We start from the raw sequence: 72,089 nt of genomic DNA on the forward strand, positions 1-72,089 counted from the left end.
GTATGCTGCAGGCGGGCAACCCCGATCCACACTCATCCTCAGAATCAGGCCCTCGGCCTCACTCAGTCATCAATCTCTCCAGTCTCTCGGGCTCACAATGTCGTGAAATATAGACCAAATATGATGATATGATGTATCAATAAATAACAACAGAGACTGAGATATGATATGCAATGAAATGAATATGAATGAGTATAAATTTTCAATTTGACACAATAATTCATAGCAATATGACCTCAGTGGGTCCCAATAATACTAGCACATAGCCTCAACATGATTTTTAATATTGTTTCGGCTCAATTTCTTTAACACATAAAACCAAATGGAAAATGCCAAGATTATTTAACTATAAAATTCCACATAAACAATTATGTCATAATTTCTTTAGTGCACGCCCACACACCCGTCACCTAACATGTGCGTCACCTCCCAACAATTCACAAAATATATATATTCAGGGTTCATACCCTCAACTCCAAGATTAGAAGAGTTACTTACCTCGAACAAGCCGAATCCAAAGTCGAGCAAGCAAAACATTGCTCCAGAAATCCCATTATGCGCGTATCAACTCCCGAACGGCTCGAATCTACCACAATTAATTTGATTCAATCCACAAAATTTATAGGAATTAACTACACATCAAAATGCTAATATTTTCCACAAAATCCAAAATTACGGCCCTAAAGTCACCCGTGGGGACCACGTGTCAAAATCTGACAAAACTCCCCTGTCCGCATCTGCGCCAACACCTTCGCACCTGCGGCCTCGCAGATGCGGAAAATTCCTCGCACCTGCGAGCACTGCCCAGTCCCACTCTTGGACGCTTCTGCAGCTTATTTCACGAACATGTGGCTTCGCACCTGCGATAAAAATCTTCACAGGTGCGATCACACCAGTAGGCAGCAGTTCCAGCATTTCCTTAAGTCCAAATTTGATCTGTTAACCATTCGAAACTCACCCGGGGGCCCCCGAACCTCAACCATATGTATCAAAAAGTCCCATAACTTAACACGGACCTACTCGAGACCTCAAATCACACCTAAAAATATCAAAACGACGAATTACTCCTCAATTCAAAATCAACAAACTTTGAACTTTCAAATTCTACATCATGTGTCGAAACACATCAAATAAATCTGGAATGAGTTCAAATTTTGCGCACAAGTCACATTTCACATTATTGACCTATTCCAATTTCCAGAATTGAATTCTGACCTCGATATCAAAAAGTCAACCGCCCCAGTCAAACTTCCCAAAAATTCATCTTTCGTCATTTCAAGACTAATTCCATTACGTACCTCCCAATAATTTTTCGGACACGCTCCCAAGTCCAAAATCACCATACGGAACTATTGGAATCATCAAAACTCCATTCCGGGGTCGTTTACACATAAGTCGACATCCGGTCACTCTTTTAACTTAAGCTTTAAACTTTGGAACTAAGTGTTCCAATTCATTCCAAAACCTCACCGGACCTGAACCATTTACCCCGGCAATTCACACAACAACTGTAAAGTACAATTTGAGCAGTAAAGGGGAAAGCAGGGTTGTAATACTCAAAATGAATGGCCGGGTCATTACATTCTCCCCCACTTAAACATACGTTCGTCCTCGAACGTACGAACGTGCCAAGAGTTGTTTCTAAGCCATCAAATCACTGTTCCATCTTACCACACATGTACTTGGGGGTGAACCCATGACACCCTATTCCATATGAGCGTGACTACACAATGCAACTGAAAATCATTAATTTAACCTTAGCCCATAAATCGTGGAGTTTAATTTCCAACCTTTAGAATTTCTTTCAAGACACAAATCTTACATTTACACACCGTATAAGTCCGAACAAGTTGCATCGAGCTATAACTATAATCAACCAACATATTACACAACTCGCATGCTCGTAGCACCATTCCTGATCGCAGTGACTACTCCAAAACCAACCGCATACTAGTATTAAACTCACATATAACCAAACCTCATCCCAAAACCTTCGTACACTGTTGATAATAAAAGAAACACGCGAAATTTCATGACCACTTACCAGATCAACAAGTCACAGAGCCCTCTCGCCCCAACTAGAACCATAATCCCTTTTTGAGCCGACTTTCAATATTATACTCCAGAATATACCGAAATCAAACCTGATAGTACCCATTCTAGGTCCAATGGCCTTATATTACTTAACACAACTGTTCCATAGACATGCCGCACTAATATAACTCAGAGCCACAACTCGTGCCATCCGTGCACCAATACGCAACAATTCAAATGTACCTAGTCATAGAAAATGACTCAAATTAGAGAACTGCCCTACCAGATTAACAAGTAGTGCCACAACGAAACGCTGAAAATTTATCATACACCGTAGAACCATCACCCGATTCTAACACAAGGTTCATATTATATACCCCGAGCCACCCTGCTCCAAATTAATAATGACGGAGAGGCAAATGACAAAAATACCACACAAAACCTAAAAGGACATAACCATTACTCTATCGATCATGCAATACCCAAATACTCAGCACACTCAAATTCTGCTATAAAGCTCAAATAGAACAACCATTTGTGCACATAACCAATGAATCACAACTCCTCGTAGCATAAAAGAGTAACTCACAGATCATTTGAGAGCACGAATAAGTTCAACATCAACCGAATGACACATCCCTCAATAATAGCAGTATGGAGCCAACCATTCCGGCTCGGTGTAGAATAAACATCTTAATTGGGCCTACCTATGGACCCCCAAATCAACTCGAGTTACCCACAAATAGATAAAAATCCCTCCAAAAATCCATAATGACTGAATCATGACACATTTTATCATCTAGCTAGCTCTGGCCACAACTTCACAATTCACCATCATGAAACAATCTACTCTTGAGAACTCCCAATCTCCAAATCCATAGAACACGCGAATCGCCATATTTGATTCCATATCCACCGATCATCCCACGAGAAATACTTTAAAAATTCTTCCGTGCCACTTGATAAAATTTGAGTATCAGCAGTATATCAACCATGTGAGTACCGCAATACTAATTTATACATCTGTAAGTCAATTTACAATGCGCCTTCTGAAGTCTGCCCCTTTCTCATACAGCACCAAGTAGTAATAGTATTCGTCTAGTTATTTGAAATCGTCCATGTTGTCCAACATTCGTTACCTTCTCTTCAAGACTGTACTGCCACCTTGTACATGAAAATCTATCTTTCGTACAACACATAACATCTATCTTGCCATCATGTGAAAAGCACAAGAATCTCATTATCAACTTTGAGTCATCAATAATTTACATACCATTTTAGTTATAAACCTTTCTCGTGCCATCCGTGCACCAATACACAACAATTCAAATGTACCCAGTCATGAAAAATGACTCAAATGAGAGAATTGTCCCGCCAGATTAACAAGTACCGCCATAACAAAACGCTAAAAATTCATCATCCACCGTAGAACCATCACCCGATTCTAACACGAGGTTCATATTATATACCCCGAGCCACCCTGCTCCAAATTAATAACGACGGAGAGGCAAATGACAAAAATACAACAAATAACCTAAAAGGACATAACCATTACTCTATCGATCATGCAATACCCAAATACTCATCACACTCAAATTCTGCTATAAAGCTCAAATAGAACGACCATCTGTGCACATAACCAATGAATCACAACTCCTCGTAGCATAAAGGAGTAACTCACAGATCATTTGAGAGCACGAATAAGTTCAACATCAACCGAATGACACATCCCTCAATAATAGCAGTATGGAGCCAACCATTCCGGCTCGGTGTAGAATAAACATCTTAATTGGGCCTACCTATGGACCCCCAAATCAACTCGGGTTACCCATAAATAGATAAATATCCCTCCAAAAATCCATAATGACTGAATCATGAAACATTTTATCATCTAGCTAGCTCTGGCCACAACTTCACAGTCCACAATCATGAAACAATCTGCTCCTGGGAACTCCCAATCTCCAAATCCAAAGAACACGCGAATCGCCATATTTGATTCCATCTCCACCGCCCGAATTCCTAACACCTCTCTCATAAACGATCATCCTACGAGAAATACTTTAAAAATTCTTTTGTGCCACTTGACAAAATTTGAATATCAACAGTCTATCAATCATGTGAGTACCGCAATACTAATTTATACATCTGTAAGTCAAAATATAATGCGCCTTCTGAAGTCTGCCCCTTTCTCATACAACACCAAGTAGTTATAGTATTCATGTAGTTATTTGAAGCCTTCCATGTTGTCCAACATTCATTACCTTCTCTTCAAGACTGTACTTCCACCTTGTACATGAAATTCTAGCTTTCGTACAACACATAACATCTATCTTGCCATCATGTGAAAAGCACAAGAATCTTATTATCAACTTTGAGTCATCAATAATTTACATACCATTTTAGTTAGAAACCTTTCTCTTGCTTTTTTCCAGGAGGAAATCACAATACACAACACGTTCCACATGTACTGAGTAAGTACCAAACCTAGCCGTAGGTTGAAAGTAGTGACGAGCTTCCACCAAGGTCGGGTCCAAAATCAATAGTCCACAACAATCGATAACAACATAAAGCAAATAATACCAGAAGTAACTCAGCGATAAAATACTCAGCCAAATCATAATTTCAAAAATAGTAGCTCTTTCTTTTAAATACATTAGTGAAAACCCAAATTGTTTGCCGAAGTTGCCAATAATATGAATAGTTTGAAAACAATAAATTTCTCCAAAAATCTTTTCAATAATAAATAGGATGTTTCATTTTCCTTCCGGATAACCCATGTAAAACAAATGCATCACTATGCCCATCTGTTAAAATGTGTGAGAAATCATGAATGATGTGATGTTGTACAGCATGAGGAAAAATACATCTATATGCCTATATGTCATGTGTGCATGCCAATGCGATGCAACTCAGTGATAAAATCATAAACAGCCCCTCGGGCAGAACATCACTAATATCCAGCCCCTCGGGCAAACCACACAGTCACTCGTGCCACTCGGACATACCTCACAATCACTCATGCCTCCCAGTCACTCGGCACTTGCACTCAGTAGGTATTTGAACTCACTGGGGGTGTGTACAAACTCCGAAGGGGATCCTTCAGCCCCAGCGCTATAATCAACACGGACAACTCACGTGCTACACGGATAACTCATGTGCTATAATAACAAAGTATATTGCAGGCGGACAGCCCCGATTCACACTCATCCTCACAATCAGGCCCTCGGCCTCATTTAGTCATCAATCCTCCAGTCTCTCGGGCTCACAATGTCATGATAAATAGACCAAAAATGATGATATGATGTATCAATAAATAACAACAGAGACTGAGATATGATATGCAATAAAATGAATATGACTGAGTATGAATTTTTAATTTGACACAATAATTCACTGCAATATGACCTCTGTGGGTTCCAATAATACTGGCACAAAGCCTCAACATGATTTTTAATGTGCTTTTTGGCTAAATTTCTTTAACACATAAAACCGCATGGAAAATGCCATTATCTAATTATAAAATTTCACAGAAACAATAATATCACAATTTCTATAGTGTACGCCCACACACCCGTCACCTAGCATGTGCGTCACCTCCCAACAAGTCACAAAATACATATATTCAGGGTTCATACCCTCAACTCCAAGAATAGAAGAGTTACTTACCTCGAACAAGCCAAATACAAAGTCGAGCAATCTAAACAATGCTCCAAAAATCCCATTATGCGCGTATCAACTCCCGAACGGCTCGAATCTACCACAATTAATTTGATTCAGTCCACAAAATTTATAGGAATTAATTACATATCAAAATGCTAATATTTTCCACAAAATCTGAAATTATGCCCCTAAAGTCACCCGTGGGGACCACGTGTCAAAATCTGACAAAATTCCCAAAGTACGACAACCCATCCAGTTACAAGTTCAACCAGACTAATTTCACTCAAATCTGACTCCAAATCAGTATTCAAACTTGAAAGATTCTTTTTCTGACATTATAGAAATTTTCTTCTATTTCTCTTGAAGATTCAATAATCTTACACCAAAAATGAAGATTAATTCATGGAATATAATCACAAGGGAGTTAAGATCACTTACCCCAAGTTGTGTGAAAAGTTCTCTCTCCACAAATCGCCCAACCGAGCTCCAAAATGTCCAAAATGAGAAAAGATCTCGGAACCCTCGTTTTAAACACTACCCAGGCATTTTCGCACCTACGCATCCACATTTGCAAAAAACCTTGCGCGCCTGTGGACAATGCCAACCTTTAAAAACCTCGCATCTGCGGCGCCCTTCTCACATCTGCGGGCTCGCAGATGCGCAAATCCTTCGCCCCAGGCTAGCCCCAGTCCGCATTTGCGCCAACACCTTCGCACCTACGGCTTTGCAGATGCGACAAATTCCTCGCACCTGCGAGCACTGCCCAGTCCCACTCTTGGCCATTTTTGCGGCTTATTTCACGCACATGCGGCTTCTCACCTGTGATAAAAAACTTCGTCGGTTCGATCACACCAGTAGGCAGCAGTTCCAGCATTTTCTTAAGTCCAAATTTGATCCGTTAACCGTCCGAAACTCACCCGAGACCCCCGGGACCTCAACCAATTATATCAACAAGTCCCATAATATAACACAGACCTACTCGAGGCCTCAAATCACACCTAACAACATTGAAACGATGAATTATTCCTCAATTCAAAATCAACGAACTTTGAACTTTTAAATTCTACATCTTGTGCCGAAACACATCAAATCAATCCGGAATGACTTCAAATATTTCTCACAAGTCACATTTCACATTATGGACCTATTCCAATTTCCAGAATCGAATTCTGACCTCGATATCAAAGAGTCAACCCCCCTCCCCGATCAAACTTCTCAAAAATTCATCTTTCGGCATTTCAAGCCTAATTCCACTACGTACCTCCCAATTATTTTTCGGACACGCTCCTAAGTCCAAATTCACTATACGGAGCTTTTGGAATCATCAAAACTCCATTCCGGGGTCATTTACACATAAGTCGATATCCGGTCACTATTTTAACTTAAGCTTTAAACCTTGGAACTAAGTGTTCCTATTCATTCTAAAACCTCACCGGACCCGAACCATTTACTCCGGAATGGTGAGGTTGTAATACTCAAAACGGACGGTCGGGTCGTTACAGTTACGTGACGCCTTCCTGAGATTCCTTGGAAGGGTGACGTAAGGCTAAGAAACCGATGTTAGTACGGTTGTTGTCCGTCAACTGAAGTTCCCTCCGTACGCTAGACGAGATTGTTAGTCCCGTACGAAAAAACCAATGTAGCGAGCAATTGAGAGACCTGGAATGAGCAAGTGAGAATGAAAACTTATTGCATTAATGAATGAAAGCTATTACAAAAGGCTATGCGGTGTCGAGAGTGAGAGACACCAGTACAGAGAAATGTTTGCTTGCTTGAATGTTTCAATGCTTGATCCTCTAGTAATGCTTAAAAGAAATAAACCAAAGCTACATGACTTGCTTCTTTTCATATTTTTTGTGGAGCGCTACCTATAAATATCTTTTGGGAGAGACCTAATACGGTAAATTATTTGTGTTCGTGTGTATAAGTTAAATACCTCATAAATTTTTCAAGTGCGGTCTTTCTTTTTGATGTACTTATAAGTGCTATTTGAATGATTGTAGAGGTGCAAGCTCAGAGTAGTTGCAAAGCAATAAGCAGTATAGTCAAACCACCGTACATAACTGCACAATGCAGAAAAGTTTGTATTGGTGAGGGATTTATTGATGGAAAATGTAGCAAATTATGCCTAAAGTGCATTTGCTATAAGCCATGTGTATTTGATGAGAAGATGACCAAAATGTAGATTTGGCTGCAAAAGAAGTAGCCCAACATAGAGAACAAGCTTCACGGGATGCTGAGAAAGCAGCTATTAGAGATGCATAGAAAATCTAATTAAGAAGAGAGAGGTCTCAAACTTAATTAACATCAACCCTTGCCTGGGAGACCTACTTCCAGTGTTTGACAACCTCCAATTGCAGCTAATAATTTTGAGTTGAAGCAAGGGTTGCTCCAAACCCTTCAAAACGGTTGTGTCTTTAGAGGGAAGGTGGACGAAGATCCAAACAACCATCTAATGGACTTTGAGGAGATTATGAACACCTTGCAATACAATGGTGTATCACAAGATGCAGTTTACTTAAGGGCATTACCCTTCACACTCAAAGACGATGGAAAGCAGTGGCTTCAAAGCTTACCAAATAGATCGATTCAAACATGAGATAAGATGTATAGAAAATTTCTTGATAAGTATTTCTCATCAGCTAAGACGGGCAAGTTTAGAAGAGAAATCCATAACTTCTGCCAGAGTGATAATGAGACTGTGTTTGAAGCTTGGGAGAGGTTTAAGGAAATAGTCAGAAAGTGACAGCATAGCGGAATTGAACTCTGGATGTAACTCCAGGACTTTTGGGATGGATTGACACCGACGTCAGAATATTGAGCAATGAAGTTAGAAGCCCTTTGATGAAGAAGACTCCAGATGATATAGTCACAATTCTTGATGAGTTGTTTGATGATGCAACTCATTGGCCTTATGAGAGTGCTGAAAGAAGAAGATCGACATGTGTTCACCAGGTTGATGCTAACACATATGTGCAAGTACATCTTGATGCTATGGCTAAATAAATACAGAATCTAACCTTAGCTACAATACAAAGTGAGCCTCACGCAGCTTGTGATACAAGCTTTCAGTGCCGCAATTGCGAGGCTTTGTTCGCAATTGCGAACCCATATTGCAATTGCGATATCTGCAACTTATCAAATAGTTGGGAGATGGGGTTTATGAGTCCATTCTCTCATTTTTGAATCCTAGACTCGGTAGGAGGCGATTTGGAGAGGGGGGGTTTCACCTATAAACCTTGGGTAAGTGATTCTAATTGATTTGTAATCATATTCCATCAACATATCTTATCTTTTAACATCAAGATCATGTAAAGCAAAGTAGAAATTTATGAAACTTTGTCAAATTTTTGAAAAATAAGAGATTGAGTTTTGAGAGTCGATTTGGACTCGAATTTGGAAACTAATCACATATATGAACTTGTGGGATCATGGGTAGACGAAATCTGCCATTGGACCCGGGTTTTGACCGGGAAGGCCCCGGGTTGACTTTTGTTGACTTTTGGAAAAAGTGTAAAAATCTTAACTTTATCTATTGAAATTGAGTTTCCTAGCATTGTTTGATGATATTGAGTCAATTTTGGTTAGATTTGAGTCGTTTGGAGTCGGATATTAAGGGAAAAGCTATTTTTGAGTGTTGAATTGGTCTAATTGAGGTAAGTGTCTTGCATAACTTCGTATGGGGGAACTACTCCTTGGGATTGGTATTGTTTAATTCAAGTGCGCTAAGTTAAATTCGTGTACGTATGGTGAGGAGTGGGTTCACAGGTTGTACGTAGTATTTGACCGGTAGGCTACTTAGACTATTTACATGCTTTAATTAAAATGTCATATTATGTTCTAAATTCGCATAGTTAAATCATCCTTAATTGTGTTAGACTATCCTTAAATACCTTAGTTGGCTTGTTTAGTAATTGTCTTACATCCTACTTGCGAAATTGCTCCCATGCTTTAGTTGAATTTGTTGTCCCCTTTATTGTCACGTGTTATCTCTTCATTGTTGAAATAATTTTTCATGTTGCCCCTTTATTTGTTGACTTCCATTATTTGATACTTATTGTTGAAGATTATTTTGTTTATTGTTAGTTAGTCTTATCTGATATCATGGTTACACGTTGTTTTCTCATTGTTGAGTTATTTGATGTTGAGGTTGTGGAAATTGTTGGTTATTGTTGAAACATCTATCCTATTCAGCATTTTCCATCTATTATTGTTGTTGATATTCTCGTATACGTTATTTTGGAGCCATGGACTATTGTTGTGAAAATATTGATATTATTGTTGTTGGCAAGTTGTGATATGTGGGCACTTGTGATGGGAGTTGTTATTGTGATGTCATATTGATGCGCATGCGGCGGTACAAGGCTTGGGTTGATGTGCATGTGGCGATATAAAGTGGTACTTATGTGTGTGATTTCTTGTAGGGGAACTACGTGAAGCCGCGCGGCGTCATAAGGTGGGATAAAGTGGGTGTAGCTATTTCGGAAAAATTATTTTCAAAACCTATTTTCAAATGTAAGGCTCACGTGGCGGCATAAGGAAAGATTGTGATTGAAATTAAGAAATGTGAATATGAGGCGATACCTCGGTTGTTATTCTTGATTATACGAGGCGGTACATAGGTTTGATTTTATTATACACGAGGTGGTACCTCGTTGTGTTTCTTGATGTTATTTCATATTGCAAAGTGTCGTGGAAGGAATATTTCTTGTTGCTCCATACATTATCATTCTAGTAGTTGTAGTCCGTACATGATCTTTGTATTACTTTAGTTTCTTCTTTCATGCTATTTCTACCATTGATATTTCCGGTATTAAATCATGCTATTTCTTACTTCCCTTTTTATATCTGTATTTCATTTTATACTATTTATTTCATATCGTAGTAGGTGTCTTGACTTGGCCTCGTTACTACTCTACTGAGGCTAGGTTTGATACTTATTGGGTGCTATGATGTACTCATACTATGCTTCTGCACATCATTTTGTCCATATCCAGGTATGTCTGCTTGTGCCGGTAGATAGATATTCCTACTAGCTGTTTTATCGGAGACTCCATGGTATGCCTACTCGGTTTCTGCAGGCCTTGGAGTCACCTTCTTTTATCCTCATTTACTGTTGTATATACTTTTTAACATTGATGTAGTAGTTACTATTGTTATACTCTGTAGAGGTTATGACTCAGTTCCACCGTGTAACGTCTTGACTTGTCATTGTGCGAATTAGCATCTTGTTCAATGGTTTAAGGCACCGAGAAGCTTTGTAATATGTATTATGACTTGCATGTGTGGTCGAGTTTCGTTTTCGGAAGATTCAGAATTTAATTGAAAGAACAATTCTTATTTTTGAAGCTTAAGTGATAAGAGTTGACTGGAATTTTACTTTTGTACAAATGACTCCGGAATGAAGTTTTGATGATTCCAATAGTTTCGTATGGTGATTTAGGACATAGGCGTATGCCCGTATTTGGATTTGTAAGTCCGTAGGACAATTCGGCGCATTTTGGCGAAAGTTGGAAAATAGAAGATTTTTGGAAAGTTTGACCGAGAGCTGACTTTATTGATACTGGGATCGGAATTCAATTCCGTAAATTAGAACATCTCCATTGTGTCATTTATGACTTGCATACAAAATTTGAAGACATTCCATATTGATTTGTTACGTTTCGGCCCAAGATATAGAATTTGGAAAATTTCACAAACTCATAAGTTCGATTAGAGGTGTGATTAGTTGTTTCGGTGTTGTTTGATGTGATTTGAGGCATCGACTAAATTTGTATTATGTTATGGGGCTTGTTAGTATATTCAGACGGGTCCCGGGTGGCTCGAGTAAGTTTCGGAGTGGTTCAGACCATTTCTAATTGCTAGATTTTGGCTACAGCAGTGTGTATCGCGAGAAATATCTTATGCACACGGCCGACTTTTGAAGCTTATATCTCGCAATCTATAATGAATTCGGAGATGATTAAAATATGAATGTTGTAGCCCTTTGATTCTCGTTTCCAGAAAGATATACCATTCAGTATTTGGACATTTGTACAGAAAGTTATGATTGATTCACTAAAGATTGGTACTGCCTTTTGTTTTGGCTAGAAATAATGAGGCAAGTCACATTTCAGAGATGTGCCTTGCCTCGGAAGAAGCTTATATTCAGGAGCCACCATATTTATTCATTCTTGACGATTTTAGAGTATGGGAGAAGCAATTTTTAGGAGATTTTCAAGGGAAACATTGGGATAAATGTTTGTGATGATCCAAAAGGTCGTCTTTAAATTTAATAATTAATTCTATGTTCTAAGACCTCGAAAAACACTATTAATCATTCCTCGACTTGCATGCACCGGCCGTATCATTTTACGGAAAGTTTTTATGTGAAAAATGGATTAAAATATGAAATAAAGCTTTAAAACTCAATTAAGTTGACTTTGGTAAACAGTTTGAACAAACAAACCTGGATCAGTGTTTTGACAGTTCCAGTTGGTCCATGTCATAATTTGGGACTTGGGCGTATGCCCAGAATTTAATTTGGAGGTCCCTAGGTCAAGTTATGGCAATTTAACGGAAACTAGAAATTTAAAGGCTAAAGATTTCCAAAGTTTGCCCACCAATTTGACTTTTTGATGTCGGGGTCGGAATTTGATTCTACAAATTGGAATAGCTCATTTATGTTATTTAGGAATTGTGTGCCAAATTCCAAAGTCATTCTGAATTCGTTTAATATGTTTTGGCATAAGTTTTGGTAAATGGAAAAGTATGAAACACTTAAATTCGTATCAAGGTGTGAACTATAATTTTGATGTTGTTTGATGTGATTTGAGACCCTGAGTAAGTCTGTATTATGCTACGGGACTTGTTGGTATAATTGGATGAGGTCCCAAGTGGCCCGGGTGAGTTTCAAACATATTTCAGATCATTTTTGCAAAAACTACTAGTTCTAGTTCTGGTATTTCGCACCTGTGACTTTTGGAGCACAGGTTCGGTACTGCTTCTGCAGCTCAGCCTTCGCAAATGTGGAGGGCACCGCTTATGCGGCTCCTTCATGCATTTCTGCGCAGTCGCAAATGTAGCTCAAGTTTCGCAGATGCGGACACATGCTGGGCAAGCCATCTCGCGGATGAGAGATTGTTCTCGCAAATGCGAGCTCACAGATGCGAGCCCAGGTCCGATTTTATGCCTTTCGAACTAGGGCTGAGGCCGAGTCATCTGATGCTGTGATTACAGGTATAGTTCCAGTTTTCCATAGAGGTGCTTCAGTTCTATTTGATCTAGGATCTACTTATTCCTACGTGTCCCATTAATTTGCTTCATATCTGGTGATGCCTCGTGACTCTATATGTGCTCATGTGTGTGTGTCCACTCCGGTGGGATATTCTATCGTGGTAGATCATGTCTATCATTCGTGTGCGGTTACTATTGGGAGTTTTGAGACTAGTGTGGATCTTCTACTTTTTGATATGGTAGATTTTGATGTCATCTTGGGTATGGATTGGTTGTCACCTTATCATGATATATTGGATTGTCATGCCAAGATGGTGATCCTTGCCATACTGGGGTTACCTCGATTAATGTTGAAAGGAACTCCTGGTCATTCTACCAGCAGGGTTATTTCATATATGAAGGCTCGGCGTATGGTCAAGAAGGGGTGTCTAGCTTATTTGGCTTATATTAGCAATCCCAGCGCGGAAGTTCCTTCTATGGATTCAGTTCCAGTTGTTCGTGAATTTCCAGATGTATTTCCTACAGATCTGCTGGGAATGCCACACGACAGAGAAATTGACTTCTGTATTGATTTAGCTTCGGGCACTCAGCCCATTTCTATCCTACCATACTATATGGCCCCACCGGAGTTGAAAGAATTGAAGGAGAAGTTACAAGACTTGCTTGATCAGGGATTCATTAGACCTAGTGTCTCGCCCTCGGTGCACCAGTACTATTTGTAAAGAAGAAAGATGGCTCTATGCGGATGTGTATAAATTATCGGTAGTTGAATAAGGTCACTATCAAAAACAAATATCCGTTGCCAAGAATTGATGACTTATTTTATCATCTTCAGGGTGCCAAGGTATTTTCGAAGATCGATTAGAGGTCTGGTTATCATCAGTTGAAGATTACGGCTTCTGATATCCCTAAGACATCTTTTCGGACTCGGTATGAGCATTACGAATTCCTAGTGATGTCATTTGGGTTGACAAATACCCCAGCAACATTTATGGATTTGATGAATCGGGTGTTCAAGCCCTAATTGGATTCTTTTATAGTTGTATTCATTAATTATATCTTGATTTACTCCGGCAGTCGAGATGAGCATAGGCAGCATCTTCGGAGTGTGGTTCGTACTTTCAAGAATAATCAGTTATATGCTAATTTTTCAAAATGTGAATTTTGGTTAGACTCAATTGCCTTTTTAGGGCATGTTGTATCGTCAAGAAGGCATAAAAGTGGATCCTAACAAGATTGAGGTTGTTCAGAATTGGCCTAGACCTACTTCAGTTACAGAGATCCGGAGTTTCCTGTGTTTGGCAGGTTATTATCCTCGGTTCGTGGAGGGGTTTTCATCTATAGCAAGCACATTGACTAGACTGACCTAGAAAGGTGTTCCATTAGGATAGTCAGACGAGCGTGAGTTGATATTTGAGAAGCTCAAGACTACTTTGACTACAGTGCCAATGTTGGTATTACCCACAGGTTCAGGATCTTATACGGTGTATTGTGATGTATCTCGCGTTGGGATTGGTGCAGTATTAATGCAAGATAGTTGGGTGATTGCATATGTATCGCTGCAGTTTAAAGTTCATGAGAAGAATTATCATGTGCATGACTTAGAATTGGCAGCCATTGTCCATGCTTTGATGATTTGGAGGCATTACCTTTACGGTGTCTCGTGTGAGGTATTTACTGATCATCGTAGCCTACAGTATCTGTTCAGGAAAACTGATCTTAATTTGAGGCAGAGAAGATGGTTGGAGTTGTTCAAAGATTATGATAACACTATTTTGTATCACACCAGAAAGGCCAATGTGGTGGCTGATGCTTTGAGTAGAAAGGCTGTGAGTGTGGGCAGTCTTGCGTATATTTCGGTCGGTGAGAGACTCTTAGCTGCAGATGTTCATACTTTGGCTAATCAGTTCGTGAGGTTAGATGTTTCAGAACCTAGTCAGGTTCTAGCTTGCACAGTCGCTCTGTCTTCTTTATATGAGCGCATCATAGAGTGGCAGTATGATGATCCTCAATTGCTTGTCCTTAAGGACACGGTGTGGCACGGTGATGCCAAACAGGTTGTTGTGAGGGAAGATGGAGTTCTGTGAATGCAGGGTCATATTTGTGTGCCTAATGCGGATGGGCTTCGTGAATTAATTCTGGAAGGGCCCCACAAATCCAGGTATTCCATTCATCTAGGTGCCGCCAAATGTATCAAGATTTGCGGCAACATTATTGATGGAGGAGAATGAATAAGAATATAGTTGCATTTGTAGCTCAGTGTCTGAATTGTCAGCAAGTTAAGTACGAGCATCAGAGACATGGTGGTTTGCTGCAGAAGTTAGAAATTCTTGAGTGGAAGTGGGAGCGTATCACTATGGATTTTGTTGTTGGGATTTCACGGACTCAGAGAATATTCGACGCAGTTTGGGTCATTGTGGACAAGTTGACCATGTCAGCACATTTCATTCCAGTGGCAGTTACCTATTCTTCAGAGCGGTTAGCACATTTCACTAGCTCAGGTACTTTTCTAATTCCGTTCGAGGACGAACGTTTGTTTTAAAGGTGGAGAATGTGATGACCCAAAAGGTCATCTTTAAATTTAATAATTAATTATGTTTTCTAAGACCTCAAAAAGTACTATTTATCATTCCTTGACTTGCGTGCGCAGTCCATATAATTTTCCAAAACATTTTCATGTAAAAAATGTATTAAAATGTGAAATAGAGCTTCAAAACTCTATTAAGTTGACTTTGGTAAACATTTTGAGCAAACGAACCCGGATCAGTGTTTTGATAATTCCGGTAGGTCCGTATCATAATTTAGGACTTGGGTGTATGCCCGGAGGTCCCTAGCTCAAGCTATGGCAATTTAACGAAAACTAGAAATTTAAAGGCTAAAGATTTCCAAAGTGTGACCACAGATTTGACTTTTTGATGTTGGGGTCGGAATCCGATTCGAGAAATTGGAATAGCTCTGCTATGTCATTTATGACTTGTGTGCCGAATTTGAAGTCAATCCGGATTCGTTAAATATGTTTCGGCATAGGGTTTGGTAAATGGAAAAGTTTGAAACTCTTAAGTTCGAATCAAGGTGTAAATTGTAATTTCGATGTTGTTTGATGTGATTTGAGACCCCGAGTAAGTCTGTATTATGTTACGGGACTTGTTGGTTAGATGAGGTCCTGAGTGGCCCGGCTGAGTTTCAGACGTGTTTCCGATCATTTTTGCAAAAACTACCAGTTCTGGTGTTTCGCACCTGCGACTTTTGGAGCGCAGGTGCGGTACCCCTTCTGCGGCTCAACCTTCGCAAATGCGGAAGGCACCGCTTCTGCGGCTCCGTCATGTGCTTCCACGCAGCCGCAAATGTGGCTCAAGTTCCGCAGATGCGGACACATGCTGGGCAAGCCAGTTTGTAGATGCGAGCTCGCAGATGCGAAAAAACTGGGCAGAATGCATAAAATCGGGTTTTAGACATTTTTACTCACTTTTGAGTTTTGAGTCTCGGATTTAGGCGATTTCAAAGGAACTTTTCACGACTTTGAATTGGGTAAGTGTTCTATAACCAAAAGTGATTATATTTCATAAATTCATGTCTATATTCATCCTTTATTTCGTATTTAGATGGAAGAAATTGGAATTTTTGTAAAAGTTTTCAAAAACGAAAATTTAAGATTTGAAGGTTCATTTGGCATCGTAATTTGATAATTTTTGTATGGTTGGACTCGTCTCGGAACGGGTGTTTGGATTTTGTAAGTTTTTCCGAGATTCGAGACGTGGGCCCCACTGTTGATATTTTAGATGAATTTCAGATTTTGATCCAGAAAATTAGCAAATTTATATGCAATTAATTCCTACGATTTGTATTAAGTATATTGAATTGTTTATGATAGATTTGAGGATTTCGGACACGAATTCGCAAGGTAAATGTTTATTTGATTCTTGCATTTTGGTATCAAAGCGAGGTAAGTGTCGTGGTTAACCTTGACTTGATGGAGTAGGATTCTATTGTTTATTGGCTACATGATTTAATGTGTGGGTACAACGTATATGTGAGGTGACGAGTACTTATGCATTGTGGTTGAGTCAAAGCATGCGGGTGGAATTTGTTTATTGTGAATACTTGTCTATTTAATTAAGATATTCTTGCTTAAGTTTATTATTGATTATTTGATCATTATTCATGAAAATATTATTCATTTAATTATTGTTGAATATTTTGGAAGGTGAAGTCAGTATTCTTGTATTGAATTGATTGATAAGTGTATATCCCCATATTTAAATACTCTTCCGAATGTATATTATTATTTTCATGGTAAGGAAGAGTGTAAAAGCACGAAGGGTGATGTCGTGCCATTTTAATTATTTATAATATCATAGTCATGATAAGGAAGAGTGTAAAAGCACGAACGGTGTTGTCGTGCCATTTGTGAGTGTAAAAGCACGAACGGTGTTTTCGTGCTATTTATGAGCGTAAAAGCACAAAGGGTGATGCCGTGTCATTTTCAGAGAGCTTAAAAGCATGAAGGGTGATGTTGTGCCAAATGAGAGTAAAAGAACTAAGGGTGGTGCTATGCCATTTTCATATTATCATTTGCATATTTTATTGTTGATGAATTAATTGACTACTAAGTGATACATCTCCTGCTTAAATTATTATATCATTCCCCTTCGCATGTTCCTTCCTAATTTATAAATTGTTATTTATTGTATTATTGTTACTTTGTATTTGTATATACTTGTACAGGTTATTACGTACGTGTCTTGTCATAGCCTCGTCACTACTTCGTCGAGGTTAGGCTCGGCACTAACCAGTACATGGGGTCAGTTGTACTGATACTACACTATACACTTCTTGTGCAGATTCTGGAGTTGGTCTAGTAGCGTACCATAAACGTGCTCGGTTTCAGCTACTCAGAAGGGACTTAAGGTAACTGCACAACGTTCGTAGTTCTGAAGTCCCCTTCTATTTTATCTCAGCTATGTATTATCTTTCGAACAGCTTGAATTTTATTCAGAGCTTTATTTGTATTATTCTTATAGCTCGTGCACTTGTGACACCAGATTCGGGGATGTATTTTTATAAGTCGGTATTTATGGTCATCCGCACTTTATTTGAGTAATTGATTTCTATTTAATTAAATTTTCTTAAAAATAGTTAAGATTATTTTAACGTTGGATTGCCTAGCAAGTGAAATGTTAGGCGCCATCACGGTCCTGAAGGTGGCAATTTCGGACCATGAGAGTTGGTATCAGAGCACTAGGTTACTTAGGTCTCTCGAGTCACGAGAAATCTTAGTAGAGTCTGAAGGATCGGTACAGAGATGTCTGTACTTATTTTCTAGAGGCTATGAAGTTTAGGAACCACATCACTTCTTTCTTATTCTATCGTGCAGTCTTATTCTATCATCGATGATTGAACCATTCTATTCTTATTCTCGCACAGATGGTGAGAACATGTAATACATCTACCGATGGACAGGGACCAGAACCCCCGGTGGCAACTATGACCAGGGGTAGAGGTCGAGGCTGAGGTCGTTCGAGAAGCCGAGGCAGAGGTGGAGGTAGAGATCAATGTAGAGCTCGAGCAGCAGCACCTATTGTAGAACCTCAGGTGGATCTTCAGGAGGAGGTTCCCGTTCAGACTGTAACGGTTGGACCAGTTCAGGTCCCAGAAGGATTTATAGCTACTTCAGTGCTTCAGGGTGCTCTTGTCCGTTTGGTGAGTCTTATGGAGGCCGTGGCCCAAAATGGTATATTTCCTGGGGAACCAGCCATCTCTCAGGCTGGGGGAGGAGCACAGACTCCTACTACCCCCTCTCCGGAGCAGATGGCTCCACGGTATCAGGCTCCAGCAGCCCCACCAGTTGGGGTAATTCAGCCAGTTGGTGCGGCACAAGCCGGTGATATGCCCGACATATATTCTGAGGCCTTATTGAGACTGTATAAGTTTACTAAGCTCTTTCCAGTTGACTTCAGTGGTACACCTTATGAGGACCTACATGATTATCTTGACTGATTCCATGAGGTACTGTAGAACATGGGTATAGTTTAACCAATTGGGTCGATTTTGCAGTATTTCAGATGACGAGTACCGCCAAGAGGTGGTGGGGAGATTTTATGTTGACCAGACTAGCTGAGTCGCCTACACTGACTTGGGAGCAGTTCTCATGACTATTTATAGAGAAGTTCCTCCCTATCACATTAAGAGAGGATTTTCGTAGGCAGTTTGAGCTTCTCCAGCAGGGCAGTATGATTGTTACTCAATAAGAGACCCGTTTTGTGGATCTAACCCGTCATGTTGTCCTTTTATTTCCTACTGAGGTAGAGAGAGTGAGGAGGTTTATTGAGGGACTTACTCACCCTATTAGGCTTCATATATCCAAGGAGACCGGAAGTGAGATTTCTTTTCCGGCGGTTGCTAATATTGCTAGGAGGATCGAGATAGTTCTTGCACAGGAAAGAGGGCAGGGGTCTGATAACAGACCTCGGCAGTTCGGTGGTGCCTCGTATGGAGGAAGGGGTAATTTTGGTAGGGGTCATCCTCCCAGGCCATTTCATTCAGCGCTCCAGGCATCCTACAGTGCACCACCAGCTCCAATTAGTGCACCTCTGATCCAGTGTTTCCAAGGTGGTTACTCATGTCGACAAGGACGATTTCAGGGTCAGCAGTCACAGCATCTGAGGTCCTGTTATACTTATGGTGATCTGAGGGACATTGCTAGATTCTGCCCCAGGTCTCAGGGCAGCATGCAGCAGCAGGGTTCAAGTGCTATGATTCCAGCACTAGTTGCTTCACTGCCTGCTCAGCCAGCTAAAGGTAGGGGTCAGTCAGCTAGAGGTGGAGGTCAGACCATTAGAGGTGGAGGTCAGGCCGTTATAGGTAGAGGCCAACTAGTTAGAGGTCGTCCCAGGGACGCAGTTTAGATTGGTGGGGCCCAGCCCTGATTTTATACCTTTTGAGCTAGGCCTGAGGAGGAGTCATCTGATGTTGTGATTACAGGTATAGTTCCAGTTTTCCAAAGAGATGATTCAGTTCTATTTGATGTCATCTTGGGTATGGATTGGCCGTTACCTTAACACGCTATATTGGATTGCCATGCCAAGACGGTGACTCTAGCCATGATGGGGTTACCTCGATTAGAGTGAAAAGGAACTCCTGGTCATTCTACCAGCGGGGTTATTTCATATATGAAGGCTCAGTGTATGGTCAAGAAGGGGTGTCTAGCTTATTTAGCTTATATTCGCGATCCCAGCGCGGAAGTTCCTTCTATGGATTCAGTTCCAGTTGTTCGTGAATTTTCAGATGTATTTCCTGCAGATCTGCTGGGAATGCCACCCGACAGAGATATTGACTTCTGTATTGATTTAGCTCCGGGCACTCAGCCCATTTCTATCCCACCATACTGTTTGGCCCCACCGGAGTTGAAAGAATTGAAGGTGGAGTTACAAAACTTGCTTGATCAGGGATTCATTAGACCTAGTGTCTCGCCCTGGGGTGCACCAGTACTATTTGTAAAGAAGAAAGATGGCTCTATGCGGATGTGTATAGATTATTGGTAGCTGAACAAGGACACTATCAAAAACAAATATCTGTTGCCAAGAATTGTTGATTTATTTGATCAGCTTCAGGGTGCCAAGGTATTTTCAAAGATCGATTTGAGGTCTGGTTATCATCAGTTGAAGATTAGGGCAATTGATGTCCCTAAGACAGCTTTTCTAACTGGGTTTGAGTATTACGAATTCCTAGTGATGTCATTTGGGTTGACAAATACCCCAGCAACATTTATGGATTTGATGAATCAGGTGTTCAATCCCGAATTGGATTCTTTTATAGTTGTATTCATTGATGATTTCTTGATTTACTCTGTCAGTCAAGATGAGCATGAGCAGCAGCCTCGGAGTGTGCTTCAGATTTTCAAGAATAATCAGTTATATGCCAAATTTTCAAAATGTGAATTTTGATTAGACTCAGTTGCCTTTTTGGGGCATGTTGTATCGACAGAAGGCATAAAAATAGATCTTAACAAGATTGAGGCTGTTCAGAATTGGCCTAGACCTACTTCAGTTACAGAGATCCAGAGTTTCCTGGGTTTGGCAGGCTATTATCCTCGGTTCGAAGAGTGGTTTTCATCTATAGCAAGCCCATTGACTAGACTGACCCAGAAAGGTGTTCCATTAGGATGGTCATACGAGCGTGAGTTGAACTTTGAGAAGCTCAAGACTGCTTTGACTACGGCAACAATGTTGGTATAACCCACAGGTTCAGGATCTTACACGGTGTATTGTGATATATCTCGCGTTGGGATTCGTGTAGTATTGATGCAAGATGGCTGCGTGATTGCATATGCGTCACGGCAGTTGAAAGTTCATGAGAAGAATTATCATGTTCATGACTTAGAATTGGCAGCCATTATCCACGCTTTGATGATTTGGAGGCATTACCTTTACAGTGTCTCGTGTGAGGTATTTACTGATCATCGTAGCCTGCTGTATCTATTCAGGAAAAAAGATCTCAATTTGAGGCAGAGAACATAGTTGGAGTTGTTCAAATATTATGATAACACTATTTTGTATTACCCCGGAAAGGCCAATGTAGTGGCTGATGCTTTGAGAAGAAAGGCTGTGAGTGTGGGCAGTCTCGTGTATATTCCGGTTAGTGAGAGACCGTTAGCTGCAGATGTTCATACTTTGGTTAATAAGTTCGTGAGGTTAGATGTTTCAGAACTAGTCAGGTTCTAGCTTGCACAGTCACTCGTTCTTCTTTATTGAGTGCATCATAGAGCGGCAGTATGATGATCCTCATTTGCTTATCCTTAAGGACACGGTGTGGAATGGTGATGCCAAATAGGTTGTTGTGTGGGAAGATGGAGTTCTGCGAATGCAGGGTCGTATTTGTGTGCCTAATGCGGATGGGCTTCGTGAATTAATTCTGGAAGTCCCCCACAGTTCCAGGTATTCCATTCATCTAGGTGCCGCCAAAATGTATCAAGATTTGCGGCAACATTATTGATGGAGGAAAATGAATAAGGATATAGTTGCATTTGTAGCTCATTGTCTGAACTGTCAGCAAGTTAAGTACGAGCATCAGAGACATGGTGGTTTGCTGCAGAAGTTAGAAATTCCTAAGTGGAAATGGGAGCGTATCACTATGGATTTCGTTGTTGGGATTCCACGTACTCAGAGAAAATTCGACGCAGTTTGGGTCATTGTGGACAGGTTGACCAAGTCAGCACATTTCATTCCAGTGGCAGTTACCTATTCTTCCGAGCGGTTAGCACATTTCACCAGCTCAGGTACTTTTCTAATTCTATTCGAGGACGAATGTTTGTTTTAGAGGTGGCAAATATGATGACAGAAATATTTAAATTTAATAATTAATTATGTGTTCTAAGACTTCGAAAAGCACTATTTATCATTCCTTGACTTGCGTGCGTAGTCCGTATAATTTTCCAAAAAGTTTTCATATGAAAAATGGATTAAAATGTGAAATAGAGCTTTAAAACTCAATTAAGTTGACTTTGGTCAACAGTTTGAGAAAACGAACCCGGATCAGTATTTTGACAGTTCCAGTAGGTCCGTATCAGAATATGGGACTTGGGCATATGCCCGGAGGTCCCTAGCTCAAGCTATGGCAATTTAACGAAAACTAGAAATTTAAAGGCTAAAGATTTCCAAAGTTTGACAACATATTTGACTTTTTGATGTCGGGGTCAGAATCCGATTCTAGAAATTGGAATAGCTCTGTTATGTCATTTATGACTTGTGTGCCAAATTTGAAGTCATTCTGGATTCGTTTAATGTGTTTCGGCACAATTTTTGGTAAATGAAAAAGTTTGAAACTCTTAAGTTCGAATCGAGGTGTGAATTGTAATTTCGATGTTATTTGATGTGATTTGAGAATCCGAGTAAGTCTGTATTATGTTACGGGACTTGTTGGTATAATTGGACGAGGTCCCGAGTGGCCCGGGTGAGTTTCTGACATGTTTTGGATCGTTTTTGCAAAAACTATCAGTTCTGGATCTGGTTTTTTGCACCTGCGACTTTTGGAGCGCATGTGCGGTACCGCTTCTGCGGCTCAACCTTCGCAAATGCGGAAGGCACCGCTTCTGTGGCTCCATTATGTGCTTCCACGCAGCCGCAGATGCGGACACATGCTGGGCAAGCCATTTCGTAGATGCAAGATTTTTCTTGCAAATGCGAGCTCGCAGATGCGAAAATAAGTCCGCAGATGCGAAAAAACTGGGAAGAATGCATAAAATCGGGTTTCAGCCATTTTTACACATTTTTGAGTTTTGAGTCTCGGATTTAGGCGATTTTAAAAAAAACAAGTTCACGATAAATTGGGTAAGTGTTCTATAACCAAAAGTAATTATATTTCATAAATCCATGTCTATATTCATCCTTTATTTCGGATTTAGAAGGAAGAAATTGGAATTTTTGTAAAAGTTTCCAAAAACGAAAATTTAAGAGTTTAAAGTTCATTTGACATCGGAATTTGATAACTTTTGTATGGTTGGACTCGTCTCACAACGGGTGTTTGGATTTTGTAAGTTTTTCTGAGATTCGAGACATGCTCCCCACTGTTGATATTTTAGATGAATTTCAGATTTTAATACAGAAAATTAGCAAATTTATATGGATTTGATTCCTACGGTTTGTATTGAGTATATTGAATTGTTTATGACTAGATTTAAGGATTTCGGACACGAATTTGCGAGGCAAATGATTATTGGATTCTTGAATTTGGTATCAAAGCGAGGTAAGTGTCGTGGTTTACCTTGACTTGAGGGAGTAGGATTCTATTGTTTATTGTCTACATGATTTAATATGCAGGTACAACGTATATGTGAGGTGACGAGTACTTATGTGTTGTGGTTGAGTCAAAGCATGCGGGTGGAATTTGTTTATTTTGAATAATTGTCTATTTAATTAAGATATTCCTGCTTAAGTTTTATTGATTATTTGATCATTATTTATGAAATTATTATTCATTTAATTATTGTTGAATATTTTGAAGGTGAAGTCGGTATTCTGGTATTGAATTGATTGGTAAGTGTATATCCCCGCATTTAAATACTCTTCCGAATTTATATTATTATTTTCATGGTAAGGAAGAGTATAAAAGTACGAAGGGGGATGTAGTGCCATTTTAATTGTTCATAATATCATTGTCATGGTAAGGAAGAGTGTAAAAGATCGAAGGGTGTTGCCGTGCCATTTGTGAGTGTAAAAGATCGAAGGGTGTTGTCGTGCCATTTGTGAGCGTAAAAGCATGAAGGGTGATGTCATGCCAAATGAGAGTAAAAGCACGAAGGGTGGTGTCGTGCCATTTTCGTATGATCATTTGAGCATTTTATTGTTGATGAATTAATTGACTTCTTAGTAATACATCTACTGCTGAAATTATTATATCATTCCCCTTTGCATGTTCCCTCCCAATTTATAAATTATTATTTATCATATTATTGTTACTTTGTATTTGTATATACTTGTACAGGTTATGTATGTACGTGTCTTGTCATAGCCTCGTCACTACTTCATCGAGGTTAGGCTCGGCACTTACCAGTACATGGGGTCGGTTGTACTGATACTACACTCTGCACTTCTTGTGAAGATTTTGGAGTTGGTCCCAGTAGTGTACCATAGACGTGCTCGGATTCAGTTACTCAGAAGAGACTTGAATTGTAATTGCACAGCGTTCGCAATTGTGAAGTCCCCTTCTATTTTATCTCAACTGTGAATTATCTTTCTAGCAGCTTTAATTTTATTCACACTTTATTTGTATTATTCTAGTAGCTCATGCACTTGTGACACCAGATTCGGGGATGTATTTTGATAATTCGGTATTTATGGTCTTCCACACTTTATTTCAGTAATGGCTTTATATTTAATTAAATTTGCTTAAAAATAGTTAGGATTATTTTAATGTTGGCTTGCCTAGCAAGTGAAATGCTAGGCGCCATCACGGTCCTGAAGGTGAGAATTTCGGGTTGTGACAGTGTTCTATATCCGAAAGTGATTATATTTCATGATTCTATGGTTGTTTTCATCAATCATTAGTGAATCAAATGGGAGAAATTGGGATTTTTACAAAATCTTTCAAAAATTAAAATTTAAGATTTGGAGGTCGATTCGTTATCGGAATTTGATAAAGGTGGTATGGTTGAACTCTTATCGGAATGGATATTTGGATTCGTGAAAATTCTGCGGGGTTCCGAGATGCCGGCCCCGCGTTGACTTTCAGGTTGATATTTTAATGTGAAATTTAAAGTCGGCGTTATATTATCCGGAATTGTTTCCGATAAATTTTAATGAAGTTATGCAATTAATTTGGCTAGATTCGAGTTGTCCGTAGGTCATTTCAAGCAAGAAGGCTATTTTGAAATATCGGCCTAACTCCAGAAAGGTATGTATCTTTCCTAATATTCAGTGGAGGAACTAGCCCCCTTTTATTTTTATCAAATATACCACTAGGCATGTTGCCTAGTAGTTTTTTTTATATATTAATTAAAAAAAAAGAAACAAACCACAAAGGAAGAGTACAAGTAAGGGGGACAAAAGCCACAGTAGTCTTGCCGCTATGCCTTTGCTATATAATCATCTATCTGCGCCTCCAATGCCCTTTGACGTAGCCTCAATAGGCTGCCGGCGTAGTCTCACGAGGGCGAATGATCTCATAGCTGTATAGAATTATTCCAAAGGCGTAGGCGATAAGCAAGCACATACTGCACTAAACCTTACCTCACAATTCCTACTGAGGCATTAATAGCCTTACCTACTAACCAGAATGAAAAAAATACGAAGAAGAACGAACTAAGTACTGTATGATCATCATAGAGTTTATAACATACTCTATGATGATATTACATATAGTGATGCTAATAAAATAGTAGAATAAAATAAGGAAAATATTAGAATCTTGCCCCATTTTCTTCAAAATGTCTCCAAACTTTATCAGTTCTTCTTAGATCGATTGGACCGCGTTCTTCTCTCCTTTTTCCTTCATCTTTTTAACCAATATCTAGACCTCACTTTGTGTACATATACAGTACTATGACAAGTTGTTCCTCTGGGAATCTATAGGTATGCTAACGTTCTTCGCTTGGTACTTTGTCGAACTTACGAATATTGATATATCTTTTTTTCATAGCCTCGGTTATCTATGCTTATGGCTTTACTACAACTAGGTACCATTTTTTGGGTCCCTTTCGTTGTTAATTGATTTCATTTGTTAGTTAGTCTGATCTAAAAGCTTTTTCATAAAATTCTCTTTGTAGTGGAATTAGTCTAATTATTTCTGATATGTATTCTAATACATATTCTATATATTCTATATCTTGGGTTCTTTGATAGTCTTCTATATTATTTTTTATTAGATTTTTTAGTAAATTTATATTTTCTGTAGTTTGTTGCCAGTATTGTAGATATGTATGATTCATTATATGCTATCAAAATATAGGTCTAGTTCATATAAATCTGTTTCTGGTATGATTAGTTCTGTCCAATTTTGGTCTATTATTTCTGTTATTTCAAAGGCTAATATTTTTTCATAGATTATTCTTCTTACATCATTATTAATGTCTTTTAGTATATAAAGTATAAGTGTTTTATAGGTAATATCGTCGTCTATTAGATAAGTGTTCATCTTATCATATGATTTGCTAAAACATATTCCTTTTAATCTCTATGTCTATTATCCTTATTCATCATATTATAATAAGTTATTTTAATCATCTTTTCCGGTCACTACCATGATTTTCTGCTTCAATCAGTTACCCTAACAGCGCTTCAACTCATGTTTACTCCCCTAAACGGCCTTCTGCCTACCGGTTTCAACTTTAGGATGCATAGTCTGGGCTTACCTACTCTTAGCATATTTTCATGGCAAACTTTCTCAAGATGATTTTTATAACAGTACTATTATATGATGGATAATTATAATCTACATGTATGAGATTATCAGGAATATACTAGTTTAGCTAGTCATGTTTATAGTCTTACATACCTGTTTTTGTAGATTCTTGGTGTCTTCTTGTTGATCTTTCATATTTTCTTGCTGATTCATAGCTTGCTTATCTTCCATAGCTTTCCTGTATTTTATCTTTAAGTATTTTATCTGTAAGTATTTCTTGTGAGAAGAGAAGAGAGAGGAGAGAGAAGCCCTTAGCCTGAAGATGTAGCCTGTTTTATTTTATAAACGAAAGGCTTATTTATAATATTACAAAATGACTTTTACTATTCATGAACGACCTTTACTGTTCATGAATCTGACTCTTGACTCTTACTATTCATGAACGACCTTTACTGTTCATGAAACTGACTCTTGACTCTTACTATTCATGAACGACCTTTACTGTTCATGAAACTGACTCTTACTATTTACTTTACGACTTTTACAAAAAACAAAATAACATAAAGAAAAGAAAGGAATCTAATATTTCTTTCATATTATTTTGTCTGCCATATTTCTTTGTCTAGCTTGTCGTCTTCTTCTTCAGTAATCTTCTTCTTGTTTATTCCAGTTGTACGTCTAGAACAATATTATCTTCTCCTTTGCATTTTGAGCATATGTGATCTGGATATTTGTGACTGATTAACTTTCAATATCTTGTTAATAATTCTGGAGAAATAAAATTTGTCCTTATAGCTCTTGTGGTTGTAGATTGTTCTGGCTTCAAAAGACTCAAGACCCATTGTCTTAATTCTTCCATATCTGGTTCTCGTATTTCTCTGCAGTTTGAATATATCATTGTCTGTTCTCTTGAATAATAACTCCAAATAGCATTCTGGTTTAGGTAGTTGTTTGCTAGTTCATTTAGTATAGTGGATATTCCGATAATCCTTTTATTTGCATAAAAGTCTGGAATATTTATTTATTCTATCTCTTCTTGTTCTTCTATTTTTTCCGGTACTAGCATTTCTCTTGTAAGTCCGATCTTGATAACTTGTATGATGGGTTTTATTTCTTCATATAGTATCTCTGCTGTAGCTGAATAGAATCGTATATAGAATAGTGTTCCTTTGGTTATTCTTTTGTACTGCATAAATGCTCTGTATACTTCTGGTATGGTAGCTATTTCTTGTCCTGTCTGTGTATATACTGTATCTAGTAATCCGTAATTATAGCAAGTGGCTACTAGTTTTGCATTTGTATTTGGTAATGCTATTATTTATTATATCCTGTTAGATAATGAGTAATATAATCTTCATTTGGATTTTGGGTAGTTTGGGATCTTGGATTTTTGTTTAGGAAGTTTTGTATTTTATATATGTTGTCTATATATGTACGGGTTATATGGTTGTATGTCTTTTTGGCTTGGTTTAGGCTTTCTTTGTAGGTGTTTATCTGTGGTGGTAGGAATATTTCTTTCTGGGTATTTTGGATCTGTATGAATGGTTTTGAAAATAGATTGTTCATATTTGTATTTGTATATCTAGGTTTAATTTCTTCCTTTTTCTTTGCAGATAAACTGCTAGCTGTGCTGCTTCCTGCAACTGCATTTAACAAACTGTTATGAGTTTTTAGGTGTTTCTCAACGTCACCTTCTAGCTCTGGAATTTTAGAGACTTCCGATCGTCTTATCTCCGCATTTTTCAAGTCATGCTGCTGACCACTAGCTGTTTTCTTTAATATCTGTATCTCTTCTTCTATGCTTTCCACTTTTTTACAAAGTGTAGTCATAGCTAAGAGTATATTTTCCATTGTATTATCTGGTTCAGTTTGGGTAGCTTTGTCTTGATAAGTAATCTGCAACAACATTCTTGTTAGTAGTGATTATTTCAATTATAAATGTAAAATTTAATATATTTAATACCAGTCTGCGTATTTCTTTTATTGTAATTGAATCTTGTACTTTTCTGGTAATCCACCATTTAACTTGGGTGTTATCTGTTCTTACAATAAATCTGTTATAGACTATATATGGTTCAAATGCTAATAAACATTTATATAATGCAAATAATTCTTTTCTATTTATTTTCCATCTTTCTTGTGGTTCAGTATAAGATCCTGAATAATATCTGCAATGATGTTCTATTTTTTCTTTATCATATTTATATTTAAGAACTCCTCCATAACTATGATTACTCGAATCTGTTTCTACAATATAAGTAAATTTCTTATTTTCATCTGGGAAGTATAGTTTTGGTAGTTTTTTACACAATATTTTGATCTTTCTTATTTGTTCCTTATCTTTTTCATCAAATCCATATTCTACATCCTTTTTTAGTTTATTCTGTAGAGGTTTTAGGTTTTCTGCTAATTTAGGTATATATTCTCTTACTTGGTTTACTAGTCCTAAAAATGATTGTAATTTCTTTTTTGTATCTATGTTTTCATCAAGATTGATTATTTTTTGTACTATATGTGTTTGCATTTTTATTCCATTTTTATCTATTTGTATACCTAAAAATTCTATCTGATTCTTCATAATTTCTGCTTTGGTTTTGCTTAAGCTTATGCCAGAGTTTTCTATAATATGTATGAATTTTTCTAATAATCTTATATGTTCATCTTGTGTTCTTGAATATAGTAGTATATCATCTATATATACTATACAATTTTCTAGTTGGTTAAAATAATTGTCCATAAAATGTTGGTATCTTCCTGGTGCATTTTTATATCCAAATGGTAAAATATTCCATTCATAAAATCCTTGTGGTACTGTAAATGCTGTTAGTTTTTTAGATTCATCTTCTAGTTTTAGATGGTAAAATCCTGATTTACAATCAAATTTACTGAAGTAATTATATCCTTGGATTTGTCTTATTTTTAATATCTTATTAGGTATTGGATAATTATATGTTTTAGTTTTTGCATTTAAGTTTCGGTAATCTATAACCATTCTACTTTTTCCTCTTTTTTGTTCACCATATTTATTTACTATAAATGCTGGACTTGTATGTTTACTATTACTTTCTTGTATGTAATTGTTATCTAATAATTCTTTTATATGCATTTTGAATTCTGCTAAGTCATCAAAGTTATATTTTAAAGGTTTTTGTGTTATTATGCTGTTTTCTTCTATTAATTCTATTTTTATTTTTGTTTTATGTTTATTCCAACCTTTTAGAGGGTTATCATTATATAATTTTTCTAATTCATTCTGGATTATTTTTACTTTGTCTATTGTAAATATAATAATTTCTAATTGAGTAGTTGTATTTATATTTTCTAGTTTTTGTGTGATTTTTTCACTTCCTTTTATCCATTCTGTATTTTTTCTTTGTTTATTATTTACTCTTTTTGCTCCTACTTTGTTTTTACATGGTGTGGTAAACCACCAGTGTGTCCTTGTTATTATATGTGGGTATAGTTTATCTAAAAATGGCAATCCTAATAATATATCCTTTGTAGTGAATTCAAAGTTATATATTTCTTCTATAGTTAATATTTTATCCCATATTTGTATTTTTATATTCTTGGCTCTGTAGTTAATCATACTACCTTCATTATTAAATCCTGTTACTACCATAGGTGTTTTTAATTTTTTCCATTTATCTGTTGGTAAACAATTATATTTACATATGTTAGCTTCTGCTCCTGTATCTATCATTGGTGTATAGTATCTATTATAATATCCTTCTACTATGATTTTTGCGAGTATATATATTTTCATTCTTCTGTTCTTTTTATTATTATTTTCTTATCTTTGTGTGTTATGGTTAATTGTTTATCTCCTAGATTGTATGGTTTTACTTTTTCTAACCATTTTATTCCTAATGTAATATTTTCGTTTTCGTTTTCTTGATATATTTTAAATTGTATTATCAAAGGTATTCCTCCAATAATTATTTCTTTTTCTGTTATTTCTTCATTTATTATTAATTCCTTGGGTAATTCAGGGCATAGTTGTTCAGTAGTTATTATTTCAGTTTCTGTTACTAATTCTCTTGTGATATAATTTTCTTCTTGACCTGTATTTATTAATATTTGATATTTTCTTTGTTCCATGATTCCAGTTATATAGTAATGGTATGGATTTATTTTTTCTTTTGTGTTTCTTATTAAGTTTTTTGGGATTATATATTCCCTTCTTGATGTACTTATCCTTGATGATGTTGGTGTTTCATAAGTTAATTGGTTTGGTATACTTGATGTACTTAATCTTTCTTTTACTATTTCTAAGTCTTCTTCCATGTCAATTTCTTTATAACTATATTCATTATTATCAATAACTGTAACTATTCTTTCAAATGGATTTTCTATTTTTATTTTTTGCTGCTACTTTATGTTTTGTTGTTAAAACGTATAAGTTTTTACATCTAGCTGTAAATATCTTACTTCCAGTTGTTAATTCTATTCCTGACATTTTCCAGTATAATACTAATGATTTATCTATATTCCTATCGTTTATTGCTATTGAATAATTGGCACTTATTATGAATTTAAATTTCTGGTATATAAGATTTCCTTTTATTGCACTTATTATGCTTTTTTCTATAGGTTGGATTATTCTATCATCTGCTAAATATATTTCTATAGGGGTATCTATTCCTTCTCTAAAACATGCTTTTATTAATATTTCAGTTCCTCCTAGGTGTACATATTTAATTGGGTTTTTTGCCTTTATATCTTGTATTTCTTTGTTTATTATTCTTTTGTTTATTATTGGTATTTTGGCTTTTCCTTTTGTATATTTACAGTCAATTATATGTTCTTTTTGGCTAACTACGTAGTATTCTTCTTTTTGTCTTTTGAACCAATTTTTTATTGTAGGTACTTCAAATATTTTTTCGACACTGAGGTCTAATTCTTTTCCTTTTATTTGTTCAAATATACTATTATCAAATATAATCTTTTGTTCTGAGGATTCTTCATCTTTATATTCTTCTCGTGTTATTATTTTTATTTCTTTTTCAGTCATTAGGTTTCATCATCTTCTTTAGTTATTTCATCTCCTATTTTATCTTCTATATCTGATATTTCATATACACTATCTTCACTATCTAGTTCATAGTCTATATATTCCATTTGCATATATTCTTCATCATCAATTATGATTTCAGTTATTTGTTTTTTCTTTAAGTTTCTAGGTGCTTTACAGTCTTTAGCTATATGTCCCAATTTTTCACAGTTATAACAAGTACATTCTGTTAATTTCTTTTTTGGTCTAAATGGTCTTTTATTCTGATAATTTTTTACATAATATCTTTTTCTTGGTTTTTTATTTTTATATTTTGACTTGTATTTATTATATTTCTTTGTTTTCCATTTTTTATTATAATATTTATCTGTACATCCAAATTGTGGTGCTGTTTTGTTTTTACAACACCTTAAATTTTTTATTAATGTTTTTTCTATTTTTGCTTCTTCTTTATATTTTTCACATATTTGTACAAACCATTGTTGTAGAAATTTTATTCTAGCTCCTAAAGTATCTGTTAATCCTGCTTCATTCCAGTCTTTTATTATTTTAGAATTAAAAGGTTCTGGTAATTTTGCGAAATATAGTTCTTATTTCTTTGCTCTCTTCTGTATTATATGTTCCTTTATAATAATATTCTCTAAATGCACAAGTATATTTGTCTATATAGCACATATTACATATTGCTAATTTTGTTATTAGGTTTCTATTTATTTGTTTTTCCTTATTTTGTTCTTCAATTTCTGTAGTCATGCTACTAAATTCGTTTCTTATAGCTATTTCATATTTGTATAATATTTCTATATTTGTTGTTGCTATTTCACCATTAAATTTTTTATTGCTTCTTAAGGTATCTATACTTTCTCTAGTTAAATTTTGTAACCATAATTTTACCGTTCCTATAAGTGTTCTTTCTATATATCCTGGTGTTTCTGTCATTCCTATTTTATTATCTACCAATTGTTTAGATACATATCCTATCCATAGTTGGATTGTTTTATTTATATCTGCTACGCAATCTAAATCTAAAAAGTTATATTGTTCTGATATTGGTTTTGGTGTCCATTTTTTATTTAATCTACTATCCCATAGTGTATTATATCTATCATGTTGTTCATAATTGGCTGTATAATAATTTGGGTATAATCCTTTTGGATTTTTTACACCTGATGTACTAGGTTTTTCTTCCATTTTTACATCTCCTGTATTTACTTCTACATTTTTTGTTTTTTCTATATTTTCTAAAAGTTCTGTATATGTTTCACTTATTTCGCTTGATTCTGACTCTTGGTCATCTATATTATTATCTATTTCTTCAATTCTGAGAGTTTCTTCTGTTTGTAATATTTGTTTAAATTTATTTATTTCATCTGTTAATTCTATTTCTTTATTCTTTTCTCTTTGCTTGTTTTCATATAGTGCTTTTAACATATTTAACTCTTTTTCTAATGCCATAATCTTTGTATTTTTGGTTTCTTCCAATTGTTGTATTTCTTTGCTTGCTTGTTTCTTAATAATTTCAATTTCTTTTTTCTTATCAATTTCCTCATTTTCTCTACTTATTCTTGTCATAGCTGTTAAGCTATCTTCTAATCTTGCTGTTTCTTTTTCTATCATTAAGTATAATTGGTCTCCTATTTTTTTATATCTTCTGCCTAAGTTTGAAAATATTATTTTTATTTTTAATCCGTCTTGGTTTTCATAAGTTTTTTCATCTATTGCAAATTCTTCTTTGTTCATTTTTTAGTCTATAGTTAAAATTGTGAGTTTGTGGCTATTGTCGGGTGGATTATGTTATTGGCACGTAAACGGTCCGTGCAGATGTGATATGAAATGTGGGCACAAGATGCTAGGAAAATATAATGATTATGTTATTGGCACCTGAACTGTCCGTGCATATGTGTTATGAAATGTGAGCACGAGGTGCCGGAAAAATATAAGATTTTTAGTATTGGCATGTGAGTTGTACGTGCGGTTATCATAGAAATATGTGCACGAGGTGTCGTGAAAATATGAAAGTGGTTTGATACTCGTGTTTTATGATTATGAAATGAGGTGTAACAAAGTGACTTTTATTTGAAAGAATTATATTCGAAAGATATTTATTTGAAATAAGTATATTCGAAAGATATTTATTTTAAAGAATTATATTTGAAAGATATTTTTTTGAAAGAATTATATTCGAAAGATATTTATTTGAAAGAAGTGTATTCGAAAGATATTTATTTGAAAGAATTATATTCGAAAGACATTTATTTGAAAGCAGTATATTCGAAAGATATTTATTTGAAAGAATTATATGTGAAATATTTATATTTGAAGGACTTGATTAATTGGTTGTACTTATGTTCCTTATTCATTTGAGCAATAATTATGGTATTCTTCTTTCCTTGTTGTTTAGATCATTGGTTGATTTTTGTTGCTATCATTGCTAGTTCTTTTGCAGTACTATTGTATACTGCTATATTGCACAGGTTATTTGACTAGTGAGTGTCCTGACTGTACCTCGTCACTACTCCACCGAGGTTAATTTTGATACTTACTGGGTACCGACTGTGGTGTACTCATACTACACTTTTGCACATTTTTTGTGCAGAGCCAGGTATTGGAGATATCGGACTCCGATAGAGTTAGAGCGTGATCGCAAGGATTCAAGGTATAGATGCTTGGTCATCGCAATCCCTTGAAGTCTTTCCATTTTATCGTATTGTCAACTCTTATTCGAACAATATTATATATTCAATCCTTGAGATCATTGCATGTATTCAGTTAGAGTTCGTGACTCAGTATTACCAGCCTTGGGAGGTTATTTGAATATTTCCGTTGTTGGTTTTGACTCTTGTATTGAATTAAAAAAAATGACTCGAAATGTAATTATAATCGGCTTACCTTGTCCTAGAGACTAAGTGCCATCACGACGCATGTAGTGGGATTATGGGTGTGACACACCAGTTTTGGGGTGTGTAGTATGAGACTCAGTTTTGAAAGGTTTTCATCTTTTGTTCTATTATTTTCCGCAATTTGTTAATTCATGTCTATTCAGTTTTCATTATTGTTAGGCTTACCTAGTCGTAGATACTAGGTGTCATCACGACATCCTACGGAGGGAAATTGGGGTCGAGAAAATATACTAGCTCATTTTACGCGCGTTGCGCGTGTACCCAATCTCAATAAGTTTGTTTTAAAAAGAAACACGTATATAGTATTGTAAAATTGATTTTTGATTCTATAACGACCCAACTTGTCGTTTAATGAATTAATGCCCCATTCAGTCACTTAAGGTCTCGAGCAGCTTTGTAATATGTATTATGACCCGCGGGTGTGGTCGAGTTTGATTTTCGTAAGATTCGAAATTAAATTAAAAGAACAATTCTTATTTAGAAGCTTAAATGTGTAGAATTGACCGGTGAGTTTTTGAGCAAACGACCCCGGAATGGAAACTCGATGATGGCAATAGCTTCGTATGATGATTTCAGACTTAGGCGTATATTCGTATTTTGATTTGGAAGTCCGTAGGACAATTCGATGCATTTTGGCGAAAGTTGGAAAATAGAAGGTTTTTGGAAAGTCCGACCGAAGGTTGAATTTTTGATAACGAGGTAGGATTTCGATTCCGAAAATGAGAATAGATCCATTACATCAATTATGACTTGTGTGCAAAATTGACGTCGTTCCGGATTGATTTGACACGTTTCGGCGCAAAATATAGAAGTTGAAAGATTTGAAAACTCATAATTCGATTCGATGCGTGATTCATAATTTCGGCATTGTTTGACGTGGTTTGAAGCCTCGACTAAGTTCGTATTGTATTTTTGGTACGTGTTGGTATAATTGGTTAAGGTCTAGGGGGATTCGGGTGGATTGTTTGAAGGTTAACGGAGCAATTTGGACTTGAAGGAAGCTGCTGGAAAATGGCAGCAGCTGTTGAGATCGCATCAGCGGAACTTTGGGCACAGGTGCGACCACCGCAGAAGCGAGATGCTTCTCGCAGAAGTGACTGAAGAGGGGAAGCTGAGAAGGCTGCAGAAGTGGCAACTGGTGCACAGAAGCGCAAAGGTAACCGCAGAAGCGGCAATGCGCGCAGAAGCGGACACTGCCTCGCACCTGCGATTCTCGCGGAAGCGAAAATGCTTCCGCAGATGCGAGGGTCGACTGGGCAGTACACTTTCATAGAAGCGTGAGTTTTCTCGCAAAAGCAAGCACACACAAGAGTGGAAGCACTCCGCAGGTGCGAAACGGGGCAGGAACATAAGGATTTAACTTGGTCATTTTTTTCATTTCGTTTTGGAATTTTTTGAGCTCGGATTTGGGCGATTCTAGAGGGATTTTGCACGAGCTTTGTTGGGGTAAGTGTTCTATATTCTAAAGTGTTTATATTTCATGAATCCATGATTATATTGATCATTTAATTCGGCTTTAAATGGAGGAAGTCAAGATTTTTGCAAAATCTTCCAAAAAATGGAAATTTAAGATTTAGAGGTCTAGTTGTTATTGGAATTTGATAAAATTGGTATGGTTGAACTCATATCGGAATGGGTGTTCGGATTTCATAAATATTATGTCAGATTTCGAGCATTGACTTTTGTTGACTTTTTGGATTAAATTTTTAAGTCGACGTATTATTATCCGGAATTATTTTCGATGAAATGTAATGAAGTTATACAATTAATTTGGATAGATTTGAGTGGTCCGGAGGTCAATTCAAGCAAGAAGGCGATTTTGGAATATCGGCACAACTTCAAAAAGGTAAGTATCTTGCCTAACCTCGAGTGGGGAAATTTTCCCTTAGGCATCGAGTCTTATTTTCCATTTGTGAAATGTGAAAAGCCGTGTATGCGAGGTGACAAGTACGTACTCGGGTTTATATGTGCAAAATTTATTGGGTTAAAGTCTTAGGCATTATTGTGTAGTAAATTGGATAATTGTTGGCATTTATTAAATCATCTATTTGCCATGCCTAAATCCTTGTTTGTTGAATTTATTTTTATATGACAATTTCATGTGATTGTTTCTTGAATATTTATGTAATTCCGTGAGTTTTGTTGGTTTGATATTTCTTGGAATTTAATTTCATTATGAATTTTCCCTCTGTAAATAATTTATTAAATGAGCTTAAGAAGAGGTGTTTATATAATTATTAAGAATTTGTATTAATGAAGGTGTTGCCCTACACATTGTGTGGAGCCTTCGGATATTTGTTGTGAAAGAAATTGATTTGTTGTATCTTTGGAATTAGTTGTGACCATTGAAAAATTGTGATATGAATTGATTTTGTTATGTTTTTGTGATAATTTGCCGTGTAAATTATTGTATTGTGTGAGTTGTTATTTTGAGGATATAAGGGTGTCATTCCACTGTTGATATTATGTGGGTATAAGGGTGGCATTTCACTGTTGTTATGTGTGTTGGGATATTGTCTGGACGGAGCGATAAGGGTGGCTATAGGAGAGATAAGAGTGGTTATAGGAGCGATAAGGGTGGCTATTGATATTGTCAGAGTGGAAGGATAAGGGAGGCTATTACAAGAGAGATAAGGGTGGCTATAAGAGAGATAAGGGTGGCTATTGTCAAGGATGATATGTGATGATGTGGAGTTGTTGCGTTGGTGATTTGTATGTGATGTTGTGATTTTTCCTTGTGTTTATTTTTATATCTTGTGCAATTGGTCTTGTTGTTGGTAAATTGGCAATAGTTTGATTTATGTTGAAATTGGGGGTTTGTGACCATTGCCAGGCGGATTATGATATGAAATATGGGCACGAGGTGCCGTGAGTAAATAATGATAATATTGACACATGAATTGTCCGCGCAATTGTGATATGAAATTAGGGCACAAGGTGTCGTGGCTAAATGATGATGATATTGGCACGTGAGTTGTCTGTGCGGTTGTGATAGAGAATTTTGGCATGAGATGCCGTGGAAATATGAAAGCGTGCTGAGACCCATAGTTTACGATTTGGAAATGAGGTGTCACATGGTGGCTTTTTAATTGAAAGAATTATATTCAAAATATTTTTTTGGAAGGATTATTATTCAAAAAGATTTATTTGAAAGAATTACATTCGAAAGATATTTATTTTAAGAAATTATATTTGAGAGAGATTTATTTAAAGGAAGTATATTTGAAAGATATTTATTTGAAGGAATTATATTTGAAAGAGATTTATTAGGAAGAATTATATGTGAAAGATATTTATTTGAAGGACTTGATTTAATTGGGTGTACTTATATATATATATATATATATATATATATATATATATATATATATATATTAATTATTGAGCGATATTATTGGTGTTCTTGTCGCCCTTCTATGCATATCACTGGTTGATTTGTGTTGCCCTTATTGTTATGTGTTTCATATTATTTTGTATATCTTATTGCACAGGTTAATAGACTAGTGAGTGTCTTGACTGTACCTCATCACTACTCCACTGAGGTTAGTCTTGATACTTACTGGGTACCGACTGTGGTGTACTCATACTACACTTCTGCACATTTTTGTGTAGAGACAGGTATTGGAGATATCAGACTTGGACAGAGATAAAGAGGGATCGTAAGGATTCAAGGTAGAGCTGCGTGGTCGTCGCAGTCCCTTGGAGTCTTTTTATTGTACTGTTAATTTTTAATCAAACAGTATTGAGTATTCGATCCTTGAGATCATTCTATGTATTCAGTTAGTCTTCGTGACTCAATATTATCAGTCTTGGGAGATTTTCATGTTTGTTTCCGCTGTTAGTTTTGATTAAAACAAATTGGCTTGAATTGTTATAAAATAGTCTTACCTAGTCTTAGAGACTAAGTGCCATCACGACGCCTGAGGTGGGATTTTGGGTCGTGACAAGTTGGTATCAGAGCTCTAGGTTCATAGGTTCTACGAGTCACGAGCGAGTCTAGTAAAGTCATGCGAATCGGTACAGATAAGTCTGTACTTATCTTCGAGAGGCTACAGAACTGTTAGGAAATTTTTACTTCTTTCATTCCTGTCGTGCGGATTTGTTGATTGTGGGATTTGAGCTTTTGTATCTCTATTCTCTCATAGATGGTGAGAACACGTATTATCGGGTTAGCTGAGCAGGTATCCGCACATAATGCTAGGGCTACAAGAGGCCGAGGCCGAGGTAGAGGTCGAGGCAGAGGTCGAGGAAGGGCACGTGTTGCGACTGGAGTGCTTGTCAGAGAAGCAGTTGAGGAGCCTCCAGTAGCTCCAGTTGGGGGACAGTTACGAGAAGCACCTGGTTTTACCTCCAGACTTCAGGAGACTTTAGCACAGTTCCTGAGTATGTTTTGTACATTAACACTGGAGGGATTGATCTCTGTTGCACCAAATATTTCGCAGATTGGGGGAGTAGCTCAGACTCAGATTTGGGGAGTAGCTAAGACTCCTACCGGCCATACTCCAGAGAAGCGAATTCACATTGGTCAAGTTTCGGGTGTAGTATCGGTACAACTTCTTATTCTGATCCAGCCTGAGGTCAGGCCAGAGGCATCAGAAGAAGAACAAAAGAGACTTGAGAGGTTTAAGAGGTATAGTCCTCCTACTTCCAGTGGCACATCTACAGAGGATGCCCATGGATTTCTAGAAAACTGTCACCGTATTCTCCGCACCATGGGTATTGTGGAAGTGAGCGGAGTTGCATTTACTACATTTGAATTGTCAGGCGCAGCATATTAGTGGTGGCAAATCTATGAAGAAGGTAGACCAGCCGATACAACACCACCAACTTTGGCTCAACTTTGGGAAATGTTCTTGAAAGAGTTTGTTCCCCATACTCTCTGAGATGCGTGGCGCATAGAGTTTGAACGGTTGCATCAGGGCACTATGATAGTGTCAGAATATGCTATCAGGTTTAGTGAGTTAGCCCGTCATGCACCTATCTTGGTTCCTACAGTTAGAGAGTGAGTCCGCAGATTCATTGAGTGGCTCGATTATGATATTAAAATATGCATGGATCGAGAGTTGCAAAATGATACTCCATTTCAACAAGTAGTGGAGATTTCTAGGAAGATTGAGGATGTTCTAGGTAAGGAAAGGGAGTCTAAGGATGCCAAAAGGTCTCGAAGCTCTGGAGGATTGAGTGGATTTTACTCTTCAGCTAGGATTCATTATAACGGAGGCTCGAGTAGTAGGCCAGCTCAGTCCGCACATCAGATTACTCGGAGTGCTCCAGTAAGTTCTTACAATGCACCACCGGCACGAGATTCCTATAATAGTTATTCCAGTTATCCGACAAAGACTCAGTACGAGCAACCGCGACCTCAGAGGAACTGTTATGAGTGAGGTGATACTAGGAATATTTTGAGAGATTGTCCCAGACTTGGGAGGGGTGGATTTATCAGAACACTCAGACTATGGGCCCCAGTACAGCTAATACTCCACGGGCACAACCAGTTAGGGGTGGAGGACAGACAGGTAGAGGGAGCCTAAGAGGTGGAGGCCCGGCCCATTGATATAATTACTATGATTTGGCGGAGGACGATACACCAGATAGTGTCGTTACAGGTATGAATTAATTTACAATAAAATGAGCACTATTCTTAATTTGATTCGGTTCTGAATATTGAGTGAGTCCTTCTATTATGCTCCGCTTATGGGTGAGCTTCGTAATTTTGTGACCCACTTATATGTTTAACCTTGTTGGGAGATTTGAAGATGTGAGTCCGCGTCTGTCATTTTTATTTTGTGCACTATTTAGGGCTATAAGTCCAAAAGTAATTTTTATTATTCATTACAGTGAGTTTTGATGTGTTTCGGAATAATTGATTCCAATTTTATGAATTATATGCCCTACTGGTATGAGGGTTCATTATGCGCTGTGAAAACTGTTTACGAAATATATTGAAAAGAAGAAAGAAAGGAAATAGAAAATTTAAGTTGGCACAATGTGCAAAATACTAGTGATTCGGAGTTGAGGATGAGATCCTCACATTTATATATATGATGTAAAATATTTAAACTAGGCTACACGCTGCGGTGGAAGTTATATAACGGCGAGGTCCTTGTGGTGAAAATTTTTATGAGTTTAAAAATTCTCCCATTGTGAAATTAAATTTGTACTATAGTATAAATAGGGATTCATGCATGTTAGTCTTATTTAATAATTCTTGTATATGTTTCTGTGCATATTTAGCCATAATTGTGTTGTAAACATTGAGTTTAGCCTATAAGGTGGGTGCCCAGGCAGCGTTAATTATGACTCGCTAAGTCGGGTAAATAGTTATGAGGTCTTCATGCCTCACATTCTGTTGTCAGTGTTGTGAAAATTTGAAACATGATTTTGATTAATATGAGGCTAATTGATGATCCTGGAATTAATTATGAACAGCTTTTAAGACCAGAGATGTGGTAATGGGCATACATATGATGTGCTCCATGTCCTGATATCATTATGATTATGCAATGCTTGTAATGCTGGGATTAGTGTTATTGATATATACATTGTGGTGCTTTGTTGGGTTGTGGATGTGTTGTTGGGAGTTGTTTTGGTGTTACTCTGACAGGTGGATAGGCCCAATTACAGGGGAGACTCTACCAAAATGTCTGAAAAATTTGGGAGTTAATAAACTTTGGGGGATTGAGACGTACGAAAGAAGAGATAAGTTATATTTTGTGTTTGAGGGCGGACTCTACTTCTCATTCAAGGGTGAATGATCCTAAGTGGGGGACAATGTAACACCCCGAAAAAATTTCGAAGTACTTCAACACTATCAAGAAAGTTGATGTGTGCGTAGGCATGAGTTGCTATAGCCAATTGAGACTAATACCGTGCGTTGATATGAAAATCGGGCCTTTTCGATAAAAGAAGTAATCTCAACTGAGATGGAGTTGTCAGAATCATGTTAAATTGCGGAACATAGAATCTCACGCGAGTTTGTGTGTAAGAATACAGTCAGTAAATTAATTTCCTCAGAAAGATTCTTGGCACGTTCGAGGACGAACGTATGTTTAAGAGGTGGAGAATTTTCACGACCATAAACTCAACCTGTCGTGATGGCACCTATCGTGGAACTAGGCAAGCCGATTCATTTCCAATCAAAATGATATTTTCATTTCAAGGCTATTTAATATAAAACACTTCGTAAGAGAGTTCAGATCAAAACAAAAGTGCGAAAAAGAAAAGCCCGACATCGGGGTGTCACTAGTCATGAGCATCTACTACAATCTGTCTAAAAATATCAAGACTAACTCAGTCTGGAAAATAGCTAAATACAAATAAAGGAAGATAAGAGGCAGAAGAGTAGGTCTGCGATCGCCAGGCAGCTAGCTACCTTACAATCCCTGGGAAAATCTGCAACCGGAAAAGTCAACAGTCGTTACCGTGTCCAAATACGCCTGAATCTGCACACAAGGTGCGAGTAACGTGAGTACGCCAACTCAGTAGGTAACAACAGTAAATAAAGACTGAGCAATAGTGATGAGAAATAAGCATGTAAAGTTCATATCATGAAATCTTAGTAAAATACCACATGCTTTTAAAATCAGGGTTTGAATCAAAACATCTCGTTTAAACCCAATTCCTGTAAAATCATTTAAATATAATTTTCAACAGTTTTCAAACAAAGGCTCAATGCAAGGTAAGAAAAAAATGATGAAATCATAAACAGCCCCTCGGGCAAACCTCACAGTCACTCGTATACAGCCCCTCAGGCATACCTCACAATCACTCGTAAACAGCCCCTCGGGCATACCTCACCATCACTCATGCCTCCCAGTCACTCAGCACTTGGCACTCGCACTCAGTAGGTACTTTTACTCACTGGGGGTATGTATAGACTTCGTAGGGGCTCCTTCAACCCAAGCGCTATATCAAGCCAAATCATGGCATAAATCAATCAGGCCCTCGGCCTATATCAAACATGATGTGACGTGCAGCCCGATCCCATAAATATCCTCACAAATCAAGCTCTCGGCCGCACTCACTCATAAACCTCTAAAGCCACTCGGGCGCTAAGTAAAACTGGGTATTCAGCCCAAAACAACTTTTAGATGCATCAAACAGAGTAATGAAAACTGAGTTATGCAGTAAACAGGTGTAACCATGACTGAGTATAGATTTTCAATCGCAAACAATGAGAGAATAGTAAGAAAAGGCCTCTAAGGGTCCAAACAACACTGGCACAAGGCCCAAACATGGCATTCAACCCAATTTACAGAAACTCTTTCTAAAAAACATATAAGTATCATATAGTTTCAACAAAATATACAACTTTACAGTTGCTACAGGACGAACCAAGTCACAATCCCCAACGGTGCACGCCCACACGCCCGTCACTTAGAATGTGTGTCACCTCAAAATAGTAAAATGATACGAAATCTAGGGTTTCATACCCTCAGGACTAGATTTACAATCGTTACTTACCTCAAACTGGTCAAATCTCTACCCCGCGATACTCTTGCCTCTCGACTCGGCCTACAAATGCTCTGAATCTATTCACAATCAGTACAATACCATCAATATGTGCTAATGGAATGAATTCCACAAGAAAAACTACCAATTCAGAAAAAAAAACCCGAAATTGGCTCAAACTCGACTCCCGATATCAAATTTTCCACTGCCGATCGGAAATCACCAAATATTCAATTTCGCCAATTCAAGCATAATTCTACCACAGAACTCCAAATTATATTCCGGGCGCGCTCTTAAGTCCAAAATTACCTAACGAAGCTAATGGAACCATTAAAATCCACATCCGAGGTTGTTTACTCATAAGTCAACATCCGGTTGACGTTTCCAACTTAAACTTCTAAATAAGAGACTAAGTATCTCATTCCACTCTGAATCCACTCCGAACTCGAACCAACTAACCCGATATAATATAATATAGCTGAATAACACAGAAAGAAGTAGAAATGGGAGCAATGTGGCTATAACACCTGAAACGACCGGTCGGGTCGTTATATCCTCCCCCTCACAAACAACCGTTCGTCCTCGAACTGGTCTAGAACCATACCTGGAGTCTCAAATATGCATGGATATCTGCTCCGCATCTCCCGCTCGGTCTCCCAGGTGGCCTCCTCCATAGGCTGACCTCTCCACTGCACCTTCACCGAAGCTATATCCTTTAACATCAACTTCTGAGTCTGCTGATCCAAAATGGCCAACGGCTCCACATCATAAGTCATATCACCCTCAAATTGATCCGTGCTGAAGTCCAAAACATGGGACTGATCGCCAACATACTTTTGGAGCATTGAAACATGAAATACCGGATCCACACTCGACAAACTGGGTGGCAAGGCTAGCTTATAAACCACCTCCCCTGTCCTCTGAAGCACCTCAAAAGGCCCAATGAATCGGGGGCTCAACTTGCCCCTTTTCCCAAACCTCATAGCACCCTCCATGGGTGATACCTTCAGCAAAACCTTCTCCACAACCATAAAAGACACATCACAGACCTTCATGTCCGCGTAGATCTTCTGCCTAGACTGCGCCGTGCGAAGCCGCTCCTGAATCAATTTCGCCTTCTCCAATACATCCTGGACCAAGTCTGTACCCAAAAGCCTAGCCTCACCTAGATAAAACCATCCTACCGGAGATCAACACCTCCTCCCATATAAAGCCTTGTACGGAGCCATCTGAACGCTCGACTGGTAATTGTTGTTATATGAAAACTCCGTGAGCGGAAAGAACTGGTCCCGTGTACCCCCAAAGTCAATGACACAAGCACGTAACATGTCCTCCAATATCTGAATAGTGCACTCGGACTGTCCGTCCGTCTGAGGGTGAAAGGTTGTGCTAAACTCAACCTGAGTACCCAACTCTCACTGCACTGCCCTCCAAAACTGCGATGTAAACTGAGTGCCCCTATCTGAAATGATGGAAACTGGGACACCATGCAGGCGAAAAATCTCTCGGATATAAATCTCAACTTACTGCTCTGAAGTGTAAGAAGTACCAACAGGAATGAAGTGCACGGACTTGGTCAGCCAATCCACAATAACCTAGATAGCATCGAACTTCCTCGAAATCCGTGGGAGCCCAACTATGAAGTCTATGCTGATCCGCTCCTCCCACTTCCACTCTAGGATCTCTAATATATGAAGAAACCCACCTGGTCTCTGATGCTCATACTTAACCTGCTGAAAGTTGATACATCGAGTTACAAACCCAGCTATATCCTTTTTCATCCGCCTTCACCAATAGTGCTGCCTCAATTCCTGGTACATCTTCACGACACTCGGATGGATGGAATATCACGAGCTGTGGGCCTCCTCAAGAATCAACTCCCTGAGCTCATCTCCATTAGGCACACATATCCGGCACTGCATCCTCAACACACCGTCATCACCAATAGTCACATATCTAGCATCACCTCGCCGGACCCTATCTTGAAGCATGAGCAAGTGGGGGTCATCATACTGACGCTCACTGATACGGTCATAAAGGGAAGACCTGGAGACCATACAAGCCAATACCCGTCTCGGCTCCGAAATATCCAATCTCACAAGCGGGCCTGCTAAGGCCTGAATATCCAATGCCAAAGGTCTCTCTACTACTGGAAGATATGCTAAACTCCCCAAACTCTCCGCCCGGCGACTCAAAGCATCGGCCACCACATTGTCCTTCCCCGAATGGTACAAAATAGTGATATCGTAGTCCTTAAGAAGCTTTAACCATCTCCGCTTATGCAAGTTAAGATCCTTCTGCTTCAACAGATACTGCAAACTCTGGTGATCAGTATAGATCTCACAATGAACCCCATACAAAAAATGGCTCCAAATCTTCAAGGCGTGAACAATGGTTGCTAACTCAAGATCATGGATAGGATAGTTCTTCTCATGGGTCTTCAACTGGCGCTAGGCATAGGCAATCACCCTACCCTCTTGCATCAGAACACATCCAATACCTACCCTCGAGGCATCACAATACACAGTGTAAGAACCTGAAGCTGATTGTAGAATTAACACTGGAGTTGTGGTCAAAGCAGTCTTGAGCTTCTGAAAGCTCTCCTCACACTTATCCAACCACCTGAATGGAGCACCCTTCTGGGTAAATTTGGTCAAGGGCAATGCAATAGACTAGAAACCCTAAATGAACCGACACTAATAGCCCGCCAAACCAAGAAAGATCTGAATCTCTGTAGCTGAGGACGGTCTGGGACAACTATGAGCCGCCTCTATCTTCTTTGGATCAACCTGAATACCCTCACTGGACACCACGTGCCCCAAGAATGCCACTGAACCGAGCCAGAACTCAAACTTGGAGAACTTTACATAAAGCTTCTCCTCCCTCAATATCTGTAGTACAATTCGCAAGTGCTGAGCATGCTCCTCCTGGCTACGAGAGTACACCAGTATGTCATCAATGAATACAATAATGAAGGAGTCCAAATATGGCTGGAATACACTGTTCATCAAATGCATGAACGCTGCTGGGGCATTGGTCAGCACAAAAGACATGACCAAAAACTCATAATTGCCATAACGGGTCATGAAAGTTGTCTTAGGAATATCCGAATCCCGAATCTTCAGCTGATGATACCCGGTCCTCAAATCAATCTTGGAGAACACCTTTTCTCCCTAAAGCTGGTCAAATAAATCATCAATACGTGGCAAAGGATACATGTTCTTCACTGTGACCTTGTTCAACTTCCTGTAATCAATACAAATTCTCATGTAACCATCCTTCTTCTTCCCAAATAGAACCGGTGCATCCCAAGGTGACACACTAGGCCAAATAAACCCCTTATCAAGGGGTTCTTGAAGTTGTTCCTTTAACTCCGCTGATGCCATACGATATGGTTGAATAGAAATGGGCTGAGTACCCGACACCAAATCAATACCAAAGTCAATATCCCTGTTAGACAGTATGCCCGGCAGGTCTGCAGGAAACACATCAGAAAAATCACGCACCACCAGAACAGAATCAATGGCAGGAGTCTCTGCACTAACATCCCTCACAAAAGCCAAATAGGATAGACATCCTTTCTCAACCATACGTTAAGCCTTCAAGTACGAAATCACCCTACTAGGTACATAGACTTTAGAACCGCTGCACTGAACCCTCGAAAATCCCGGCGTTGCCAAGGTTGCGTCTTAACGTGACAATCTAGAACAGCATGTGTTGCAACCAAACATACTCACGCAAGTATACGTGGTCGTCAAGTAATATAGTAATGAGTAGAGTATCGTTCCCACGAAGACTTATGATTAACTTTTGACTAACTTAAACTCAAATAACTTATCGATTCAAGCGATTTCTCACAAAATAGATGATTTTCTAATTTACTATCTAAAAACTATCAAGTAATGAAATACTAAAGATCAACCACAACACTTAAATGATTTCGAATAACAATCAATAGGAGATAATATTCCAGGGTCACGGGTTATCTAACAATCATGTTGCATTATTAGCTTAAAATAACTAATTGATTTATCTGGATTGTTGATTGACAGGGTTGATATTACTCATAAAAATCTATTGAGTTCTTACTTGCCTATTCAAGCTAACTTAATGCCTATATGTCTATGGAATTTAGATTAACAAGAATGCATTTACACTTCCTGTATTTCAACCGAGCAAGACAATTAGGTATATTTATATCCTAATTGCGAATCCGTTCCCCGATGTCCGGGTTCAAGAACTTGCTCTATTTAATTCTATATGCAATCTAGAATTTCCAGTTTCGAGTTCAACTCTAGATTCGTAGATAGTAATTCACTGTTAGCTACTCAGCAAATTAATTAAAAACAGAATTAAATAAACAACTCAATATGATAAAATCAACTTTGTCAAATTAAACTACAAACATCAACATTCATGTATCGCCCACGACCCTAGAATAATAGGGTTCTTAGCCACTCATGTTCAAGCAATCATCAAAAAATTCACAAGAGTGCATAAAAATCAATAAAAGAAGGAAAAATAAGAACTCAAGATGAATTATGTGGTTCCCAAGCTTTGTCGTGGCTTCTTCCCCTTTCCCAATATGTTAGATGCCCTAAAAGAGGCGTTTTTGGCTTATATATTGCGTACAAAAGTTGTGGGCCAAAGTTCTCCTATTCCTAATTTGACTCAGCTTCAGGGATTGATGTTGGGGTGGATGCGTCGCATCCACCTCGTCCTCCACTTCTCAGCTTCGCATGCTAGGGTGGATGCTTCGCATCCACCTCGTCCTCCACTTCTCAATTTCGCATGCTAGGGTGGATGCTTCGCATCCACCCTTTGTTCCTCCATCTCAGCTTTGCCCAGGTGCGGATGCTAAGGCGGATGCTATGGGCCGACTTCACTGCTAAGGGTGCACGAAATTTGATTTTTTTTCTAGATTGGATGCGACGCATCCAATCCCTCTTCCTCTAGCTAGAGCACCTTTTCTTCATATTTTTGCACTACAAACACCCTAAATCATCACACACAACTCAATTAGTCATAAAACCAATAATTAAACTATGTTGGGCATTTTAAAGATCAAATAGCATCAAAAAGCGGTTAAAACATGGGTAAAGTAACATCAACACATATCGAAATGTGCCCAACATCACCACCCCACACTTAAATCTTTGTCCGTCCTCGAACAAACCATCACTATAGTAGACGAACCAAAATTAAGCTCTTATCATTCAAAGCACACTACACCTATGACCATGGTTATTTGCTACAATTAGGCTCTAAAATATGCATCACATACACTTCCCTTTACTTATGTCATTCTTTTAAAAATATTCAAACAAAGACAACATGCTCACAACAATCCTAACCTCAAAAACTAACTCAATGTCACAATGCACTCATGGCTTGAACACCCAACATCATAGAGAAGTCTAATAACGTTACCTATCCCTCGTGAAACCATGTGCCCTCACAACAAGCACAAGTGAGCGAGTTCAATCCACACATTCGAATCTCATGGTCAAATATATTTTAATGACTTCCATATATCAAAAAAAATCGCTCACTCTCACAAAGAAGTCACATGCATGCAATTGGTACCATAGGCTTGCCCTTAATGTAAATCTCTACTAGTGTAAGCTCGCTCGATCTAAAATCAATTAGGACTTTTTCATGGTTGTAATGTGGGCTAAGGGACGGGTAGGATATATTTAAGGAATAGTGACTCACCCTCCTAAGAACTTTAATACATCACAAAATTACTTTAAACGTATTTTCTTCAACACCACTTCAATTTCACAAACAATATCACCCCCAAAAACAGTCCCTTATTCTTTAAGCACTACTTTAGTTCATACCCACTAGCAAGAACAAGACAACAATTTATTCATTTCTATTTTTCCTTCTTTTTTTTTCTTTTTTTTTCAATTTCCGCTAGTGGTGTAGTATTTTACAAAACAAGTGCACCTTTCTTCCTTTCATTGGTTCCACTCAAACGTCACCCCACACTTAGTCCCTTATTACTTCTTTTAGTGCTCATCTAACAATTAAAGTGCTTTAAGAGGTAAAAGGATCAAAACAATGTCAATTAAGAATAAAAAGGGTATAGGCTTGTAATGTGTGTACCAAATAACAGGTCTACAGGCTCAAAAGGGTTAACTAGGGATAGATTTTATTTGTGATAAGCAATTAAGCTCAAAAAGATCAAAGAAAGCCTAAAATCAATTCTCAAACCGAGCATCACCTAAAATTTCGCTTCAACTCACATACCGGGCAAGTTCTAGACACAAGTACAATGACATGGACTACACAAAAAATCTCACCACACATGGCACATGACTCACTAAGGGACGGTCCCATTCCGACTCTCAAATAATGCAAGTGTTCACGGAGCCACGAGATATTAAGCATTAAGCACAAAGTGAACACAAATCAAGAAAATGAGAAATAGTCGTCACAAAACATGCTATCCAATATATAAAGGCATCAAGATTAATATCAAAATATAGGGGAGATACTACACATACCAAAGCATAAATATGCTACTATGAAACAAGTCAAGGGCGCTTAGGTTCATCATTCTTCCTCCTTTTATTTCCTAAATTCCTAATCTACTCGGAAAGAAAAAAGCTACCCGGTTCAAATTACATCCCATGAAAAATAACCGAGGCACAAAGAAAACCCACGGGGGATTATTACTATCTAAGGAAAGCTAAAATACATATTTTGGATTTTTGTTTAGACTTTAATCCCTCAAGAAAACTGTCTAGGAGATCAATCGTCGGGAAATGTCCAATTTTTCTACTTTTTTTTTTTCACAAAAGCTACTACACTTAAGAATGAGTACTACAACTAAGCTAAAATAGCACAGAAACTCATCCAAACGATCTCCTCACCCCACACTTAAAATTTTGCAATGTCCTCAATGCACACTATAAATAATAAGAGGGTAAACGAGACTCCCTGGTAGGCCAAAGGCCGAAGCAATAGCGGCTCACGAGGTACTCAGACTTCCCCCAGGCATCGTCCTTTGTGTGGGCACCCCACACTTAGTCCTCACCATCTAGCTCACCTTTGTACTCTTCTAATGGCTTTGCTTCCTATGCTCATAATACTACAAAACAAAAATAAATACTACAAAATAATAAAAATAAAATAAAATAAAAAGTAAACAAAAATAAAAGAAAGCAGTAAAGATGGGTTGCCTCCTAACAAGCGCCTGATTTAACGTCGTGGCACGACGCAATACGTTCTTCACGCCTCCACCAAATCCATCGAGGTCTTGTGACGTGCAATGTCACCACCCCAATAGTGTTTTACTCTTTGGCCATTTACCAAGAATGTTTCATTGGAACTCATATCACGTAATTTCACCGCCCCATGAGGTTTCACACTAGCCACTTCAAACAGACCCGACCATCGAGATTTAAGCTTTCCGGGAAAAAGCTTTAGCCTCGAATTAAACAAGAGAACTTCTTGACCTGGCTCAAACTCACGATGTTGGATGTGCTTATCATGCCACCTCTTTGTCTTTTCTTTATACAATTTGGCATTTTCATACGCATGCAATCGAAATTCATCAAGCTCGTTGAGTTGTAGCAATCTCTTCTCACCGGCCAAGTCCATCTCCATATTTAGCTTTTTAATCACCCGATAGGCTTTGTGTTCAAGCTCAACGGGCAAGTGACACGCCTTCCCATAAACTAACCTGTATGGAAAAGTACCTATGGGGGTCTTGTATGCAGTGCGATATGCCCATAATGCATCATCCAGCTTCCCGGCCCAGTCCTTTCTATTCCAACTTACTGTTTTCTCCAAAATCTGCTCTACCTCTCTGTTGGAAACTTCTACTTGACCACTCGTTTGGGGATGATAGGCAGTGGAAACCTTATGCTTAACTCCATACTTTGCAAGAACATTATTCAGCAATTTGTTACAAAAGTGAGTTCCCCCGTCGCTTATCAACACTCTTGGAGTCCCAAAATGTGTGAAGATGTGCTTCTTTACAAAGCTTACCACTACCTTTGCGTCATTAGTAGGAAGAGCAATGGCCTCCACCCACTTAGAAACATAGTCGACCGCCACCAAGATGTACATGTGCCCATTAGAATATGGGAACGGTCCCATGAAATCAATCCCCCAAACATCAAAAAGCTCTACTGCCAGAATATTTTGCAAGGGCATCTCGTGCTTCCTCGTGATAGTTCCGGTTCTTTGGCATCTGTCACAATTTTTAACAAAGGAATGTGCATCCTTAAACAATTTTGGCCAATAGAAACCTGATTGTAGCACTTTTTGGGCGGTTCTATCCCCGCCGTGATGACCTCCATATGGCGAAGCATGGCAGTCATGCAGTATAGCATTCATCTCTTCCTCAAGAACACACCTTCGCACCAACTGATCTGCGCACTGCCTATATAAGAATGGCTCATCCCACATGTAGAGCCTCACATCATGTAAGAATCTTCTTCTATTGTCAGGTGTCAATTCGAGTGGCGTCACCCCACTTGCAATAAAATTCACATAATCTACATACCATGGGGCTTCACCTGAGGTGACTGCTAATAACTGCTCATTAGGAAATGTTTCTTTGATTGACCCTCGTTCAGCTACATGGTTCTGACTTTCTAATTTGGACAAGTGATCAGCCACTTGATTTTCTGTCCCTTTTCGATCTTGGATCTCTAAGTCAAATTCTTGCAAGAGGAGGACCCAACGAATCAGCCTCAGCTTGGCGTCTTTCTTTCTAAACAAGTATCTGATAGCTGAATGATCTGTGTAAACGATGACTTTGGTTCCTACTAGATAGGATCTGAACTTGTCAAATGCCCACACCACTGCAAGCAACTCCTTTTCAGTAACTGTATAATTCATCTGAGCTGGATTCATAGTTTTACTCTCATAATAAATAGAGTGAAAGATTTTATCCCTCCTTTGCCCCAAAACAGCTCCAATTGCTATGTCACTTGCATCACACATCAACTCAAATGATTGCGCCCAATCTGGGCTAATGATAATTGGTGCAGTCACCAACCTTCCCTTCAGCTCCTCAAATGCTCTCAGACAGGCATCATCAAACTTGAAGGGCACATCTTTCTCAAGAAGCCTGTACAAAGGAGAAGAAATTTTCGAAAAAATCTTTAATGAAACGATGATAAAAACCTGCATGGCCCAAGAAACTGCGAATGCCTTTGACGGATGTTGGTGGGGGAAATTTTTCAATCGCCTCCACCTTCGCTTTGTCCACCTGCAAACCACTTTTGGACACCTTGTGCCCCAAAACTATACCTTCACGTACCATGAAATGGCACTTTTCCCAGTTTAGCACCAAGTTCGTCTCTTCACACCTAGCAAGTACTTTATCAAGGTTCATTAAACAATTATCAAAAGAACATCCAAACACAGAAAAATCATCCATGAACACTTCTCAAATCTTTCAACCATGTCAGTAAAAATAGCCATCATACACCTTTAAAAAGTCGCAGGTGCATTACAAAGACCAAAGGGCATTCTTTTGAACACATACATGCCATAAGGACACGTAAATGTCATTTTCTTTTGGTCCTCTAGGGCTATAGCAATCTGATTATACCCCAATAACCGTCCAGGAAACAGTAGTATTCCTGGCCAGCTAACCTATCAAGCATTTGGTGAATAATGGGAGGGGAAAATGGTCTTTCCGGGTGGCATTGTTCAATTTTCTATAATCTATGCAAATTCTCCATCCAGTGATAGTTCTTGTAGGAATTAAGTCATTATTTTTATTAACTACTATAGGCATCCCCCTTTCTTTGGCACACATTGAACGAGGCTTACCCATTTGCTATCAGAGATTGGAAATACAATACCTGCATCAAGCCACTTAATCACTTATTTTCTTACCACCTCTTTCATATTTGGATTTAGTCGGCATTGTTGCTCTACACTTGGCTTGTGTCAGTCCTCGATGAGAATTTTATGCATGCAGAAAGTTGGACTAATGCCTTTAATGTTAGACATTGTCCACCCAATTGCTCGCTTGTGCTCACGTAACACCCTAAATAGCTTTTCTTCCTGCAATTTAGACAAGTGATAAGAAACAATAACAGGTAAAGTGTCAGAACTACCCAAATAAGCATATTGAAGGTGAGGGGGTAGGGGTTTAAGCTCCAATTTTGGAGCTTCTTCAATTGACAGCTTTGGAGGGGGACCACTTGGCCTATTCAGGGGCTCAAATGGGTGTATTCCTTGCATGTAAGCACATGATGCATCTAGGATATGCATCATCTCCTCAACTTCATCATCAATCATCAAGCTATCAAACAACATGAGTGCTTTTTCTAGAGAGTCGTCTAGATATACACTCGTGTCAAGAAGTTGCTCATCCACCTCCACAACAGATATCATAGAGAGCTCCTCATAGTGGCAGGGAAGTTGGATTGCTTTGTAGATATTAAAGACTGTTTCCTCGTTGTCCACCCTCATAATCATTTTCCCCTCTCTCACTTTAATTATTACATCACCAGTAGCCAAGAGAGGTCATCCCAATATGATTGGAACTTGTTCATTAGCCTCAAAATCTAGAATAATGAAGTCAGCTGGGAAGATAAATTTCTCAATTTGCAGCAGCACATCTTCAATCACTCCTTCAGGGTAGACTATGGACCTATCAGCTAATTGCAATATCACAGTGGTTGGTCTTGAAGCTCCCAGGCCCAATTGCTTAAACAAGGGCAATGGCATCAGATTTATGCTCGCCCCCCCAATCACAAAGAGCACAACCCACATCAATATTACCGATTCGCACCGGAATGGTGAAGTTTCCAGGATCCTTAAGCTTTTGAGGAAGCTTGTTTTTGACCCTTGAAGTGCACTCCTCAGTAAGTGCAACTGTCTCGAACTCAGTCAATTTCCTCTTGTGAGCCACTATATCTTTTATGTACTTAGCATACTTTGGAATTTCACGAAGTACATCCACCAATGAAATACTTAATTGAACCTGACTCAACATAGAGAGAAATTTGTTGAACATGCGATCGTCATTTTTTTTCTGCAATCTCTGGGGGAAAGGTGGTGGTGGCCTTGCAGCCTCCACTGGCTCTGAACTTGCATTATTTTTCTTTGACTCGTGTATTGCCTTCGGGGTCAGCTCCCCCTCAAGTATAGGCTTGTCCTTTCTCTTCTTTGGCACTTTCTCTAGTTCCCTCCCGTTTCTGAGTGTAACTGCATTAACTTGAGGGTTCTTCTCTGTATCACTGGGAAGAGAGCCTATAGGTCTAGTATTTTGATTTGCTGCTAACTGCCACATTTGCCTCTCAAGATTTTTGAAATCGGTCCTGAGCTGTTGATTGTCAAGCAACAACTTTTTTAGCAAGTCATTCGTACTCTCTTCTGTTTGTTGGGGTGGCTTCTGAGGCTGATTGAAATTTCCTTGAGGCCTATACTGATTCTGATTCTGTTGATTTCTGCCCCATGAGAAATTAGGATGATTCCTCCAATTTAGATTGTAAGTGTTCCCATACCGTGCATACTGATTCATCAGACCTCTGTTTTGTTGTCCCACATAGTATATAGATTCAGGATTCGTGGGGCACATGTCACTCATATGACTGTCACCACATAGTTCACAGCAAATAGACATTTGATGTACATGTTGCATCTGTTGTGTTTGTTGCATTGTCATTCTGTTCATCTTATTTGTCAGCTTTGCAATATCTGCTCTCATGGCTGAGAAGTCATCAAGCTCAATCACCCCGGCTGCCTTCTGTTTAATTGCTCTTCTTGAGTCCCCATCTCCTTGCCAATTATAGTCATTAGCAGTGAAGTTATTTAGCAAGAGTTGTATTTCACTATACGGCCTCGCCATGAAACTACCCCCACAAGCTGAATCAAGATTCATCTTTGATGCCTCGTCTAGCCCATCAACAAAAGTGTGACCCAATACCTCATCAGTCTGACAATGATGCGGGCAGTCTCTGAGTAGCTTCTTGTATCTTTCCCAAGCTTGACGAAGTGTCTCGCCATCCCGTTGTTTGAACCCAAGAATTTGGCTCCTCAACGATTTTGTCTTCTTAGTAGGGAAAAACATGATTAGGAATTTCCTTGCGAAATCATCCCAAGTGTGGATTGAGTTCACGGGCTCCCTTTGCAACCATTCCTTAGCTTCCCCCAACAATGAAAAAGGAAATAGTGTCAGCCTGACATAGTCCTTGGAAACGTTCGGATAATTGTAAGTGTCCGTAATTTCCAAGATGTTCTGAATGTGCCTCTGCGGGTCTTCATGAGATAGACCCATATATTGCCATGTGGACTGAATCAGCTGTACCATGTACTGTTTGAGTTCAAAATGCCCCGTGATATCAGGCTTCACGATAGCCTGAGTCATATTAGCAAGATTGGGCCTTGCGGCTTCTATCACCGGACGCTTCTCATTACCTACCATCTCTATTGGCTGTGGCTGAACTACGATGTCCAACTCTCTTTCTATTCTCGTTCTAGCTTCGACTTCCCTCCTCACTCTATGAAGTGTTAATTCAATTTCTGGATCAAAAGGAAGGAGGTTGTTTGAACTTCTACTCCTCCGCATTCAAGAGAAGATCCTGCGTTAACAAAAACAAGGCAAACTAAAAATTAAAACTTGAACAAATAAGTAATAAAAGCTTAACTCAGTCAAGTAGCTAATTTCTAGGTCCCCAGCAACGGCGCCAAAAACTTGTTGCGACCAAACACACTCACGCAAGTATACGTGGTCGTCAAGTAATATAGTAATGAGTAGAGTATCGTTCCTACGAAGACTTATGATTATCTTTTGACTAACTCTAACTCAAATAACTTATCGATTCAAGCGATTTCTCACAAAATAGATGATCTTCTAATTTACTACCTAAAAACTATCAAGTAATGAAATACTAAAGATCAACCACAACACTTAAATGATTTCGAATAACAATCAATAGAAGATAATATTCCAGGGTCACGGGTTATCTAACAATCATGTTGCATTCTTAGCTTAAAATAACTAATTGATTTATCTGGATTGTTGATTGACAGGGTTGATATTACTCATAAAAATCTATCGAGTTCTTACTCGCCTATTCAAGCTAACTTAATGCCTATATGTCTATGGAATTAAGATTAACAAGAATGCATTTACACTTCCTGTATTTCAACTGAGCAAGACAATTAGGTATATTTCTATCCTAATTGCGAATCCGTTCCCCGATGTCCGGGTTCAAGAACTTGCTCTATTTAATTCTATATGCAATCTAGAATTTCCACTTTCGAGTTCAATTCTAGATTCGTAGATAGTAATTCAATGTTAGCTACTCAGCAAATTAATTAAAAACAGGATTAAATAAACAACCAAATATGATAAAATCAACTTTGTCAAATTAAACTTCAAATATCAACATTCATGTATCGCCCATGACCCTAGAATAATAGGGTTCTTAGCCACTCATGTTCATGCAATCATCAAAAAATTCACAAGAGTGCATAAAAATCAATAAAAGAAGGAAAAATAAGAACTCAAGATGAATTCTGTGGTTCCCAAGCTTTGTCGTGGCTTCTTCCCCCTTCCCAATATGTTAGATGCCCTAAAAGAGGCGTTTTTGGCTTATATATTGCGTACAAAAGTCGTGGGCCAAAGTTCTCCTATTCCTAATCCGACTCAGCTTCAGGGATTGATGCTGGGGTGGATGCGTCGCATCTACCTCGTCCTCCACTTCTCAGCTTCGCATGCTAGGGTGGATGCTTCGTATCCACCCTTTGTTCCTCCATCTCAGCTTTTCCCAGGTGCGGATGCTAAGGCGGATGCTATGGGCCGGCTTCACTGCTAAGGGTGCACGAAATCTGATTTTTTTCTAGATTGGAGGCGACGCATCCAACCCCTCTTCCTCTATCTAAAGCACCTTTTCTTCATATTTTTGCACTCTAAACACCCTAAATCATCACACACAACTCAATTAGTCATAAAACTAATAATTAAACTATGTTGGGCATTTTAAAGATCAAATAGCATCAAAAAGCGGTTAAAACATGGGTAAAGTAACATCAACACATATCTAAATATGCCAAACATCAGCATGACATTGAGATAACCAATCCATGCCCAATATCACATCAAAGTCAACTATACTGAGCAACAATAGATCAACACGGGTCTCCAGACCCCCAATAGTCACCACACATGATCGGTATACGTAGTCCACAATAATAGTATCGCCCACAAGGAGTATATACATGAATAGATGAAACTAAAGACTCACAGAGCATTTTCAGGCAATGAGCAAAGTATGAGGAAACATATGAATAAGTGGAACTAGGGTCAGATAATACAGAGGCATCTCTGTGGCAAACTAAGACAATACCTATAATCATAGCATTCGAAGCAACAACATCTGGTCTAGCATAAAGAGCATAGAAACGGGCCTAGCCACCCCCTGATCTGCCTCCCCCTCTAGGGCGACCCTTAGCTGACTGGCCTCCACCCCTAGCTAACTGGGCGGGTGGTGAAGTAACCGATGTTGAAGTCAAAGGCTAACTGTTGAGATAGACCTCCATGAAGACAAGGACACTGCCTCCACATATGCCCGAACTCTCCATACTCAAAACAACTCCCTGGTGCTGGTAGCGGGGACTGAAGGGAACTCCTAGCACCGGGATAACTAGCAGGAGGACCCAGCATAGATGACCTCTGACCCGATGGAGCACGTGAAGAATTCTACGCTGGAAGGGCACCAAGAGATGAATGGCCCTACTGATAACTGTGAGAACCATAACTAGATAATGCACCACGGTGAAATGGCCGAGCTGTCTGAGCCTGTCTGAAATGACGACCTCTACCGTGCTGGAACTGACCCCTAGAAGGTGCACCGCTGAATCCACCCTGACCACGAGGCCTCTTGGCCTCCCTCTTAACCCTCTCCTGACCACGCACCATCTCAATCTGCTGAGCAATGTCGACAACATCATCAAAGGTAGCACCAGATACCCTCTCTCTGGTCATGAGCAACTGTAGCTGATAAGTGAGACCATCAATAAACCTCATGATCCTCTTCCTGTTTGTGGGAACCAACCAGATAGTATGACGGGCCAACTCTATGAATCGCATCTCATACTGCATCACAGACATATCACCCTAGCAAAGCCGCTCAAACTGTCTGCGCAGCTACTCTCTACGGGACCGAGGCACGAACTTCTCCAAAAGGACCATAGAGAACTACTGCCAAGTAAAGGGTGATGCGCCAACAGGCCTACGCCTCTCGTAAGTCTCCCACCATCTGAGTGCAGCCCTAGAAAACTAAAAGGCAGTGAATGAGACCCCACAAGTCTCTAGAATACCAACTGTATGGAGTATCCTCTGATACCTGTCCAAGAAGTCCTGAGAATCCTCTCTCTTTGTGCCACTGAAAGTTGACGGCTGGAGTCTCCCAAACCTCTCCAACCTACGCTGATCATCCTCAGGCATAGCAGGAACCACGAAATCCTAAGCAGCTACAACCGGCTGGGCTGGTGGTACCCCTGGTGGCTGGAGTCCCTGAACAACCTGCTCGGGTGTGCGAGCGACGGGAGTCTCAGTGCTTGTACCTCCCCCGGCCTGAGAATTGGTTGCGTCCGTCGAGATAGAGACCGCCTGAGCAAGGCCAGTACACGCTGTCAAAATCTAAGGAAGGGCCTCCTGGAGGCCTGGAATCACAATAGGCACCGGTGGTTCCTGAGCTGGTGCATCAACAACTGGAATCTGGTCCTGATCGGGGATGACTGGTGGATCTGCAGGTACTACCCCAACTATTGTGCGGGCTGCACCTCTGCCCCTACCGGGGCCCCTACCGCAACCTCGGCCTCTTGCGGCCCTGACTGGTGGTACTGGTGGCTGCCCATCTAGCGTGGTAGTACGATTCCTCATCATCTGTGAGAGAATGAAACAACAAATCTTTACTTACCAGAATCAACAGACTAGCACGACAAGAATTCAAGAATGTGGAGTTTCCTAAAGGTTCTGCAGCCTCTCGAAGATAAGTACAGACGTCTCCGTACCGATCCGCAAGACTCTACTAAACCTGCTAGTGACTCGTGATACCTATGTAACCTAAGCTTTGATACCAATCTGTCATGACCCTAAACTCAACCTGTCGTGATGGCGCCTATCATGGAATGAGGCAAGCCGACTCATTTCCAATCAAACCGATATTTTTATTTCAAAGATAATTTCAAGGCTATTTAACATAAAAACCTTCGTAAGAGAGTTCAAATCAAAATAAAAGTGCAGAAAAGAAAAGCCTCACATCGGAGTGTCACTAGTCATGAGCATCTACTACAATCTGTCTAACAATATCAAGACTAACTCAGTCTGGAAAATAGCTAAATACAACTAAAGGAAGATAAGAGGGAGAAGAGCAGGGTAGCGATCGCCAGGCAGCTACCTTGCTACCCCCGGGAAAATCTACAACCGGAATAGTCAACAGCCACTACCATGTCCAAATATGCCTGAATCTGCACACAAGGTGCAGGGAGTAACGTGAGTACACCAACTCAGTAAGTAACAAAAGTTAATAAAGACGAAGCAGTAGTGACGACCAATAAGCATGTAAAGTTCATATCATGAAATCTGAGTAAAATACCACATGCTTTAAAAATCAGGGTTTGAATCAAAACATCTCATTTAAATCGAGTTTCAGTAAAATCATTTAAAGATATTTTTCAACAGTTTTCAAACAAAGACTCAATTCAAGGTAAGCAAAAAATAATGAAATCATAAACAGCCCCTCGGGTAAAACATTACTCATATACAGCCCCTCGGGCAAACATCACAGTCACTCGTATACAACCTCTCGGCCATACCTCACAATCACTTGTAAATAACCCCTCGGGCACACCTCACCATCACTCATGCCTCTCAGTCACTCAGCACTCGGTATTCGGCACTCGCACACAGTAGGTACCTGCGCTCACTGGGGTGTGTACAGACTTCGGAAGGGCTCTTTCAGCCCAATCGCTATATCAAACCAAATCATGGCATAAGTCAATCAGGCCCTAGGCCTATATCAAACATGCTGCTGCGTGCAGCCCGATCCCATAAATATCCTCACAAATCAGGCCCTCAACCTCACTCAGTCATAAACCTCTCAAGCCACTCGGGCTCTCACTAAAACAGGGTATTCATCCCAAAACAACTTTTATATGCATCAAACAGAGTAACAAAAACTGAGTTATGCAGTAAACAGGTATAACCATGACTGAGTATAGATTTTAAATCGAAAACAGTGAGCGAATAGTATGAAAAGGCCCCTAAGGGTCCAAACAGCACTGGAACAATGCCCAAACATGGCATTCAACCCAATTTACAGAAACTTTTTCTAAAACATATAAGTATCATATAGTTTCAACAAAATATAAAACTTTACAGTTGCTACGGGACGGACCAAGTCACAATCTCCAATGGTGCACGCCCACACGCCTGTCATCTAGCATGTGTGTCACCTCAAAATAGTAAAATTATACGAAATCCGGGGTTTCATACCCTCATGACTAGATTTACAATCGTTACTTACCTCAAATCGGTCAAATCTCTACCCTGTGATGCTCTTGCCTCTTGACTCGGCCTCCAAATGCTCTAAATCTATTCACAATCAGTACAATACCATCAATATACGCTAACGGAATGAATTCCACAAGAAAAACTACCATTTCAGACCAAAACCTGAAATTGGCTCAAACCCGGCTCCCGATATCAAATTTTCCATTGCTGACCGAAAATCACCAAATTTCCAATTTCGCTAATTCAAGCATAATTCTACCACTGACCTCCAAATTACATTCCGGACGCGTTCCTAAGTCCAAAATCACCTAACGAATCTAATGGAACCATAAAAATCCATATCCGAGGTCGTTTACTTATAAGTCAACACTCAGTTGACTTTTCCAACTTAAACTTCTAAATAAGAGACTAAGTGTCTCATTCCACTCCTAAACCACTCCGGACTCGAACCAACTAACCCGATATAACATAATATAGCTGAATAACACAAAAAGAAGTAGAAATGGGAGAAACAGGGCTATTTCAGTGACTTAAGGTCTCAGGCAGCTTCATAATATATATTATGACCCGCGGGTGTGGTCGAGTTTGATTTTCGGAAGATTCAGAATTAAACTAAAAAAACAATTCTTATTTAGAAGCTTAAATGGAAAGAGTTGACCGGAGAGTTGACTTTTTAGCAAACGACCCCAAAATGGAAATTCGATGATGGAAATAACTTCGTATGATGATTTCAGACTTAGGCGTATGTTCGGATTTGGATTTGGAAGTCTGTATGACAATTCGACGCATTTTGGTGAAAGTTGGAAAATAGAAGATTTTTGGAAAGTTCGACCGAATGTTGAATTTTTGATAACGAGGTCGGATTTCTATTATGGAAATAGGAATAGCTCCATTACATCAATTATGATTTTTGTGCAAAATTTAAAGTCATTCCGGGTTGATTTGATACGTTTCAGCGCAAAATATAGAAGTTGGAAGATTTGAAAACTCATAATTTGATTCGATGCGCGATTCATAATTTCGGCATTGTTTGACGTGGTTTGAAGCCTCGACTAAGTTCGTATTGTATTTTGGTACATGTAGGTATAATTGGTTAAGGTCCCGAGGGCCTCAGGTGAATTTCGGAAAGTTAACAGAGCAATTTAGAATTGAAGGACGCTGCTGGAAAATGGCAGCAGCTATTGGAATCGCATCTGCGGAACATTGGGCGCAGGTGCAACCACCGTAGAAGAGAGATGCTTCTCGTAGAAGTGACTGAAGAGGGGAAGCTGAGAAGGCCACAGAAGTGGCAACTGGTACGCAGAAGCACAAAGGTAACAGCAGAAGCGGCCATGCGCGCAGAAGCGGACACTACCTTGCACCTGCGATTCTCGCAGAAGCGGAAATGCTTCCGCAGATGCGACGGTCGACTGGGCAGTACACCTTCACATAAGCATGATTTTTCTCACAAAAGCGAGCACGCAGAAGTGTGGAAGCACTCCGCATGTGCGAAACTGGGCAGGAACATAAGGATTGAACTTGGTCATTTTTACCATTTCATTTTGGAATTTTTGGAGCTCGGATTTGGGCGATTCTAGAGGAATTTTGCACAAGCTTCGTTGGGGTAAGTGTTCTATATTCTAAATTGTTTATATTTCATGAATCCATGATTATATTGATCATTTAATTCGGCTTTAAATGGAGGAAGTCAAGATTTTTGCAAAATCTTCCAAAAAATGGAAATTTAAGATTTAGAGGTCTAGTTGTTATTGGAATTTGATAAAATTGGTATGGTTAAACTCATATCGGAATGGGTGTTTGGATTACATAAACACTATGTCGAATTACGAGAGGAGGGTCCTGCTTTGACTTTTGTTGACTTTTTGGAATAAATTTTTAAGTCGACGTATTATTATCCGGAATTGTTTCCTATGAATTTTAATGAAGTTATACAATTAATTTGGATAGATTTGAGTGGTCCGGAGGTCAATTCAAGCAAGAAGGTGATTGTGGAATATCGGCACAACTTCAAAAGGTAAGTATCTTGCCTAACCTCGAGTGGGAGAATTTTCCCTTAGGCATCGAGTCTTATGTGCCATTTGTGAAATGTGAAAAGACGTGTACGCGAGGTGACAAGTACGTACTCGGGCTTATATGTGCAAATTTTATTGGGTTAAAGTCTTAGGAATTATTATGTAGTAAATTGGATAATTGTTGGCATTTATTAAATCATCTATTTGCCATGCCTAAATCCTTGTTTGTTAAATATGCTTTTATATGATAATTTGATGTGATTGTTACTTGAATATTTATGTAATTCCGTAAGTTTGTTGGTTTGATATTTCTTGGAATTTAATTTCATTATGAATTTTTCCTCTGCAAATAATTAATTAAATGAGCTTAAGAAGAGGTGTTTATATAATTTTTGAGAATTTGGATTAATGAAGGCGCTGCCCTATGCTGAATAATTTCTATCTCTGTTGATTATTTTTGAGGTCTTTATGCACATTGTGTGGTGCCTTCGGCTATTTGTTGTGAAATTAATTGATTTGTTGTATCTTTAGAATTGGTTTTGATCATTGGGCAAATTGTGATATGAATTGATTTTGTTATGTTGCCCTGATAATTTTTCGTGTAAATTGTTGTGTTGTGTGAGTTGTTATTTTGAGGATATAAGGGTGGCATTCCACTGTTGATATTATGTGGGTATAAGGGTGGAATTTTACTATTGTTATATGTGTTGGGATATTTTCTGGGAGGAGCGATAAGGGTGGCTATAGGAGTGATAAGGGTGGCTATATGAGCGATAGGGGTGGCGATTGATATTGTCAGGGCGGAGGAATAAGGGAGGCTATTACAGGAGAGATAAGGTTGGCAATAGGAGAGATAAGGGTGGCTATTGTCAGGGATGATATGTGATGATGTGGAGTTGTTGCGTTGGTAATTTTTATGTGATGTTGGGATTTTTCCTTGAGTTTATTTTTATATCATGTGCAATTGGTCTTGTTGTTGGTAAATTGGTAATAGTCTGATTTATGTTAAAATTGGGAGTCTGTAGCCATTGCCAGATGGATTATGATATGAAATGTGGGCACGAGGTGTCGTGAGTAAATAATGATAATATTGGCACGTGAATTGTCCGTGCAGTTGTCATATGAAATGAGGGAACAAGGTGTCATGGCTAAATGATGATGATATTGGCACGTGAGTTGCCTGTGCTGTTGTGATAGAGAAATTTGGCACGAGGTGCCATGAAAATATGAAAGTGGGTTGAGACCCGTATTTTATGATTTTGAAATGAGGTGTCACATGGTGACTTTTTAATTGAAAGAATTATATTCAAAATATATATTTTGAAGGATTTTTATTCAAAAAGATTTATTTGAAAGAATTACATTCGAAAGATTTTTATTTGAAGAAATTATAATTGAGAGAGATTTATTTAAAAGAAGTATATTTGAAAGATATTTATTTGAAGGAATTATATTTGAAAGAGATTTATTCGGAAGAATTATATGTGAAAGATATTTATTTGAAGGCCTTGATTTAATTGGGTGTACTTATATTTATTAATTGCTGAGCGATATTATTTTTGTTCTTGTTGCCCTGCTATGCATATCACTGGTTGATTTGTGTTGCCCTTATTATTATTTGCTTCCTATTATTTTGGTATATCTTATTGCACAGGTTAATAGACTAGTAAGTGTCTTGACTGTACCTCGTCCCTACTCCACTGAGGTTAGTCTTGATACTTACTGGGTACCGACTGTGGTATACTCATACTACACTTCTGCATATTTTTGTGCAGAGCCAGGTATTGGAGATATCAGACTTAGACAGAGTTAAAGCGAGATCATAAGGATTCAAGGTAGAGTTGCTTGGTCGTCGCAGTCCCTTGTAGTCTTTTCATTTTATTGTACTATTAATTTTTAATCAAACAGTATTGAGTATTTGATCCTTGAGATCATTCTATGTATTCAGTTAGTGTTCGTGACTCAGTATTACCAGTCTTTGGAGATTTTCATATTTGTTTCCGCTGTTAGTTTTGATTAAAAAAAAAAGAAAAACAAATTGGCTTGAATTGTTATAAAATCGGCTTACCTAGTCTTAGAGACTAGGTGCCATCACGACGCCTGAGGTGGGATTTTGGGTCATGACAGATTCATAAAAGCTCTTGGATAACTAACTCAATAAAAGAAGAAACTCTTTTCCATAGAAATCCTCAATCATTATTTAATATATTCATCTTAAATTTAGTTTCAACAAGAACACAAGCCCTTAAAGATTTTTATGATTTATTTTTGAAAATATTTTTAATCAGCTATTCTCAAATTTATTTGAGAAGACAGAAATAGGTTTAAATACACTTTTATTACGATACTTCAAAAACTCTTCAAATAGCACAAATTGAAGAATTGAATCTTATCTCCTTTCAACTTTTTTCCGGGGAAAAACATCTTATGTGCTTTCGACTTATTGTCCCTCAAAGGTTTCTTTGTTACTCCTGTAGTAAGATTTTAATTACTAAAACATAAAAAAATTCAATGGGGGACTCAGTTTTAGTACATTTTTTCTTCTGTTGTTTCACCTTCATCTCTTCAAGTTTGCACTTTCACCAAATTAACTCTTAATATTATACTATACTACTCGTATTTTATTTTTTGACTTTTATTTTATTTTCTACTTTTTTTTACTTTTTACTCTTATTATATTTCTACTCTTATTTTATTTTTACTCTTATTTTACAAAGTACTTATCAGAATTAACATTTTTAGAAGTTTGGTCCATAGGCTAGATAGATAAAAGATAGAGGGCCGGTCCCGGGCCAAAGTGGGCTAAGTGTGCCGGTCCAAACAGTCCCGGTCCCGAGCCAGTCCCAATTTAAAAGAGTCAAACAGTCCCGGTCCTAGTGGTCTTTTTGTAGGAACCAGCCCATGACCGGGCCCATGAACTAATGGTCCCGGGCTAAACGGTCACGGCCCACGGGCTAAGTAGGCCCAACAGATACTTTTTTAAAAATTTTGTTTTTTATAGAAATTAGAGAAAAAAAGATGTTAATAAAAATATCTAAGGCAATTCCTTGTAAATTTTATTATAGAATTGTGACCTACATTGTTTAATTCAAATTTAAAGACAAAAATATTGTAAAGAGATATTCAAAGCAATGCGTTATAATTTTATTATAGTATTAAACAAACATGGCAATATCCTTCTTAGTCTTCCTCCTCCCTATGGAATGAGCACAATAATGTTGTAATACCACCATTGAGAAGAAAAAGAAACTAATCAAGATGTGCCAAAATACAAGTTACATAATACATACTATTTTTGTTCATACAAGTTACATGGTATCTCTTACAAACTTCATAAATCCATCAAGGTCCGGAGGAATTTCCGTTGGTGGTGGCGGAAAAGAAGCTTGATCATCACCGCTTTCAGGCGAAGCAACATCCTCCGCAAGTTCAGCTAGCATTTCTTTATAAGCTTCATCTACCTCTAGATGTGATTCAGCAAGTCCAAATTATTTTCTTTTCGAACAAATTCAATCTCAGAAAAGTACTGATTTTTTCAAGCTCTCCCTCATAGACGCTCGATAATCACCGGTTAAAGTCTTGCTTGACTAAAAGTGCTCTCTGATGCCACTGTTGAAACTTGAATAGTTAAAATATCTCGGGCCATCCTTGAAAGAACCGGAAAGTGTTTTTCTTTGTCCTTCCACCATTCCAAAAGATTAAAGGAGCCATCAGGATTCACTTCCTCAATTCCTTATGACAAATAAACTTCAAGCTCATTTAGTTGTGAAAAATCACTATTACTAGAACAGCATGTGTAAGACGGATATGGGGTCAGGGAGCCGGGGGCAGTGGAGGAGGAACAGATTGGCCACTAGATTCGCCACTCTTGGATTTTCCCTTATTTTTACCAAAAAGGTTTTTTAAGGAAGCCATATTAATTAATCAAATAATAAAAAAATAAATAAAACAAACAAAACTATAATATTAAAAATTATGAGTTGGGACGAGTTTACCGAATTGACGAGCATATTGTTGAAAATTGATTATCGTTGAAGACTTGAAGACTTCAATTCACCAATTTCATAATTTTTTTCACAAATTGTAATAATAAAGTAAGCAATAGTAGCAATTATAGAAGAAAATCAGAGAGAGATTGATGATTTTGTGAGAAAAAAGAAAGAATGAGAGGGTATTTATTGTTGAAAATAGGAAAAAAGTGTAATAATAAAAGGTTTGGGGTTAAAACAAAGTTGGGGGGGGGAGGGTAAAATGGCTATTTTGTAGATAGCCAACGGCTGTTTTTAAAGGCCAACGGACAGATTTTTCAAAGCCCAATGGACAAGTTTTTGTTTTTAAATTTTTGACCGTTTGGGCCCGCCAAGGACTGGTCCTGTAATGATCCAACCGGTCATTTTAACTTTTAGAACCTCGTTCCCAAAAATAAAATTCTCCGTATGTGCTTTTATTAATTTATGACTTGCGCGGATGGTTGGTTCGGAATTTGGAAGTGTTCGGGCTGAAATCGGAACACTTGGTTCCTTATGTTGGCCTTAAAAGGCCAAGTTTGACTTCGGTCGACATTTTGAGAAAACGACACCGGAATTGGGATTTGACGGTTCCAATAGGTGCGTATGATGATTTCGGACTTGGTCGTGTGTTCGTATCGGATTTTGGATAACCCGCGAGCATTTTGGCGCTTAATAGTGAAAAATCAACTATTTGAAGGTTTACAGTTCTTTAAATTTGGTTTGGAGTAGGTTTTAGAGTAGTTGAAGTCCGCTTGGAATTCCGAGTTTGGTAATAGTTCTGTATAGTGATTTAAGACTTGCACGCAAAATTTCGTATCATTCCGAGTAGTTTAAGTATATTTCGGCACATTGGAAGTAAATTTAAGAACTTGAAAATTTTAAGTTGAATCAATTTGATTTAAGGTATGGTTCTTAGTTTTGATGTTGTTTTACACGTTCTGAGGATTCGAGCGAGTCCGTTTTTTGATTTAAATCTTGTTAGTATGTTCGAGCGGGGTCCCGGGGGCCCCAAGTGTCAATCGAACGAGGCTCAAACCAAGTTGGAAATTGGGAGCCAGAACTTAAGCTCCCAGCTACTGTGAGAATCGCACCTGTGCATTGGACAACTGCAGGTGCGAGCCATAAGCCGCAGGTGAGAAGAAGAGGAGCTGCCCAGCAACAGCAGATGCGAAGTATTTTGGCGCAACTGCGAACGAACATGTGCGAAGGGTTGGTGCGCATAAGTGGATGGGTGCGCAGGTGCGAAGGAATGGGCGCACCTGCATTGGCGCAGAAGCAAGCCATTTTACGCAGGTGCGGTGCCAGGCCAAAGGAGGAAATGCGCACCTGCGAGGAATGTTCCCCAGCTGCGAAACCAGAGGCGTGTGTGTAACTGTGCAGGTGCGGAAATCACTATTGGGCAGAACCTTAAAAAAACGGATGAAGCTCAGTCCATTTTTAGTCCATTTTTCTTCCATTTATGGGCGATTTCAGTGCTTTTGAGAGGGGATTTCAACTAGCAACTTGGAGGTAAGTTAATTCTACACACCTTGAGTTAAATATATAGATTATGGGTAGATTATAACCAGTAAATCTTAGAAATCAAAGGTTTAGATGAAAAACCTAGATTTTTATAAAAACAAGATTTTAACCACGAAAATAGTTATGGAATTGAATAGAAATTATATATTTGAGTTCTTGAGATTATGGGTAACGTTTTCATCCGGAAATTTCCGAAATCCGGGCACGTGGGCCCGTTGTGAATTTTAGGAATGTTACTATTTTAGGTTGGGTAATTAACTTAATAGCCTAAATTCGAATTATTGAATATGTATTAATTATTTTGTATAACATTTGGATAGTTTCAGATTTTTCGACATCGAATTGAGAGTTTAACGCGATGTGGTGATCGAAAAATAGACTTTGAGGCAAGGTAAGTCTCTTGTCTAATCTTGTGAGAGGGAAATTAACCCATAGGTAAGTAAATTAATAATTGTTGCTAATTGTGGGGGCTACGTACACACTAGGTGATGAGAGTCTGTGCGTAGCAACTATTAATGCTAAAGTACGGGTAGTTTAGGACTCAAAGCATGAATTACTTGTGTAACATGTATCCTTTATTTAACTAAATTATTTGACATATATTGTGTATTGTTAGGGAAATATTATAAAGATGATAATCTCATACGCTAAATTTTCTGTTTAAATTAATTAATTGTTAAAAGAACATTGTTCATCCTCTCGAATTAATCTTAATAAATATACTCTCATTCCTGAGGTACATAAGAAAATGTCCTCCTTTCTTGTGGAGAGGGCCGAACACCTTGACAGTATAGATGTATCTATGGATCGCATCGCGCGTCCTTCGGCAGTGTACACGATACTCTGGATCGGGCCGTACGATCTCGACAGAAATCGTGCCTAATAATAAAAATTACACAATACCTTGATATTTTAATTGCATCTTGTGAATTTAATTAATAGAATGGAAATTTGTGCATTTGAAAGAATTTTTTTTAATTTTGCTGGTTAAATAAAAATCATTGTTAACTCTGTAAATCATGTTGATTTAAATATTCTTATTTTATTCTATTTATTATTATTGACCCAAAGTGTCATCTTTAAATTTAATAATTAATTATGTGATCTAAGACCTCGAAAAGCATTATTTATCATTTCTCGACTTGCGTGCGCAGTCCGTATAATTTTTTTAAAAATGTGAAATAGAGCTTTAAAACTCAACTAAGTTGACTTTGGTCAACATTTTGAGTAAACAGACTCGGATCAGTATTTTGACAGTTCCTGTAGGTCCGCATCGTAATTTGGGACTTGGGCGTATGCCCAGAATCGAATTCTGAGGTCCCTAGCCCGAGATATGGAATTTTGATGAAAAATTAAAACTTTGAAAGCTTAATGATTTTTAAGAATTTACTGATGTTGGATTTATTGACACCGGGTCTGTATTTTGGTTTCTGTGCCCGGTATAACTCCACTATAATATTTATGACTTGTCTGTCGAATTTGGTGAGAAACGGAGTTAATTTGATGTGATTCGGATGTCCGGTTGTGAAAACGTAAGTTTTAAAGTTTTCTTGAAAATTTCCTTCGATTTGGTGTCCGATTCATAGTTTTAGGTGTTATTTTGGCGATTTGATCGCGCGAGCAAGTTCGTATGATGTTTTAAGACTTGGGTGCATGTTTGGTTTGGAGCCCCGAGGGCTCGGGTGAGTTTCGGATGGTTAACAGGTGGAATTTTTGACTTGGAACTCTGCTGGGAAATTTTCTGATACACTGTCTGGTTTCCTTCTTCGCGTTCGCGATAGAGGAATCGCGTTCGCGAAGAGGAACTTGAGGCAGGTGATGTTTACTCTTCGGAATTTGATAAACTTTGTATGGTTGAACTCGTATCGGAACGGGTGTTCAGATTTCGTGAGTTTTTTCGGGATTCGAGACGTGGGCCCTACTGTCGAGTTTTGAGATGAATTTTGGATTTTATCCGAAAAATTAGTGAATTCATATGGAATTATTTTCTATGATTCGTATTGAGTATATCGAATTGCGTGCGAATAGATTTGACGATTTTGGAGACAAATTGAGGGAATAGAACCCTTAAATTATTCTTTATGTGAAACGCATGTAAACGACGTATAGGCGAGGTGACGAGTGTCTATACGTCGTCAAATTAATTGTTGCATAATTATTTGAAAATTCTAAATTTGTTTTAAATATCCGAATTAATTGTTATACTAATTGATTCTCTCATATTCTTTGCCAAATATTAATTCTTGAATTCCTGCAATAATTGCTACATGCTTATTTGATTTATGTGCATTAATTGCTTCATACATTTAGCATATTAAATATTAAACTGCCTATTTTCTCCCTGATTTCCATAATAAATTATTATTTGTCATTGTTTGTTTCATAATTAAATCATATTTATTATATGCTTGTTGTCTTATAATTTTATATTAATTGTTGTATTTATTGGGAAGTTTCTTCTATAAGAATTGGTAAATAAATATATTGGAGGAGCGGGTTGCACGCCGCAACAAAATTAATTGAAATGAATATATTCGAGGAGCGGGTTTCACGTCACAACAGAATTGATTGAAATGAATATATTGGGAGATCGGGTTGTACGCCGCAACAGACTTATTAAAAGGTCCATATTGGGGGATCGAGTTGCACGTCACAACAAACTTATTTAAAAGTCTATATATACTTGACTAAAATAAATATATTGGAGCATGGAATATGAATATATTGTGAGAACGGTTTGCACATTGCAATGAAAATTGATTAAAATAATAATTGGTTATGACTGCTGAGTTGGTTTCAACTGTTAAAAGGAATTACCTGAATCATTTCTATTATTGTTGTTATTATTATTATTGTGTACAGGTTAATGTATGTGACCTGCCTTAGCCTCGTCACTACTTCGTTGAGGTTAGGCTCGGCACTTACCAGTACATGAGGTCGGTTGTACTGATACTATACTCTGCACTTCTTGTGCAGATTTCGGAGTTGGTCCCAGCGGCGTACCATAGACTTGCTCGGATTTCAGCTACCAGAGGAGACTTGAGGTATAACTGCACGTCGTCCGCAGTTCTGAAGTCCCCGTCTACTTTACTTTAGTTGTGTGTTTGTTTCCAGAAAGCATTATTTTATTCAGACCTTTATTTGTATTATTTTAGAAGCTCGTGTACTTGTGACACCAATTCTGGGATGGTATTTAGACTCCGTTATTATTTTATGGATTATTCACTACATTTCAAACTTACTTCCGCATTTGTTTCTTTGTTATTAAATAAATTTTAAAATTGTTTAAAAGTGGTTAATATTATTCTAACGTTGGCTTGCCTAGCAAGTGAAATGTTAGGCACTATCACGGTCCTGAAGGTGGAAATTTCAGGTCGTGACACTACAACTTCGAGATTAGGCTTGATACTTACTCGGTACACGTTGTTTACGTACTCATACTACACTTGCTGTACTTTTTTGTGCAGGATCTGAGACAGGCACTAGTGGAGGATCTATAATCGCACATCCAAGTTATGCAGAGGCATATTGGTGAGCTGCCTTACAGAGCCGTTCTGCAGCTACTAGTGCTTCTTGTATTTGCATTCTGTCTATTTTATTTCAGACAGTGTTTGGGATTTTTTGTAAAATCTATTAGATGCTCATACACTTGTGACACCAGGTATTCGCACACACATTGGTAGAAGCTCGTTGTCATGACCTAATTTCCCCTCCGTTTGGGTATCGTGATGGTACCTAGTCTTAGGAATTAGGTAAGCCTAACAATAATTAAAACAACAACATTATTTAAATAGAATCTCTTACAATTCTCAAAACCGGTAGTACAAGTCATAAGCTCTACAGAGTGTTCGCTAGAACACTTTTAAATACAACTATCTAGAAATAAGAATAAACAGTGCAAAATAAAAACTTGAAGGTGACTTCGAAGCCTGCGAA

Source organism: Nicotiana tabacum, unplaced genomic scaffold, assembly GCF_000715075.1.
Source record: "Nicotiana tabacum cultivar K326 unplaced genomic scaffold, ASM71507v2 Un00032, whole genome shotgun sequence".
NCBI classification, from domain to species: Eukaryota; Viridiplantae; Streptophyta; class Magnoliopsida; order Solanales; family Solanaceae; genus Nicotiana; species Nicotiana tabacum.